General features: G+C 36.6%; 1 protein-coding gene across 1 annotated transcript; it reads right to left on the bottom strand.

Annotated features, from left to right (window-relative positions):
• Positions 1-46,741: 46,741 nt before the first annotated feature.
• LOC141649338 (uncharacterized) lies at positions 46,742-48,625 on the bottom strand. Its single transcript, XM_074458031.1, has one exon. The coding sequence runs from the start codon at positions 48,623-48,625 to the stop codon at positions 46,742-46,744; it is 1,884 nt and encodes a 627-aa protein (XP_074314132.1).
• Positions 48,626-72,089: the final 23,464 nt, after the last annotated feature.

Genomic DNA, 72,089 nt, shown 5'->3' with positions numbered 1-72,089 from the left:
CCGAAATTAGAAGGAGTATGGGGTTAATATTGTGTTTTCATATGAGTGGAAAACGTAATGATGAAAGACTACCTTCTAGCCATGCAACCCTAAGCTTTTGAAAAGAGCAAAAATAAAAAGCATTGGGCATACTACCCAAGGCCAATATTTCGGCCAACCATATGAGAAAAGAAAAGTGAGTTTTTCTTTTCAATATTCATTCATTCAATACAACAATTTTCTAGAGTAAGAAAATTAGTATGGTCTCTACATTTTATGAGATTTCTAGAGAAATAAACCACACAAAATACTCCCTCTTGACCGAGATCTTCAAGAGAAAAATACAATTTATTTTTGTGTCAATTTTATAGTAAAACTAATATTATTACTAGATCTAAATAATGTTGGTTGTTATGAGTGTTCCTTGGGTATATGCTTTTGGGAGAGGTTCTAATTTGAACCTTGTTCATCCATTTGGAGAGCTCAAGAACTAGTAAGGTAGGTGACCTTACAAGTGCCCAAATATCCAAAAATACAATGTAAGAATAATGTTTCTTCCTTATTTTGTTTTAATGTTTGCATGCATAAGATCAATCTTTAATTTTATGACAAATTAAATTAAAACATATATGAGTATGTTAGTATATATAGATCTACATTTCCTTCAATTGGTATCAGAGCCATGGTTGTTTGCATGCAAATCGGTTAAAAGTTTTTCCGAGTTATAAAGAATAACATATAAAACTTGTATATTTTGTGTTATTATGATATATCACGAAATTAATTTATGCATGTTAAAATTTCTGATCCTAAAATGTTTTTAGGATATTTTGGTTAATTTACGGATTTTTATTGTTCATTTTATAGAATATTGGCATTAAAATGTGATTTTTATGATAAAAATGCCATTTTTGGACGAAAATTAGCTAAACTTCGAATTTTCCAGTGGTTTTTGGATATGTTTTCACATATATTATTTTTAGATGATCTGGAAATTTTCATAATTATATGAGTTTTATGCTCGAAAAATGGATTTTTCATTATTAAATTCGGATTTAGGTGAAAAATAGGTTAATATGAGATAAATTTCGAATCTGGTCATAGAAATTTAGTATGTTGTCACATGCAATTTTACAAGATGTGTGTAAAATAATGGGCTATAGTGAAGTCTTTTTGCATGATTTATGGATTTTTGAAGAAAAATAGCATGAATAGTGACTTTATTAGTGAAATATTGATAAAACATACTCTATGACTAAGGAAAAACATCAAATGTTGCATTTTATTATAATTTTCAGATGTAAAATTGAAAAGTTAATGAATATAATTTTTCTCATGTTTTTATGATTATTTTGTTAAAAACCGATAAACCACAACATTGTTTTTCCGGAAAAATTTCGAAATTTTTAACCTAAGTTTTTGAACATTATGAGTGTCATGGTATTTTTCCAGAATGTTCATGAGTTTAAATTTCAAATTTTGAATTTATTTGAAATTTTGTGATTTATTTGAAGTTTATAGCTTATTTTTGTAATTTTTGGTCCATTAATGAACAATTTTTAGAAATATGAGTTAATTATGGTCAAATAATTAGTGAAGACTAAATTTTGAGTCCTAAGAGGTTAGGGTAATTAACTTTTGCATAAATATGAGTTTATGTAATTTTGTGATTATAAAATGTTGAAATCACGCAAATCCGTAAAAACCGAGTAATATACGATATTGGCTAATTAAAGGCGATTTAGCATAAAATTGGGCATGTTCATACATATTATAATGCTGCATTTTCTTTATGATTGTCATAATTTTATTTATGTAATTTTTGAATTATGTAATTTTTACTTAGTATGGCCTTAGTTTTAATTGGTATTACCCGAAATGTATTGGAATATCGATTCGGTTGTAATTTTATTGTGATCTCGTATCACCGTTTTGTAATTTAATAGATTTATTTTTATTTTAGTTACAAATGTATAATAGGAAATTATGTAATTTGTTATGTAATTTATTTTATCTCGGAGTTCCCAAAGACGGATTTCTTCAAGATGGTGATACATAAAGACGGTGTTACCTCGAGATGCGTGCCACAACCGTGAAGAAAATGTAGATTCATATACATATTTAACATACTCATATATGTCTAATTAATTTGTCATAAAATTAAAACGGATTTTATGCATGCAAACATTAATAAAAGAGAAGAGAAATAATGTCCTTACATTGTGTATTTCGGCTATTAGGGCACAAGAGAGATCTCCTTTCTCTTCTTGTTCTTGAGCTTTTCCAATGGAAGAACAAAGATCTAAGTGTAAGATCTCTCCCTATGTATTATACCCAAGGCTTCCTCTTAATCAAATTAATATTACAAGTACTAGTGTGATATTAATTTTGTAGAAAAATTGAACCAAAAATATTTGGTTTTGAGCTCTCAAAACCGGTTGAGAGAATAGGAGAGGAAGAGTGATTATTTTGTCACACTAAAAATAATTTTTGATTAGAATGAATGAATGAATATTTTCACACACTAATCCATATAGTGCATAATAGAAAAATAAGAAAAGAACTCTTGTTCTTTTCTATGTGAAACCGGGTAGGGTGAGGAGAGATGGCCAATGCATGGTCTTTGTGGTCTTACACAAAAACACTAGGTGTGCATGCCTAAATTAGAGAAGCAATGATGTATTCCACTAATCTAAATTAACACAATATGTTAATTAAGCCTCATTATTTCGGTCCATAATGTAATATGGATTTCATATTATTTTTGTCAAATGTCAATATGTCACATGTCATATGTAACATAAATTGTTTATGTATTTTTAATATATTAAAAATCAACGTATTAAAATACGTCATATACAAAATTGACCTAGTAATTCATAATTACTTGTACCAAAATATTTTGCCCTTTTATAAATCGCATTTATAATAATTCATTCAAGTCCAATCGTTTCTTTAAACAATAATTTCATCCAAGTAATGATACAATTCAATTACTCAGACCGTATCTCATTTAATCACATTTCAATTTGATACGTAAATTTTACTTCCAAAAATGTCCGTCAATTTTTCAAATAATTTAATTAACTCGTAACATTATACGATTAATTAAATGATCAATTAAGAGAATTGCCCTATAGGTATGACCTAGGGGGTCAACTGATCACCACCGTCACACGACAAATGTCAAACTCTAGTCGACCAATCATTACCGATATATGTTGACCATTGACAAGAATAATATTACTTCCCAATTGTATTCTTAAAATGAGATTTAGTAATGATATTTAAATCATGTGATCGCACTATTGTTGAGGACACATTTCCCAACAATCTCCCACTTGTCCTCGACAAGTGTGCGTCACCAATTCTCTTGTCCTATTACTATCTCCCACTCAATGCAAGGTGTCTTTCAGGTCGTACTTGCAAGTGATCATATCGAGAGTGGTTTCCTCGATCCGGAGAATAACTGATTGACCGGATTTATCCACTCGGATACCTTCCGAGCGTGGCCACGCATTTCCGATTCATTGCTCCTCGAGTGGCCCTGAGATATTGTTATAACCCTGACAAGGGGTGGACAATTCCTATCGCACTCATTCCCTTCGACTAGCCACAGCCATCATAACCCAAAATATGCCCATTTGACCCCATTTACGAAGGTCGTAGTAACACAAATCAAAGTTAATCTGAAATCGTGCCATCTTAGGTGAATAGTCTTTAGTCAAAAGAATCGACTCATTAGAATACTATAGCAGCTCTCGCCACGACCAGGCTATATAAATTTGCCAGAACTCTATAAGCGGTCATTAGGCCCGACAAAATGTTCCTAACAGTCTGCCTATGTGATCGACTAGTCATCTCACATGACTGTATGGCACTTGAACTTGCCATCAATCGCCTCACACTCCAGTCACTTCGAGACGTCACCTCATATAAGTAACTATGGGCAAAACAATGTTAATCCATGTTCACTTTAACGGGGTTCAATTGTCTCTACAACCCGTTTGGATGTAACAAAGTATAAATTAAGGATAAAAGACAAATGCGATTATGAACATGAACAAAAACAACACTTTTATTTCATTTCAAAATCTAACAAAAATTTGGTACACGTTTAAGTCCCATGGACGCAACATGCCCATCATGCTTAGCCTGCGATAAAGGCTTGGTGAGCGGATCGGCTATGTTGTCATCCGTCCCAACCTTACAAATCGCAATTTCCTTTCTTTCAATGAAATCTCTTATTACATGATACTTTCTAAGTACATGTCTAGATCTATTACTAGACTTTGGCTCCTTAGCTTGGAAGATCGTCCCACTATTATCACAATAGAGAGTGATGGGATCATCGGCGGTAGGTACTACTTTTAGACCTTCCGTGAATTGCTTGATCCACATAGCTTCCTTGGCGCTTCGATGCTTTGCTATGTACTCACCCTCCGTTGTTGAATCCGCGATTCTGACTTCCTTGAAGCTTCTCCAACTTACGGCACCACCGTTGAGCATAAACACGAAACCAGCTTGTGATTTCATGTCATCTCTATCTGTTTGAAAACTTGAGTCCGTGTATCCTGTAACACGCAACTCAGTGTCTCCTCCAAACACAAGGATAGAGTCCTTAGTTCTTCTCAAGTACTTAAGGATGTTCTTGACAGCAATCCAGTGACTCTCACCTGGATTTCCTTGATATCTACTCGTCATGCTCAAGGCATACGAGACATCAGGACGTGTGCATATCATGGCATACATGATTGATCCAACAGCGGAAGCGTAAGGGATCAACTTCATGCGTTCAACATCATGGGGTTCGGAGGGACATTGGGTCCGCTCAATATCGTTCCGGTTACCATAGGTACCAAACCCCTTTTGGATTTGTCCATGCTGAATCGTCGAAGAATCTTATCAACATAAGATTCTTGACTTAGTGCCAATATCCTCTTGGGTCTATCTCTATAGATCCGGATACCTAATATGCGTTGTGCCTCTCCTAAATCCTTCATTTGGAAGTGGTTACCTAACCACTTCTTAAACGAAGACAACATTGGAATATCATTTCCAATGAGTAGTATGTCATCGACATACAAGATTAGGAACACAACATTGCTCCCACTGAATTTCATGTATAAACATGGTTCCTCAACATTTCGAGTGAAACCATTTTCTTTTATAACATGATTGAATCGATGATTCCAACTTCTAGATGCTTGCTTAAGACCATAAATGGATCTCTTAAGCTTGCACACTTTGTTAGGATTTTTAGAATCAACAAAACCTTCGGGTTGTATCATGTACACCTCCTCTTCTAAATGCCCATTTAGAAAAGCGGTTTTGACATCCATTTGCCAAATTTCATAATCATGAAATGCGGCGATCGCTAACAAAATCCGTATGGATCTTAGCATGGCTACGGGGCGAAGGTCTCATCATAATGGAGACCTTGGACTTGGGTAAATCCTTTTGCTACTAGCCTAGCTTTGTAGACATCGTCATGTCCTTCTATGCCATTTTTGACCTTGAATATCCATTTGCATTGGAGGGGTCTTGCCCCTTTAGGCAAATCTACCAAGTCCCAAACTTGGTTTTCAAGCATAGAATCCATTTCGGACTTCATGGCTTCAAGCCATAAGGTGGAATTAGGACTAGAGATTGCGGCCTTGTAGGTGGCGGGCTCGTCACTTTCCATAAGCAACACATCGAGCGTTCCATCTTCTTCGATAAGTCCCACATATCGATCGGGATGGCGAATAACTCGGCCCGTCCTTCTTAGTGGAGGAGGTACAACCGCGTTAGACGACGAAGGAACATCTTCTTGCGTCTCTACCTCGGTTTGTGGCTCTTGAACTTCGTCAAGTTCAAAATTTCTCCCACTCTGTCTCTTAGAAATAAATTGACTTTCTAAGAAGACAGCCTCACAAGACACAAACACTTTGTTTTCTTGAGGTTTGTAGAAGTAGTAACCTCGAGAGGTCAAGGGATAACCTACAAAGATGCATTTTTCGGATCTTGGGGCAAGCTTATTGTCGGGTTTAGCCTTGACGTAAGCATCACATCCCCAAATTTTCATATAGGATAGATTAGGAACTCTTCCTTTCCATGTCTCAAATGGAGTCTTTTCGGTGGCCTTAGTAGGACTATTATTTAAAGATAGAATTGCGTTTGGATTGCAAATCCCCAAAACGAGTTCGGTAACTCGGTTTGACTCATCATGGATCGAACCATATCAAGTAGGGTTCGATTCCTCCTTTCGGCAACACCATTTAGTTGTGGTGTTCCGGGTGGAGAAAGTTGTGATATAATGCCACAACCTTTCAAGTGTGAATCAAATTCAAGACTAAGGTATTCACCACCACGATCGGATCGTAGTGCCTTAATCCTTTTGTTCAATTGGTTCTCTACTTCGTTTTGGAATTCCTTGAATTTCTCAAATGCTTCACTCTTGTGTTTCATTAAATAGATATACCCATATCTACTTAAGTCATCGGTGAAGGTTATAAAGTAGTCATAATTACCACGAGCGGTGATACTCATTGGTCCGCATACATCGGTGTGTATGAGTCCTAATAGCTCACTAGCTCGTGTCCCTTTACCGCTAAAAGGATTACGAGTCATTTTGCCAAGTAGGCAATATTCGCATGTACCAAATGATTGATAATCAAATGGTGTAATCACATTAGTAGAAATTAATCTTTTGATGCGATTCTCGTTTATGTGACCTAATCGACAATGCCAAATGAACGCTTCACTTGGGTCACTTGTTTTGAGTTTCTTTGATTGTATGTTATAAATATCATTTGTTGGATTTGAGGTCTCTAAAATGTAAATGCCATTAATGGAAGTAGCTTGGCCAATAACCAAATCATTCCTAGAAATAGAGCAACGATTGTTCTTAATGACAAAACAAAAACCGTCAATGTCTAGCATGGCGATTGAAATAATGTTTTTAGAGAGCGTAGGAACATAAAAACAATTATGCAAATACAACTCAAAACCGTTTGGCAAAGCTAGAACATAAGTTCCTTTGGATTCGGCCGCTACTCGAGCTCCATTTCCAAGGCGTAGATCCACATCTCCCTTGCTAAGCCTCTCCACATCTCTTAAACCCCGTAAATGATTACAAAGGTGAGAACCACAACCGGTATCTAGTACCCATGTCGTAGTGGAAGTATAATTTATATCAATAACATAAATTTCTTTAGGAATTGTACCTTTTGGAGTAATGAGTCCTTCCCTTATATTTCGCAAATACATAGGGCAATTCCTTAGCCAATGTCCCATGCCATAGCAATAATGGCACTCATCATTAACTTGCTTGAAGTTTTTGATTTTCTTTCCTTTCTTCTTGAACCTCTTGCCCTTTGAAGCAAGAACTTGATTGCTAGAGCTCCCACTAGCTTTGGCATCCTTATCTTCCAGAGATAAAGACCCTATAGATCGTATGAGGTAGTCTTCCTGAGACGGACTCACACGAGGTCTAGTAGTAGTGGGTGGTTTATAAGTGGTGATGAAATTAAGGTTTCCATCCGAACCTATCCCGAAATGAAGTTCTCTAGTTGTATCGAAATTATTGTTGGAGCATACGTCGTCAAGAACATGGTGATATGACTCAATGGTTATCGGTGCGGTAGCATTTGAGGGATTCATTGTAATGCACTACAAATATGGAGGAAAGGAAATATTAACATTTGTCTTTTTAAATCATACTTGCAATTATAACAAGATATGAACATTTATATAGTGACCTCTACCCAACTATAATAAATGATTCCAAGACCCAAATTCATATCAACTTAGGCACGGGGTAGCCGATGAAACCCTCATCAATATAACTCGGTGGATTAACTTTTAATCGATTCTACTTTTAGAACTCTTGGTCGATAAAATTACTCTAATATTTATCTATAGCCCAAAACACATCAACAAGGGCACCGGGTAGCCGATGAAACCCTTATCAATTACTTTTGTTGAGTTCAATCCAAATTTCGAATAAATGTGTCCATTATCCAAACCCATATCAATTTAGGCACGGGGTAGCCGATGAAACCCTCATCAATATGAATTCGGTGGATTAGACATTTATCACCCACTTCCCCTACGTAACAAGGTTTGTACCCGGGGTAGCCGAGTGCACTCCCTCGCGAAATAGGTTTTCATGGTTTCTACTATTTGGTAAGGCTATGTCTCAATTAGTTGTTTTAGCGAGAGGTCATGTCAATTTATTATCTATCACGTTTTAAGTGAACTAAAGCGGTGAACTACGATAATTCGAATTGACACGGTCGATAAACTCGATAAAATAACAATGCATGTTTAGTTATGGCGATTTAGCGATGCATGCGACATAAAATAAAATGCAAGCATAAAAGTAAATGAATCCTAGTATGGCCTTTCCTAAAATAGAAAAACTATTAATCTATTACATATTCGGAAACCAACTCCATTGGTCCCTTGAACTTGGGTTGTGGCACACATCTCGAGGTAACACCGTCTTTATGTATCGCCATTCTTGAAGAAATCCGTCTTTTGGAACTCCGGAATGAATAAAATTACATAATAAATTACATAATTTCCTATTATACATTTGTAACTAAAATAAAATAAATCTATTAAATTACAAAACGGTGATACGAGATCACAATAAAAATTACAACCGAATCGATATTCCCATACATTTCGGGAAATACCAATTAAAAATCTAAGGCCATACTAAGTAAATTACATAATTCAAAATTACATAAATTAAAATTATGACAATCATAAAGAAAAATGCAGCATTATAATATGTATGAACATGCTCAATTTTTATGCTAAATCGCCTTTAATTAGCCAATATCATATATTACTCGGTTTTTACGGATTTGCGTGATTTCAACATTTTATAATCACAAAAATGCATAAACTCATATTTATGCATACGTTAATTACCCTAACCTCTTAGGACTCAAAATATAGTCTCCACTAGTAATTTGACCATAATTAACTTTTATTTACAAAATTGTTCATAAATGGACCAAAATTACAAAATAAGCTATTAAACTTCAAATAAATCACAAAATTTCAAATAAATTCAAAATTTGAAATTTAAATTCATGAACATTCTGGAAAAATTCCATGACACTCATAATGTTCAAAATCTTAGGTTAAAAATTTCGAAAATTTTCCGGAAAAACAATGTTGCGGTTTATCGATATTTAATAAAATAATCATAAAAACATGAAAAAATTATTTTCATTAACTTTTCAATTTTAGATCTGAAAAATACAATAAAATGCAACATTAGACGTTTTTCCTAAGTCATAGAATATATTTTATTAATTTTCACTAATAATGTCACTATTTATGTCATTTTTCTTCAAAAATTCATAAATCATGCTAAAAGACTTCTTTATAGCCAATTATTTTACACACATCTTGTAAAATTGCATGTGACAACATATAAATTTTCTATGACCAGATTCGAAATTTAACTCATATTAACCTATTTTTCTCTTAAATCCATATTTAATATTGAAAAATTCATTTTTCGAGCATAACAAGTGCAAAAATTATGAAAAATTACAGGTTATCTCAAAATAATATATGTGACAACATATCCAAAAACCAAGTGAAAATTCGAAGTATAGCTAATTTTCGACCAAAAATGACATTTTTACTCATAAAATCACATTTAAATGTCATTATTATTAAATATGAACAATAAAAATCCGAAAAATTAACCAAAATATCCTAAAACACTTTAGGACCAGAAATATTAACATGCATGTAATTATTTCGTGATATATCATAATAACACAAATTTTACAAGTTTTATTTTGTTATTCATATAACTCGGAAAAACTTTTAACCAATTTGCATGCAAACAACCGTGGCTCTTGATACCGATTGAAGGAAATGTAGATTCATATACATATTTAACATACTCATATATGTCTAATTAATTTGTCATAAAATTAAAACGGATTTTATGCATGCAAACATTAATAAAAGAGAAGAGAAATAATGTCCTTACATTGTGTATTTCGGCTATTAGGGCACAAGAGAGATCTCCTTTCTCTTCTTGTTCTTGAGCTTTTCCAATGGAAGAACAAAGATCTAAGTGTAAGATCTCTCCCTATGTATTATACCCAAGGCTTCCTCTTAATCAAATTAATATTACAAGTACTAGTGTGATATTAATTTTGTAGAAAAATTGAACCAAAAATATTTGGTTTTGAGCTCTCAAAACCGGTTGAGAGAATAGGAGAGGAAGAGTGATTATTTTGTCACACTAAAAATAATTTTTGATTAGAATGAATGAATGAATATTTTCACACACTAATCCATATAGTGCATAATAGAAAAATAAGAAAAGAACTCTTGTTCTTTTCTATGTGAAACCGGGTAGGGTGAGGAGAGATGGCCAATGCATGGTCTTTGTGGTCTTACACAAAAACACTAGGTGTGCATGCCTAAATTAGAGAAGCAATGATGTATTCCACTAATCTAAATTAACACAATATGTTAATTAAGCCTCATTATTTCGGTCCATAATGTAATATGGATTTCATATTATTTTTGTCAAATGTCAATATGTCACATGTCATATGTAACATAAATTGTTTATGTATTTTTAATATATTAAAAATCAACGTATTAAAATACGTCATATACAAAATTGACCTAGTAATTCATAATTACTTGTACCAAAATATTTTGCCCTTTTATAAATCGCATTTATAATAATTCATTCAAGTCCAATCGTTTCTTTAAACAATAATTTCATCCGAGTAATGATACAATTCAATTACTCAGACCGTATCTCATTTAATCACATTTCAATTTGATACGTAAATTTTACTTCCAAAAATGTCCGTCAATTTTTCAAATAATTTAATTAACTCGTAACATTATACGATTAATTAAATGATCAATTAAGAGAATTGCCCTATAGGTATGACCTAGGGGGTCAACTGATCACCACCGTCACACGACAGTAATGTCAAACTCTAGTCAGCCAATCATTACCGATATATGTTGACCAGTTGACAGTAACAATATTACTTCCCAATTGTATTCTTAAAATGAGATTTAGTAATGATATTTAAATCATGTGATCGCACTATTGTTGAGGACACATTTCCCAACAAACCGAAGTTCATGGGACCAATGGAGTTGGTTTCCGAATATGTAATAGTTAATTAGATTTTCTATTTTTAGGAAGGCCATACTAGGATTTATTTTATGCTTGCATTTTATTTTTATGTCACATGCATCGCTAAATCGCCATAACTAAAACATGCATTGTCATTTTATCGAGTTTATCGACCGTGTCAATTACAATTATCGTAGTTCACCGCTTTAGTTCACTTAAAACGTGATAGATAATAAATTGACATGACCTCTCGCTAAAATAAACAATTGAGACTTAGCCTTACCAAAGAGTAGAAACCATGAAAACCTATTTCGTGAGGGAGTGCGCTCGGCCACACCGGGGTACAAACCTTGTTACGTAGGGGAAGTGGGTGATAAATGTCTATCCACCGAATTCATGTTGATAAGGGATGTATCGGCCACACCGTGCCCAAGTTGATGTGGATTTGGATCATGGACACATTTATTCGAAATTTGGATTGAACTAAACAAAAGTTTTTGATAAGGGATGTATCGGCCCCACCGTGCCCTTGTCGGATGTGTTTTGGGCTTAAGATAAATGTTAATGTAATATTATCGACCAAGAGTTCTAAAAGTAGAATCGATTAAACGTTAATCCACCGAGTTATATTGATAAAGGATGTATCGGCCCCACCGTGCCTAAGTCAATATGAATTTGGGTCTTGGAATCATTTATCATAGTTGGGTAGAGGTCACTATGTAAATGCTTTACTTCTTATTTACAAGTATTATTATAACGATTAATGTTAAGTTTTCCACTATTCCGTTATTATTGTTCTATTTCTTTACCACAATTCATATACGATATCATTTCGATTGTTGATTCAAGTCTCCTTAAAACATCGTAACTAAAGACAAATATGAATTTGCTTCTAAAACCTCAAATGAACCATTGCTAAGGATCTCTTGCAAGGAGTATAGATTAATGTTATTCATTATCAAACAGGTTTTTGATTCTAGACTAACACATCTACTTACAATGGATTGTTTTTCATATACTTAAATGAATTAAGTACCTTGAAGCGATAAATTGTTTTGGTGCTTAGATTTTCAGAATTCGTAATTGACCAAAATAACGCAACCACTTCAATGAAAGTTTTAAGACTAAAACGAACAAATGAAGAGTAATCTTCATGAATTCAATTTTGCTTCTCAAAGCAAAGACTCATTGAAATGAGTGGGAGCATTCTCTTAAACCGTTAAGATGAGGACGAGGTTCAAGAAGTAAAGATAATAATGGAATTGATACAAGGTAATGTTAAAGGTAAAGTTGTTGAGAATGACGATACTAAACCTATCAATTCCGACCGATAAAGTTTCCATTGTCTTAAATGTTGGACACTAGAAAGGAAACTACCCCAAATTATTGAAGAATCAACAAATTAGTTGTGGGACATCTAATAGGATCTTCTTCTTTAAATGTTTATATGATTGGCATAAATTTTGCTAGTACCACTTCGTCAATATTAGAAACCGGTGGTGGTTTACATCGTTGTACTTGATACATAGAATGATTAGAATATGACGACTAGCATCAATGATGTCGAGAGATAGAGTCATTGTGTACTCAATCTAGTTTTCGGGTTTGGAGTTGTACTTAATTGTGACTATTAAGTACATAAACTCTAAATAAGAATACATACTTGTAAAGATACAAAAGAGGTTTCACTTTTGTGACCCTTTACACCACGATTTGATATATGGCTAGCCCATTATCAAGGTGATAATATTCTAAACCAAACTAGAACGATATATCATGAAGATGATGCAAGACTCAAATTGGTAACCCAAGATTAAACCTTAAATTTTGGAATGATGAACGCAAAGAGTTATCGAGTACTCTTGAAACCATTAGATTGTTAATGGTATATGCGTATCTTGTATTCAAAGCAAGATGTCTCGTGCCTTTTGGTTGAAAAGGAGATCGAGGTTGTAAATCATTGATCCAAAATAGGTTGATCATTTTCTTTTACCAACGATTTAAGTTGACGCTAATGTGTTCACTTAATAAGGTAAATAGAAAAATCTTTGAAGAAGTTTAAAGAGTTCAAGGAATCACGATTTAGTCGTGATGGGATTATCAAAGTGAAGACTTTGATATAAGCCAAAGGAAATGTGATATAGTATCACAAGTTAATCTCTCTTAGCACGCATTATGGAATAATGTGTGGTTGGATAAGAAATCAAACGCTATTCGATATGGTTTGAACTTCAATCAAGTTACTTTGAGTTACTTGATACTTTTGGGGATATTATCATTTTTGTCTAAATTATTTTTCCACTAAATCGAATCATATGAGATATGAAATGGTAAGGGTACCATGTTTGTAAGTTTTCACAAGAAACAAATGCTCATTTTTCCCTTTCAATTATCACGAGTACGACGGGTTTGCGGCTCATGAAGCTGTCTTTCTAAAATACAAGTTTATTTCTAGAAGACAGAGTGGGAGAAATTATTCAAAGAGCCACAAAGATGTTATGTCGCAAGAAACTGGTCTTTCTTGGCTACATGAGATGTTTTGTGTAAGACGTTGTTTCTTTAAAACCTAGGAGGTTAAAGTTCGTCACTTGTTGAAAATGATGAATTCATGCTACTTTTAAGAAAGCAAAGAGCTTATAACTTACAAGAGAAATCGTTTGATTCAAATTGATACTTCTAGAAAGTAATGAACATATGACTTACATGAGAGTGTTTAAGTCACAACTCACTACAAGGCTTAGAGCCATGAAAATCCAATATAAAAGGCTTGATTAGTTGCAAAGGGTTTTGCACTAATAAAGAGAGATTTCAAGGTTTGATTGGTTGCAAAGGGTTTTGCACCAGTTGAAATGCTTAAGTCTATTTGGATCTTCTTAGGGATTGTGTTTCATTATTATGAAATACATAGCGAGTGAATCTAAAACCCACTTCTTCAATAGAAGGAATGTATTCAATACATGTCTTGAGTTTAGTAGATTCTTGCAATCCTAAGATAATGTGAAACTTAAGAGAGAATCTTAAGTAGGACATCAATGAGTTGGAATCATTGTTTTTGATCATGTGATAAAACTTTTCTCGATAAGTCGAGAAGTTGTATTTATACATGGAGTTTAGTGGGAGTTACGGAAATTTTAATTAGTCCGATATGTGGATGACATATTGATCATTAAGAATGATTTAAGACTTTTGGAGTAATATAATACATCTTTAAATATCTAGATTTATGTAGATAAATCCACGTGATATTAGCGTCATATAAGAAGTCTTGTGTTGATAATATTCATGACTAAGTTCAATTAAATTGAACATATTTGATTGATTCCATTTGCTTCCGCTGCCGGATCAATTAAATGAGTAATGATGTATAACACTTCATATACTTCGAGTATGATGAATTGTTTTTCAAAATCGAATTTAAGTAATCTTTACCATGTAAGCCATAAATATTACCCTTAAGTGCTTGCAGAAGCATTAAGGAAGTAAAACAAAGTGTTTTTGATGCAATTTTGTGTAAGGGTGTTACACAAGTGACAATTGACAATTGAGATTGCACATGGTTTCCGACAAAACCATAATCAAAACACATTAGGATGGTTAAGATACCATTGTGGCTATGTTAATTAAGAAGTAGATTTTCTAGAATTGTTCTAGACAATAAAGAACAATGAGAAATATTTACAACGGAAATTGAGTACACTTGCAATCATGAGATGTGCAGGAGGAAGAGTCCCGCACACTGTGAAAACAGTGGGAGCTATTCTTAGGCTAGAGGGCCTATGTCTTGATTGGATCTCGACACGTACTCAGAAAGTTTTGTGATGCAAAGATATACATTACAAAGGAAAACGAGTATGTAGTAAGGTTGAATAAGGTACAAGAAATTGATAAAACCTACTAACCAAAGCCTTCTCATATGCTTAACATGATGAGTCATGCCATTTCAATTAAATTGAAATGAACAACTACATACAAGATCAAATTAGATTATAGAACATGAAATAGTAATCAGGCATTGACTATTGATATGTGATAATCACATTTGTCGTTCGAGTTTTACTTTAAAACTCTTTTATTATACTTTGTTACATCCAAACGAGTTGTAGAGACAATTGAACCCCGTTAAAGTGAACACGGATTAGCATGGTATTCGCCCTTAGTCACTTGTATGAGGTGACGTCTCGAAGTGACTAGAGTGTGATGCGATTGATGGCAAGTTCAAGTACCATAGAGTCATGTGGGATGACTAGTCGATCACATAGGCAGACTGTTAGGAACATTTTGTCGGGCCTTATGACCGCTTATAGAGTTCTGGCAAATTTATATAGCCTGGTCGTGGCGAGAGCTACTATAGTATTCTAATGAGTCGATTCTTTTGACTAAAGACTGTTCGCCTAAGATGGCACAGTTTCAGATTAACTTTGATTTGTGTTACTACGACCTTCGTAAATGGGGTCAAATGGGCATATTTTGGGTTATGATGGCTGTGGCTAGTCGAAGGGAATGAGTGCGATAGGAATTGTCCATCCCCTTGTCAGGGTTAAAACAATATCTCGGGGCCACTCGAGCGAATGAATCGGAAATGCGTGGCCACGCTCGGAAGGTATCCAGAGTGGATAAATCCGGTCAAACAGTTATTCTCCAGATCGAGGAAACCACTCTCGATATGATCACTTGCAAGTACGACCTGAAAGACACCTTGCATTGAGTGGGAGATAGTAATAGGACAAGAGAATTGGTGACGCACACTTGTCGAGGACAAGTGGGAGATTGTTGGGAAATGTGTCCTCAACAATAGTACGATCACATGATTTAAATATCATTATTAAATCTCATTTTAAGAATACATGTGGGATGTAATATTTTACAATCAACTGGTCCACACATATCGGTAATGATTGGGTGACTAGAGTTTGACATTACGTGCGTGCGACGGTGGTGATCCATTGATCCCCTTAGGTCATACCTATAGGGAAATACTCTTAATTGATTATTTAATTAATCGTATACCGATACGAGTTAATTAAATTGCTTAAAATTGACGGATGATTTTGTGAGTATAATTTACGTATCTTATTGTAAATATGATTAAATGAGACACGGTCTAAGTAATCGAATTGTTTTATTACTTAGATGAAATTATTGTTTACGAAAACAATTGAAACGGAATGAATAAATTATTATAAATACAGAATGTTGTAATTTATAATTTGGAAACATTTTTGGTACGAGTAATTACGAATTACTAGTCGATTTTGTAAATGACATATTTTATGAGTATGTTGATTTTTAATATGTTAAAAATACATTACATTGTGACATGTCATGTAACATGTTACATGTGACAAAATTGACAAATGACAAAATAAAATGGACCATCCATTTTATTATGAAAATGCCGAAATTAGAAGGAGTATGGGGTTAATATTGTGTTTTCATATGAGTGGAAAACATAATGATGAAAGACTACCTTCTAGCCATGCAACCCTAAGCTTTTGAAAAGAGCAAAAATAAAAAGCATTGGGCATACTACCCAAGGCCAATATTTCGGCCAACCATATGAGAAAAGAAAAGTGAGTTTTTCTTTTCAATATTCATTCATTCAATACAACAATTTTCTAGAGTAAGAAAATTAGTATGCTCTCTACATTTTATGAGATTTCTAGAGAAATAAACCACACAAAATACTCCCTCTTGACCGAGATCTTCAAGAGAAAAATACAATTTATTTTTGTGTCAATTTTATAGTAAAACTAATATTATTATTAGATCTAAATAATGTTGGTTGTTATGAGTGTTCCTTGGGTATATGCTTTTGGGAGAGGTTCTAATTTGAACCTTGTTCATCCATTTGGAGAGCTCAAGAACTAGTAAGGTAGGTGACCTTACTAGTGCCCAAATATCCAAAAATACAATGTAAGAATAATGTTTCTTCCTTATTTTGTTTTAATTTTTGCATGCATAAGATCAATCTTTAATTTTATGACAAATTAAATTAAAATATATATGAGTATGTTAGTATATATAGATCTACATTTCCTTCAAGTCCATGTGACTCGTTGTGTGAACCATTTGTCCTTGTTTATTAGTGAATGTGACTCGTTGTGTGAACCATTTGTCCTTGTTCATTAGTCTTTGTGACAAGTTGTGTTAAACAATTGTAATTGTTCATTAGTCCATGTGACTCGTTGTGTGAACCATTTGTTCTTGTTCATTAGCCCTTGTGACTCGTTGTGTGAACCATTTGTCCTTGTTTATTTTAAATGTGACTCGTTGTGTGAACCATTTGTCCTTGTTCATTAGTCCTTGTGACTCGTTGTGTAAACCATTTGTCCTTGTTTATTCGTGAATGTGAGTCGTTGTGTGAACCATTTGTCCTTGTTCATTAGTGAAGGTGACTCGTTGTGTGAACTATTTGTCCTTGTTCATTAGCCCTTGTGACACGTTGTGTGAACCATTTGTCCTTGTTCATTAGTTCTTGTGACTTATTGTGTTAAACAATTGTAATTGTTCATTAGTCCATGTGACTCGTTGTGTGAACCATTTGTCCTTGTTTATTAGCCCTTGTGACTCGTTGTGTGAACCATTGTCCTACTTTATTAGTGAATGTGACTCGTTGTGTGAACCATTTGTCCTTTTTCATTAGCCCTTATGACTCATTGTGTGAACCATTTGTCCTTGTTTATTAGTGAATGTGACTCGTTGTGTGAACCATTTGTCCATGTTTATTAGTCTTTGTGACTCGTTGTGATAAACAATTGTAATTGTTCATTAGTCCATGTGACTCGTTGTGTGAACCATTTGTCCCTGTTTATTAGCAAATGTGACGACTCGTTTTGTGAACCATTTGTCCTTGTCCTTGTTTATTAGTCAATGTGACTCGTTGTGTGAACCATTTGTCCTTGTCCATTAGTCTTTGTGACAAGTTGTGTTAAACAATTGTAATTGTTCATTAGTCCATGTGACTCGTTGTGTTAACCATATGTTCTTGTTCATTAGCCCTTGTGACTCGTTGTGTGAACCATATGACCTTGTTCATTTTTAATTGTAACTCGTTGTGTAAACCATTTGTCCTTGTTCATTAGTCCTTGTGACTCGTGTGAACTATTTGTCCTTGTTCATTACCCGTTGTGACTCATTGTGTGAACCATTTGTCCTTGTTTATTAGTAAATGTGACTCGTTGTGTGAACCATTTGTCCTTGTACATTAGTCCTTTTGACTCGTTGTGTAAGCCATTTGTCCTTGTTTATTAGTGAATGTAACTCGTTGTGTGTCCTTGTTTATTAGTGAATGTGACTCGTTGTGTGAACCATTTGTCTTTGTTCATTAGCCCTTGTGACTCGTTGTGTGAACCATTTGTCCTTGTTTATTAGTGAATGTGACTCGTTGTGTGAACCATTTGTCCTTGTTCATTAGTCTTTGTGACAAGTTGGGTTAAACAATTGTAATGGTTCATTAGTCCATGTGACTCGTTGTGTGAACCATTTGTTCTTGTTCATTAGCCCTTGTGACTCGTTGTGTGAACCATTTGTCCTTGTTTATTTTAAATGTGACTCGTTGTGTGAACCATTTGTCCTTGTTCATTAGTCCTTGTGACTCGTTGTGTAAACCATTTGTCCTTGTTTATTCGTGAATGTGAGTCGTTGTGTGAACCATTTGTCCTTGTTCATTAGTGAAGGTGACTCGTTGTGTGAACTATTTGTCCTTGTTCATTAGCCCTTGTGACACGTTGTGTGAACCATTTGTCCTTGTTCATTAGTTCTTGTGACTTATTGTGTTAAACAATTGTAATTGTTCATTAGTCCATATGACTCGTTGTGTGAACCATTTGTCCTTGTTTATTAGCCCTTGTGACTCGTTGTGTGAACCATTGTCCTACTTTATTAGTGAATGCGACTCGTTGTGTGAACCATTTGTCCTTTTTCATTAGCCCTTATGACTCATTGTGTGAACCATTTGTCCTTGTTTATTAGTGAATGTGACTCGTTGTGTGAACCATTTGTCCATGTTTATTAGTCTTTGTGACTCGTTGTGTTAAACAATTGTAATTGTTCATTAGTCCATGTGACTCGTTGTGTGAACCATTTGTCCCTGTTTATTAGCAAATGTGACTCGTTGTGTGAACCATTTGTCCTTGTCCTTGTTTATTAGTCAATGTGACTCGTTGTGTGAACCATTTTTCCTTGTCCATTTGTCTTTGTGACAAGTTGTGTTAAACAATTGTAATTGTTCATTAGTCCATGTGACTCGTTGTGTTAACCATATGTTCTTGTTCATTAGCCCTTGTGACTCGTTGTGTGAACCATTTGTCCTTGTTCATTAGTCCTTGTGATTCGTTGTGTAAACCATTTGTCCTTGTTTATTAGTGAATATGAGTCGTTGTGGGAACCATTTGTCTTTGTTCATTAGTGAATGTGACTCGTTGTGTAAACCATTTGTTCTGGTTCATTAGTCCTTGTGACTCGTGTGAACTATTTGTCCTTGTTCATTACCCATTGTGACTCATTGTGTGAACCATTTGTCCTTGTTTATTAGTAAATGTGACTCGTTGTGTGAACCATTTGTCCTTGTACATTAGTCCTTTTGACTCGTTGTGTAAGCCATTTCTCTTGTTTATTAGTGAATGTGACTCGTTGTGTGTCCTTGTTCATTAGTGAATGTGACTCGTTGTGTGAACCATTTGTCTTTGTTCATTAGCCCTTGTGACTCGTTGTGTGAACCATTTGTCCTTTTTTATTAGTGAATGTGACTCGTTGTGTAAACTATTTGTCCTTGTTAATTAGTCTTTGTTACTCGTTGTGTTGAACGATTGTAATTGTTCATTAGTCCATGTGACTCATTGTGTGAACCATTTGTCCTTGTTCATTAGCCCTTGTGACTCGTTGTGTGAACCATATGTCCTTGTTCATTAGTCTTTGTGACTCGTTGTGTTAAACAATTGAAATTGTTCATTAGTCCATGTGACTCGTTGTGTGAACCATTTGTCCTTGTTTATTAGTGAATGTGACTCGTTGTGTGAACCATTTGTCCTTGTTCATTAGTCTTTGTGACAAGTTGTGTTAAACAATTATAATTGTTCATTAGTCCACGTGACTCGTTGTGTGAACCAATTGTTCTTGTTCATTAGCCCTTGTAACTCGTTGTGTGAACCATTTGTCCTTGTTTATTTTAAATGTGACTCGTTGTGTGAACCATTTGTCCTTGTTCATTAGTCCTTGTGACTCATTGTGTAAACCATTTGTCCTTGTTTATTACTGACTGTGAGTCGTTGTGTGAACCATTTGTCCTTGTTCATTAGTGAAGGTGACTCGTTGTGTGAACTATTTGTCCTTGTTCATTAGCCCTTGTGACACGTTGTGTGAACCATTTGTCCTTGTTCATTAGTTCTTGTGACTTATTGTGTTAAACAATTGTAATTGTTCATTAGTCCATGTGACTTGTTGTGTGAACCATTTGTCCTTGTTTATTAGCCCTTGTGACTCGTTGTGTGAACCATTGCCCTTCTTTATTAGTGAATGTGACTCGTTGTGTGAACCATTTGTCCTTTTTCATTAGCCTTTATGACTCATTGTGTGAACCATTTGACCTTGTTTATTAGTGAATGTGACTCGTTGTGTGAACCATTTGTCCATGTTCATTAGTCTTTGTGACTCGTTGTGTTAAACATTTATAATTGTTCATTTGTCCATGTGACTCGTTGTGTGAACCATTTGTCCCTGTTTATTAGCAAATGTGACTCGTTGTGTGAACCATTTGTCCTTGTCCTTGTTTATTAGTGAATGTGACTCGTTGTGTGAACCATTTGTCCTTGTTCATTAGTCTTTGTGACAAGTTGTGTTAAACAATTGTAATTGTTCATTACTCCATGTGACTCGTTGTGTTAACCATATGTTCTTGTTCATTAGCCCTTGTGACTCGTTGTGTGAACCATTGTTCCTTGTTCATTAGTCCTTGTGACTCGTTGTGTAAACCATTTGTCCTTGTTTATTAGTGAATATGAGTCGTTGTGGGAACCATTTGTCTTTTTTCATTAGTGAATGTGACTCGTTGTGTGAACCATTTGTCCTTGTTCATTTGTAATTGTAACTCGTTGTGTAAACCATTTGTCCTTGTTCATTAGTCCTTGTGACTCGTGTGAACTATTTGTTCTTGTTCTTTAGCCGTTGTGACTCATTGTGTGAACCATTTGTCCTTGTTTATTAGTAAATGTGACTCATTGTGTGAACCATTTGTCCTTGTACATTAGTCCTTTTGACTCGTTGTGTAAGCCATTTATCCTTGTTTATTAGTGAATGTGACTCCTCGTGTGTCCTTGTTCATTAGTGAATGTGACTCGTTGTGTGAACCATTTGTCTTTGTTCATTAGCCCTTGTGACTCGTTGTGTGAACCATTCGTCCTTGTTTATTAGTGAATGTGACTCGTTGATGCGAACCAAGCTAATGACCAAGCTAATGACTCGGAGTTGGGTAATGAGCTGGACGAGTTAGTTGTGAACACTCAAGGTGAAGGTCTGATGTTGGCCCGTAATTCTCAATCGATGGGTTCCAATTATCCTTCCTTTGTTACGTTGCTAAGTATGGTTTAGAGGAGCTGATGGTGGCACGTTTACCAAGGAGAGGACGGTCCAAGCTTTACTTTTATTTTGCATTTTCAGATTATGTTTCAATAATATCTTAGCTTAGTTAAGTAATTGTCTAAGAGATATGCCTCTTCCAAAACGCGTCTGATTTTCTAAGATGCTCTCCAAACCGGGTTTTGAACCGTCACCAACAATCGAGGTCCAACTTCAATTCCGCCGAAGAAGTCATGCCTCCAACCGCCTTATTTCACATCTTTGGTGAGTTTAGGATGTTTTTGTGTAAGATCTTTTATCTCCAAGGGTTACCATTCAGAAATTATTTGAAGAACTAAAGCAAAGGTACAAGGGGACCCGGTTTTGAACAATGAGCAAAATGTCGCTATCAATCTTTCCTCTTTTGATCCAACAAAGCTCAAGAGACTTTTTAGAGCTGCAAAAGAGCCTTACACGGTTCTCGAAGGCCTCCAATCAGTCCATATAATCATAAATAAGAAGTTGAGCTAACAAACAAGGAAGATTGGACTATTAGTTTACTTTAGCTTTTCTTTGCTTTATGTCATTTTCTGTTTCAGCATTGTGTAAGTACCTTGGCTGCCGTTTTTTATGTCCTTTAGCTGCTCATTTTGTAGCCCTTAGATGTAACTTGTAATTAAGGGTCAAGATTGTAAGCCTTGGTCTATATAAACCAAGCTAGGCACATGAGAACTTCAGATTTGAGTGAATTAAAATATGAGTTTGAAACTGAAGTTTTCAATCAATTTTCTTCTTGCTTAGTGCGGAAAACCTCTAATTACTTAGTGTTTGAGGCGGAATTAGCTCTTGCTTCGTGATCTTGAGTTTAATTCTAAGGCTTAAACCTGCTTCGTGATCTAGTTTAAGTCATATCCCGGTTACTTGTTCTTGTTTCGTGTCAAAACAGCCCCAAAGTTTCTGTTTTTGTAACCTTAAGTCATTGTGGAAAATTTTATTTGAATGTTTAGTTCATAAGCATTTAAATTACAAACCTATTTTCCATTGTTGTCAATCGTTTCAAATGTGTTGTTTGTCACGTCCCAAACCTTCTGTTTTCTGTCTTAATTTATGCAAGTTCAAGTCTTTTATCTTCTTAATCCTTAAACCATTTAGTTAGTCTTTGTGTGGACTGGTTCAAGGCTTCTTAATCTCCAAGATTACCAACCTGGACTTGTTCATTAGTCCATTTGACTAGTGTGGACAATTTGTCCTTGTTCATTAGTCCTTGTGACTCGTTCTGTAAACCATTTGCCCTTGTTCATTAGTCCTTGTGACTCGTTGTGTTAAAATAATTGTACTTGTTCATTAGTCCATGTGACGCGTTGTGTGAACCATTTGTCCATGTTCATTAGCCCTTGTGACTCATTGTGTAAACCATTTGTCCTTGTTTATTTAAAATGTGACTCGTTGTGTGAACTATTTGTCCTTGTTCATTAGTCCTAATGACTCGTTTTGTAAACCATTTGTCCTTGTTTATTAGTGATTGTGAGTCGTTGTGTAAACCATTTGTCCTTGTTCATTAGTGAATGTGACTCGTTGTGTGAACCATTTGTCCTTGTTAATTAGCCCTTGTGACTCGTTGTGTGAACCATTTGTCCTTGTTCATTGGTCTTTGTGACTTGTTTTTTTAAACAATTGTAATTGTTCATTAGTCCATGTGACTCGTTGTATGAACTATTTGTCCTTGTTCATTTGTAATTGTAACTCATTGTGTAAACCATTTGTCCTTGTTCATTAGTCCTTGTGACTCATTGTGTGAACTTTTTGTCCTTGTTCATTACCCTTGTGACTCATTGTGTGAACCATTTGTCCTTGTTTATTAGTAAATGTGACTCGTTGTGTGAACCATTTGTCCTAGTTCATTAGTCCTTTTGACTCGTTGTGTAAGCCATTTGTCCTTGTTTATTAGTGATGTGACTCGTTGTGTGTCCTTGTTCTTTAGTGAATGTGACTCGTTGTGTGAACCATTTGTCTTTGTTCATTAGCCCTTGTGACTCGTTGTGTGAACCATTTGTCCTTGTTTATTAGTGAATGTGACTCGTTGTGTAAACAATTTGTCCTTGTTCATTAGTCTTTGTTACTCGTTGTGTTGAACAATTGTAATTGTTCATTAGTCCATGTGACTCATTGTGTGAACCATTTGTCTTTGTTCATTAGCCCTTGTGACTCGTTGTGTGAACCATTTGTCCTTGTTTATTAGTGAATGTGACTCGTTGTGTAAACAATTTGTCCTTGTTCATTAGTCTTTGTTACTCGTTGTGTTGAACAATTGTAATTGTTCATTAGTCCATGTGACTCATTGTGTGAACCATTTGTCCTTGTTCATTAGCCCTTGTGACTCGTTGTGTGAACCATATGTCCTTGTTCATTAGTCTTTGTGACTCGTTGTGTTAAACAATTGTAATTGTTCATTAGTCCATGTGACTCGTTGTGTGAACCATTTGTCCTTATTTATTAGTGAATGTGACTCGTTGTGCAAACCTTTTGTCCTTGTTCATTAGTCTTTGTGACAAGTTGTGTTAAACAATTGTAATTGTTCATTAGTCCATGTGACTCGTTGTGTGAACCATTTGTTCTTGTTCATTAGCCCTTGTGGCTCGTTGTGTGAACCATTTGTCCTTGTTTATTTTAAATGTGACTCGTTGTGTGAACCATTTGTCCTTGTTCATTAGTCCTCGTGACGCGTTGTGTAAACCATTTGTCCTTGTTTATTAGTGAATGTGAGTCGTTGTGTGAACCATTTGTCCTTGTTCATTAGTGCATGTGACTCGTTGTGTAACACCCCGTATTTTATTAAGTTGGATAAAATTCTTTTAATTGCTATTTTGAATTTAATTACATCATTTAACGATTTATATATATATATATGCTTAGCTAATTAATTAATTTCATCATAATTCGATACGTTAATCTTAATAATCATTAATAAGTTTATTTAAAGTTAGTTCGAGTTTATTGAAATTTGTTCGAGTTTATTTATTTAATAATTTCCGTTTCTTTACGAGTCCTTATGAAAGTTGTTTTAAGTGAACCCGAGATGGATTTTGGGAAAAAAACCGTCCAATTAGCTATTTTGAGCTTATTTCACTAAATTAGCAATTTTTATTAATATCCGTTAGTTTTGTAAAAAAATCGCTAATAATTCCGATTCAAGCTGATATTGTATTATTTAAGTTAACTAGCTGAGTTTATTTTATTTTCACTCATTAAATTTATTTATTATTGATTCCGTTTTATTACTGGAACTTTTACTTAAACCGGTTAAATTTAACTCGAAATGGTTTTAATAACTATCGAAGTTTCTTAACGACGAAGAAACGTACGTATAATAAATAGCAGGCAGGCAAGCTGCTCCCTCATTTCTCACGCGGCATTCTTTCTTCTCCCTTCCTTTTTTCTTCTTTTCGTTCCGTTTTGATTTTTTTTGATTTTAAATTGATCCTGCCACTCCGTTTGTCATCCGTTATCAATGATTTTCGTTCCATATTGCTGCTCCCATCGTTCCTGTCAATCCGTTGTAAGTAAAATTCATTTTCGTTACGTATTTTTACAAACCCAATTTATATTTTCAGCTTTATTTATTATAAGACGGTTGTAGGTGCTGAGATAGACGGTCTGGTAGAAGATTTGTTAGTCATAAATGATTAGTTCAATCGAAAAAAGGTAACAATGATAGGTTACTCAATATTACTTGTAAAATATGTTTATTTTGAATGCTGGTTAGTCTGTTTTATAATTGAGACGGTGTATAATTATATATAGGGATCCTTATGGATGTTAATTAGTCAGTTGTATAGTTGAGACGGTGTATACTGATATGTGGAGATGATTGAGACGGTGTATACTGACCTCTAGGGATCATTTGGGATGCTAGCTAGTAAGTGGTATATTTAAGACGGTGTATCTTTGACATGTATGGATTGTTTTGGGTGATAATTGGTGTGTTTTATAGTTGAGACGGTGTATATACGACATGTAGGGATTGTTTTGGACTGATTTGGACTCTATGTTGGGGCGATTTTTGTAGTCTTTAGGGACTGTTTTTGAGTTGCTATATACTTGTGGATTTCCGCTCTAAAACCGTTTTAAATGCTGACTTAGTTGGCTCAGCTAGGACTGTTTTTAGGCGCGAGAATGGAGTCTTAAGGGGACGATTGGTACTGTTTTTGGGCGGGGACGAGAGCCGTCATCGTGGGTTTTCACTTTGCATTTGAGGACTGGAGTTGGGGTCGAACTTAGGCATCTTTTGGGTTCTGTTTTGGACTGATTTTTGGGTCAGGTTATGAAGTAGGGTGAAGGGTGGCTATGGGTAGTCGGGTGGTGGTCGTGTCGGACTCTCTGTGGCTTGCTTTTAGGCGAGTCGATGGCTGGATGGGCTTTGGTCGTAGCTTAGCAAAGGGCCTAGCTAAGTCACGAGTTTGAGGCCATGTGTAGTTGGTGGTTAGGCCGAGTTTGAGGTTGTCATTATAACTTTTGAGCCGTGTCTATAATTTGTTTTGACGCTAGTTTGGTTTATTTAAAATATAATTAAATTAATTTCCGTCTCATATTTTATATAATGATAATTCGTTAATATCGTCCTTTCACATAATTATTTTAGGTGACTCATATGTGGTTGAAGATGAAGAGTAATTTTGGGTTTTAGAAGCTTTCTCAAGGGTTATTTGCCTTTTTCTAGCGTAAGGTAACTATTCCGAGTTACTCGACGAATTAATGTCACATTAGTAGTTAATGTTGTGCCTGTTGTTTGTTAAGTGTTTAGGTGATTGATAATGTGTTACTTTCGTTTTTCACATGATAGAAATTAGAAATAGCATGAGAATTATATTGTGATAAATTTTATGATTTGGGCCAAAGTAGGCCAAGACTCTGAGTTGGGCCAGATTGACCGAACGAGTTTGGTCAAACTAGGTTTAAACCAGTCAGCCTCGATTTGACCGATGACCCGTCGCGGGACTCGGGTCGAGGGTTTGTCTTTGAGGTAAGATTGGTTGTTATTGGAGGTTTTATGTTATGCCTTGATATTTGTAATTATCATTTCACATGTTGGTTGTTGGATGCTTTGGATGCCTTATGCTTGAGTCTTGTTTGCCTTTAGCCATTGTAATTTATTCTCATGGACTATGATATTGATGGTTAGCTATAATTTGGTTATTGATGACATTGAGGATATGGTTGGATTGTCTGCTGAATAGACATTTATATAGCCTTTCACATGATAGAATGTTAGCATTTATGTTGGTAAGTTGGACTCTTTGCCCCTTTTATGGTTAATTGGGTATCCTACTTGTCTTGTGTGGTGTGGGCTAAAGTATTCAAGCTGGGACTAGCTGGGACTAGGTCCTAGGTGAGTATTTCGGCCTTCATCATAGATAGGTCTTTATAGTCTTTGACGAGTGTATGTTCACTGCTTAATAGCCTCTGTGTTCCTGACTTGGTGGGTTTATATCCAAGTTGGGGCATGACCTCGTTACTTATTTTGAGAGTAAGTGGTCAGCTTAAGTACTAGCCAACCCTTTGGTGGACTCCTTAGGGTACTCACATGGTTTTATAAAATTGTGGGTCTTGGGTGCGGTGGTGTGTATCCGCATGTCTAGGTCTGCTTGATTTAGGACTAGGGTTGTGTTGTGTCTTGGCCATGTTTTTATAGAACCTCTGAGCCAGGATACCGGTTCGATTACCTTCCCTACCTCGTGGTATAGACTCGAGTTACAGAGTGACTATTGACGGTGCTAAGAACTTATGCCTGTCTTTGATATATTGCCCTTTCTTGTTTGATGATTCTATGAATCATAGAAGGTGAGATGCAAGCCGGCTATGGTTGATAGAGTTTGGATTCCTGGATGTTATGTGATTCACATGATATGGTAGTATGAGTCGGTCTAGTAATCACATGCTAGGACTATGTGTTGTTATATTGTTGTTCACATGATAAGCACGATTGTCTAGCATCTATATGCTAAGGCTATGTGTTATTCATATTCATATTCTTATGTTTACATGTTATATTAATTATGACATTTCGTGGCTGGGAGAACTCGGAGTTACTCCCCACTGACTGTGGCTTTCGTATTTGTATAAAATGCGAATGACAGGTAGGTGATGCATATATGGGGTACATGGACGAGCTAGCGAGCAAAGTAACCTTGGAACCTAGATTGGTTTTATTTTATTGTGACCCTTAAACACTTTTTATGTCACATACATTTTAGGGACATATGTCTCCCTTTCTCATATTTGGGTTGTATAACTTTGTTTCGCGACTTTAGCGATGTTTCATTCATGAGATTTATTTTGGACCTTGCATGTTTGACACCTTCCCATTTGGATATTTTTATAACAGGTTCAGGTTTTAAAAATTACAGGTTTTTACCCAAATTGAACCTATTACAAACATATCCATGCAGCTTTATTCTAGAATTACGTGTTTACATTTCCGCGATAAATGAGGGTGTTACACGTTGTGTGAACTATTTGTGCTTGTTCATTAGCCCTTGTGACACGTTGTGTGAACCATTTGTCCTTGTTCATTAGTTCTTGTAACTTATTGTGTTAAACAATTGTAATTGTTCATTAGTCCATGTGACTCGTTGTGTGAACCATTTGTCCTTGTTTATTAGCCCTTGTGACTCGTTGTGTGAACCATTGTCCTTCTTCATTAGTGAATGCGACTCGTTGTGTGAACCGTTTGTCCTTGTTCATTAGCCCTTATGACTCGTTGTGTGAACCATTTGTCCTTGTTTATTAGTGAATGTGACTCGTTGTGTGAACCATTTGTCCATGTTCATTAGTCTTTGTGACTCGTTGTGTTAAACAATTATAATTGTTCATTAGTCCACGTGACTCGTTGTGTGAACCATTTGTCCCTGTTTATTCGTAAATGTGACTCGTTGTGTAAACCATTTGTCCTTGTTCATTAGTCTTTGTGAATCGTTATGTTATACAGTTGTAATTTTTCATTAGTCCATGTGACTCGTTGTGTGAACCATTTGTCCCTGTTTATTAGTAAATGTGACTCGTTGTGTGAACCATTTATCCTTGTCCTTGTTTATTAGTGAATGTGACTCGTTGCGTGATCCATTTGTCCTTGTTCATTAGCCCTTGTGACTCGTTGTGTGAACCATTTGTCCTTGTTCATTGGTCTTTGTTACTTGTTTTTTTAAACAATTGTAATTGTTCAGTAGTCCATGTGACTCGTTGTATGAACTATTTGTCCTTGTTCATTTGTAATTGTAACTCATTGTGTGAACTTTTTGTCCTTGTTCATTACCCTTGTGACTCATTGTGTGAACCATTTGTCCTTGTTTATTAGTAAATGTGACTCGTTGTGTGAACCATTTGTCCTAGTTCATTAGTCCTTTTGACTCGTTGTGTAAGCCATTTGTCCTTGTTTATTAGTGATGTGACTCGTTGTGTGTCCTTGTTCATTAGTGAATGTGACTCGTTGTGTGAACCATTTGTCTTTGTTCATTAGCCCTTGTGACTCGTTTTGTGAACCATTTGTCCTTGTTTATTAGTGAATGTGACTCGTTGTGTAAACAATTTGTCCTTGTTCATTAGTCTTTGTTACTCGTTGTGTTGAACAATTGTAATTGTTCATTAGTCCATGTGACTCATTGTGTGAACCATTTGTCCTTGTTCATTAGCCCTTGTGACTCGTTGTGTGAACCATATGTCCTTGTTCATTAGTCTTTGTGACTCGTTGTGTTAAACAATTGTAATTGTTCATTAGTCCATGTGACTCGTTGTGTGAACCATTTGTCCTTATTTATTAGTGAATGTGACTCGTTGTGTAAACCATTTGTCCTTGTTCATTAGTCTTTGTGACAAGTTGTGTTAAACAATTGTAATTGTTCATTAGTCCATGTGACTCGTTGTGTGAACCATTTGTTCTTGTTCATTAGCCCTTGTGGCTCGTTGTGTGAACCATTTGTCCTTGTTTATTTTAAATGTGACTCGTTGTGTGAACCATTTGTCCTTGTTTATTTTAAATGTGACTCGTTGTGTGAACCAGTTGTCCTTGTTCATTAGTCCTCGTGACGCGTTGTGTAAACCATTTGTCCTTGTTTATTAGTGAATGTGAGTCGTTGTGTGAACCATTTGTCCTTGTTCATTAGTGCATGTGACTCGTTGTGTGAACTATTTATCCTTGTTCATTAGCCCTTGTGACACGTTGTGTGAACCATTTGTCCTTGTTCATTAGTTCTTGTGACTTATTGTGTTAAACAATTGTAATTGGTCATTAGTCCATGTGACTCGTTGTGTGAACCATTTGTCCTTGTTTATTAGCCCTTGTGACTCGTTGTGTGAACCATTGTCCTTCTTCATTAGTGAATGTGACTCGTTGTGTGAACCATTTGTCCTTGTTCATTAGCCCTTATGACTCGTTGTGTGAACCATTTGTCCTTGTTTATTAGTGAATGTGACTCGTTGTGTGAACCATTTGTCCATGTTCATTAGTCTTTGTGACTCGTTGTGTTAAACAATTATAATTGTTCATTAGTCCATGTGACTCGTTGTGTGAACCATTTGTCCCTGTTTATTCGTAAATGTGACTCGTTGTGTAAACCATTTGTCCTTGTTCATTAGTCTTTGTGAATCGTTATGTTAAACAGTTGTAATTTTTCATTAGTCCATGTGACTCGTTGTGTGAACCATTTGTCCCTGTTTATTAGTAAATGTGACTCGTTGTGTGAACCATTTATCCTTGTCCTTGTTTATTAGTGAATGTGACTCGTTGCGTGATCCATTTGTCCTTGTTCATTAGCCCTTGTGACTCGTTGTGTGAACCATTTGTCCTTGTTCATTGGTCTTTGTTACTTGTTTTTTAAACAATTGTAATTGTTCAAGAGTCCATGTGACTCGTTGTATGAACTATTTGTCCTTGTTCATTTGTAATTGTAACTCATTGTGTGAACTTTTTGTCCTTGTTCATTACCCTTGTGACTCATTGTGTGAACCATTTGTCCTTGTTTATTAGTAAATGTGACTCGTTGTGTGAACCATTTGTCCTAGTTCATTAGTCCTTTTGACTCGTTGTGTAAGCCATTTGTCCTTGTTTATTAGTGATGTGACTCGTTGTGTGTCCTTGTTCATTAGTGAATGTGACTCGTTGTGTGAACCATTTGTCTTTGTTCATTAGCCCTTGTGACTCGTTTTGTGAACCATTTGTCCTTGTTTATTAGTGAATGTGACTCGTTGTGTAAACAATTTGTCCTTGTTCATTAGTCTTTGTTACTCGTTGTGTTGAACAATTGTAATTGTTCATTAGTCCATGTGACTCATTGTGTGAACCATTTGTCCTTGTTCATTAGCCCTTGTGACTCGTTGTGTGAACCATATGTCCTTGTTCATTAGTCTTTGTGACTCGTTGTGTTAAACAATTGTAATTGTTCATTAGTCCATGTGACTCGTTGTGTGAACCATTTGTCCTTATTTATTAGTGAATGTGACTCGTTGTGTAAACCATTTGTCCTTGTTCATTAGTCTTTGTGACAAATTGTGTTAAACAATTGTAATTGTTCATTAGTCCATGTGACTCGTTGTGTGAACCATTTGTTCTTGTTCATTAGCCCTTGTGGCTCGTTGTGTGAACCATTTGTCCTTGTTTATTTTAAATGTGACTCGTTGTGTGAACCATTTGTCCTTGTTTATTTTAAATGTGACTCGTTGTGTGAACCAGTTGTCCTTGTTCATTAGTCCTCGTGACGCGTTGTGTAAACCATTTGTCCTTGTTTATTAGTGAATGTGAGTCGTTGTGTGAACCATTTGTCCTTGTTCATTAGTGCATGTGACTCGTTGTGTGAACTATTTATCCTTGTTCATTTAGCCCTTGTGACACGTTGTGTGAACCATTTGTCCTTGTTCATTAGTTCTTGTGACTTATTGTGTTAAACAATTGTAATTGGTCATTAGTCCATGTGACTCGTTGTGTGAACCATTTGTCCTTGTTTATTAGCCCTTGTGACTCGTTGTGTGAACCATTGTCCTTCTTCATTAGTGAATGTGACTCGTTGTGTGAACCATTTGTCCTTGTTCATTAGCCCTTATGACTCGTTGTGTGAACCATTTGTCCTTGTTTATTAGTGAATGTGACTCGTTGTGTGAACCATTTGTCCATGTTCATTAGTCTTTGTGACTCGTTGTGTTAAACAATTATAATTGTTCATTAGTCCATGTGACTCGTTGTGTGAACCATTTGTCCCTGTTTATTCGTAAATGTGACTCGTTGTGTAAACCATTTGTCCTTGTTCATTAGTCTTTGTGAATCGTTATGTTAAACAGTTGTAATTTTTCATTAGTCCATGTGACTCGTTGTGTGAACCATTTGTCCCTGTTTATTAGTAAATGTGACTCGTTGTGTGAACCATTTATCCTTGTCCTTGTTTATTAGTGAATGTGACTCGTTGCGTGATCCATTTGTCCTTGTTCATTAGCCCTTGTGACTCGTTGTGTGAACCATTTGTCCTTGTTCATTTGTCTTTGTGACTTGTTTTTTAAAACAATTGTAATTGTTCATTAGTCAATGTGACTCGTTGTATGAACCACTTGTCCTTGTTCATTTGTAATTGTAACTCGTTGTGTAAACCATTTGTCCTTGTTCATTAGTCCTTGTGACTCATTGTGTGAACTTTTTGTCCTTGTTCATTACCCTTGTGACTCATTGTGTGAACCATTTGTCCTTGTTTATTAGTAAATGTGACTCGTTGTGTGAACCATTTGTCCTAGTTCATTAGTCCTTTTGACTCGTTGTGTAAGCCATTTGTCCTTGTTTATTAGTGATGTGACTCGTTGTGTGTCCTTGTTCATTAGTGAATGTGACTCGTTGTGTGAACCATTTGTCTTTGTTCATTAGCCCTTGTGACTCGTTGTGTGAACCATTTGTCCTTGTTTATTAGTGAATGTGACTCGTTGTGTAAACAATTTGTCCTTGTTCATTAGTCTTTGTTACTCGTTGTGTTGAACAATTGTAATTGTTCATTAGTCCATGTGACTCATTGTGTGAACCATTTGTCCTTGTTCATTAGCCCTTGTGACTCGTTGTGTGAACCATATGTCCTTGTTCATTAGTCTTTGTGACTCGTTGTGTTAAACAATTGTAATTGTTCATTAGTCCATGTGACTCGTTGTGTGAACCATTTGTCCTTATTTATTAGTGAATGTGACTCGTTGTGTAAACCATTTGTCCTTGTTCATTAGTCTTTGTGACAAGTTGTGTTAAACAATTGTAATTGTTCATTAGTCCATGTGACTCGTTGTGTGAACCATTTGTTCTTGTTCATTAGCCCTTGTGGCTCGTTGTGTGAACCATTTGTCCTTGTTTATTTTAAATGTGACTCGTTGTGTGAACCATTTGTCCTTGTTTATTTTAAATGTGACTCGTTGTGTGAACCAGTTGTCCTTGTTCATTAGTCCTCGTGACGCGTTGTGTAAACCATTTGTCCTTGTTTATTAGTGAATGTGAGTCGTTGTGTGAACCATTTGTCCTTGTTCATTAGTGCATGTGACTCGTTGTGTGAACTATTTATCCTTGTTCATTAGCCCTTGTGACACGTTGTGTGAACCATTTGTCCTTGTTCATTAGTTCTTGTGACTTATTGTGTTAAACAATTGTAATTGTTCATTAGTCCATGTGACTCGTTGTGTGAACCATTTGTCCTTGTTTATTAGCCCTTGTGACACGTTGTGTGAACCATTTGTCCTTGTTCATTAGTTCTTGTGACTTATTGTGTTAAACAATTGTAATTGTTCATTAGTCCATGTGACTCGTTGTGTGAACCATTTGTCCTTGTTTATTAGCCCTTGTGACACGTTGTGTGAACCATTTGTCCTTGTTCATTAGTTCTTGTAACTTATTGTGTTAAACAATTGTAATTGTTCATTAGTCCATGTGACTCGTTGTGTGAACCATTTGTCCTTGTTTATTAGCCCTTGTGACTCGTTGTGTGAACCATTGTCCTTCTTCATTAGTGAATGCGACTCGTTGTGTGAACCGTTTGTCCTTGTTCATTAGCCCTTATGACTCGTTGTGTGAACCATTTGTCCTTGTTTATTAGTGAATGTGACTCGTTGTGTGAACCATTTGTCCATGTTCATTAGTCTTTGTGACTCGTTGTGTTAAACAATTATAATTGTTCATTAGTCCACGTGACTCGTTGTGTGAACCATTTGTCCCTGTTTATTCGTAAATGTGACTCGTTGTGTAAACCATTTGTCCTTGTTCATTAGTCTTTGTGAATCGTTATGTTATACAGTTGTAATTTTTCATTAGTCCATGTGACTCGTTGTGTGAACCATTTGTCCCTGTTTATTAGTAAATGTGACTCGTTGTGTGAACCATTTATCCTTGTCCTTGTTTATTAGTGAATGTGACTCGTTGCGTGATCCATTTGTCCTTGTTCATTAGCCCTTGTGACTCGTTGTGTGAACCATTTGTCCTTGTTCATTGGTCTTTGTTACTTGTTTTTTTAAACAATTGTAATTGTTCGATAGTCCATGTGACTCGTTGTATGAACTATTTGTCCTTGTTCATTTGTAATTGTAACTCATTGTGTGAACTTTTTGTCCTTGTTCATTACCCTTGTGACTCATTGTGTGAACCATTTGTCCTTGTTTATTAGTAAATGTGACTCGTTGTGTGAACCATTTGTCCTAGTTCATTAGTCCTTTTGACTCGTTGTGTAAGCCATTTGTCCTTGTTTATTAGTGATGTGACTCGTTGTGTGTCCTTGTTCATTAGTGAATGTGACTCGTTGTGTGAACCATTTGTCTTTGTTCATTAGCCCTTGTGACTCGTTTTGTGAACCATTTGTCCTTGTTTATTAGTGAATGTGACTCGTTGTGTAAACAATTTGTCCTTGTTCATTAGTCTTTGTTACTCGTTGTGTTGAACAATTGTAATTGTTCATTAGTCCATGTGACTCATTGTGTGAACCATTTGTCCTTGTTCATTAGCCCTTGTGACTCGTTATGTGAACCATATGTCCTTGTTCATTAGTCTTTGTGACTCGTTGTGTTAAACAATTGTAATTGTTCATTAGTCCATGTGACTCGTTGTGTGAACCATTTGTCCTTATTTATTAGTGAATGTGACTCGTTGTGTAAACCATTTGTCCTTGTTCATTAGTCTTTGTGACAAGTTGTGTTAAACAATTGTAATTGTTCATTAGTCCATGTGACTCGTTGTGTGAACCATTTGTTCTTGTTCATTAGCCCTTGTGGCTCGTTGTGTGAACCATTTGTCCTTGTTTATTTTAAATGTGACTCGTTGTGTGAACCATTTGTCCTTGTTTATTTTAAATGTGACTCGTTGTGTGAACCAGTTGTCCTTGTTCATTAGTCCTCGTGACGCGTTGTGTAAACCATTTGTCCTTGTTTATTAGTGAATGTGAGTCGTTGTGTGAACCATTTGTCCTTGTTCATTAGTGCATGTGACTCGTTGTGTGAACTATTTATCCTTGTTCATTAGCCCTTGTGACACGTTGTGTGAACCATTTGTCCTTGTTCATTAGTTCTTGTGACTTATTGTGTTAAACAATTGTAATTGTTCATTAGTCCATGTGACTCGTTGTGTGAACCATTTGTCCTTGTTTATTAGCCCTTGTGACACGTTGTGTGAACCATTTGTCCTTGTTCATTAGTTCTTGTGACTTATTGTGTTAAACAATTGTAATTGTTCATTAGTCCATGTGACTCGTTGTGTGAACCATTTGTCCTTGTTTATTAGCCCTTGTGACACGTTGTGTGAACCATTTGTCCTTGTTCATTAGTTCTTGTAACTTATTGTGTTAAACAATTGTAATTGTTCATTAGTCCATGTGACTCGTTAGTGAAACCATTTGTCCTTGTTTATTAGCCCTTGTGACTCGTTGTGTGAACCATTGTCCTTCTTCATTAGTGAATGCGACTCGTTGTGTGAACCGTTTGTCCTTGTTCATTAGCCCTTATGACTCGTTGTGTGAACCATTTGTCCTTGTTTATTAGTGAATGTGACTCGTTGTGTGAACCATTTGTCCATGTTCATTAGTCTTTGTGACTCGTTGTGTTAAACAATTATAATTGTTCATTAGTCCACGTGACTCGTTGTGTGAACCATTTGTCCCTGTTTATTCGTAAATGTGACTCGTTGTGTAAACCATTTGTCCTTGTTCATTAGTCTTTGTGAATCGTTATGTTAAACAGTTGTAATTTTTCATTAGTCCATGTGACTCGTTGTGTGAACCATTTGTCCCTGTTTATTAGTAAATGTGACTCGTTGTGTGAACCATTTATCCTTGTCCTTGTTTATTAGTGAATGTGACTCGTTGCGTGATCCATTTGTCCTTGTTCATTAGCCCTTGTGACTCGTTGTGTGAACCATTTGTCCTTGTTCATTGGTCTTTGTTACTTGTTTTTTTAAACAATTGTAATTGTTCAGTAGTCCATGTGACTCGTTGTATGAACTATTTGTCCTTGTTCATTTGTAATTGTAACTCATTGTGTGAACTTTTTGTCCTTGTTCATTACCCTTGTGACTCATTGTGTGAACCATTTGTCCTTGTTTATTAGTAAATGTGACTCGTTGTGTGAACCATTTGTCCTAGTTCATTAGTCCTTTTGACTCGTTGTGTAAGCCATTTGTCCTTGTTTATTAGTGATGTGACTCGTTGTGTGTCCTTGTTCATTAGTGAATGTGACTCGTTGTGTGAACCATTTGTCTTTGTTCATTAGCCCTTGTGACTCGTTTTGTGAACCATTTGTCCTTGTTTATTAGTGAATGTGACTCGTTGTGTAAACAATTTGTCCTTGTTCATTAGTCTTTGTTACTCGTTGTGTTGAACAATTGTAATTGTTCATTAGTCCATGTGACTCATTGTGTGAACCATTTGTCCTTGTTCATTAGCCCTTGTGACTCGTTGTGTGAACCATATGTCCTTGTTCATTAGTCTTTGTGACTCGTTGTGTTAAACAATTGTAATTGTTCATTAGTCCATGTGACTCGTTGTGTGAACCATTTGTCCTTATTTATTAGTGAATGTGACTCGTTGTGTAAACCATTTGTCCTTGTTCATTAGTCTTTGTGACAAGTTGTGTTAAACAATTGTAATTGTTCATTAGTCCATGTGACTCGTTGTGTGAACCATTTGTTCTTGTTCATTAGCCCTTGTGGCTCGTTGTGTGAACCATTTGTCCTTGTTTATTTTAAATGTGACTCGTTGTGTGAACCATTTGTCCTTGTTTATTTTAAATGTGACTCGTTGTGTGAACCAGTTGTCCTTGTTCATTAGTCCTCGTGACGCGTTGTGTAAACCATTTGTCCTTGTTTATTAGTGAATGTGAGTCGTTGTGTGAACCATTTGTCCTTGTTCATTAGTGCATGTGACTCGTTGTGTGAACTATTTATCCTTGTTCATTAGCCCTTGTGACACGTTGTGTGAACCATTTGTCCTTGTTCATTAGTTCTTGTGACTTATTGTGTTAAACAATTGTAATTGGTCATTAGTCCATGTGACTCGTTGTGTGAACCATTTGTCCTTGTTTATTAGCCCTTGTGACTCGTTGTGTGAACCATTGTCCTTCTTCATTAGTGAATGTGACTCGTTGTGTGAACCATTTGTCCTTGTTCATTAGCCCTTATGACTCGTTGTGTGAACCATTTGTCCTTGTTTATTAGTGAATGTGACTCGTTGTGTGAACCATTTGTCCATGTTCATTAGTCTTTGTGACTCGTTGTGTTAAACAATTATAATTGTTCATTAGTCCATGTGACTCGTTGTGTGAACCATTTGTCCCTGTTTATTCGTAAATGTGACTCGTTGTGTAAACCATTTGTCCTTGTTCATTAGTCTTTGTGAATCGTTATGTTAAACAGTTGTAATTTTTCATTAGTCCATGTGACTCGTTGTGTGAACCATTTGTCCCTGTTTATTAGTAAATGTGACTCGTTGTGTGAACCATTTATCCTTGTCCTTGTTTATTAGTGAATGTGACTCGTTGCGTGATCCATTTGTCCTTGTTCATTAGCCCTTGTGACTCGTTGTGTGAACCATTTGTCCTTGTTCATTGGTCTTTGTTACTTGTTTTTTTAAACAATTGTAATTGTTCAGTAGTCCATGTGACTCGTTGTATGAACTATTTGTCCTTGTTCATTTGTAATTGTAACTCATTGTGTGAACTTTTTGTCCTTGTTCATTACCCTTGTGACTCATTGTGTGAACCATTTGTCCTTGTTTATTAGTAAATGTGACTCGTTGTGTGAACCATTTGTCCTAGTTCATTAGTCCTTTTGACTCGTTGTGTAAGCCATTTGTCCTTGTTTATTAGTGATGTGACTCGTTGTGTGTCCTTGTTCATTAGTGAATGTGACTCGTTGTGTGAACCATTTGTCTTTGTTCATTAGCCCTTGTGACTCGTTTTGTGAACCATTTGTCCTTGTTTATTAGTGAATGTGACTCGTTGTGTAAACAATTTGTCCTTGTTCATTAGTCTTTGTTACTCGTTGTGTTGAACAATTGTAATTGTTCATTAGTCCATGTGACTCATTGTGTGAACCATTTGTCCTTGTTCATTAGCCCTTGTGACTCGTTGTGTGAACCATATGTCCTTGTTCATTAGTCTTTGTGACTCGTTGTGTTAAACAATTGTAATTGTTCATTAGTCCATGTGACTCGTTGTGTGAACCATTTGTCCTTATTTATTAGTGAATGTGACTCGTTGTGTAAACCATTTGTCCTTGTTCATTAGTCTTTGTGACAAATTGTGTTAAACAATTGTAATTGTTCATTAGTCCATGTGACTCGTTGTGTGAACCATTTGTTCTTGTTCATTAGCCCTTGTGGCTCGTTGTGTGAACCATTTGTCCTTGTTTATTTTAAATGTGACTCGTTGTGTGAACCATTTGTCCTTGTTTATTTTAAATGTGACTCGTTGTGTGAACCAGTTGTCCTTGTTCATTAGTCCTCGTGACGCGTTGTGTAAACCATTTGTCCTTGTTTATTAGTGAATGTGAGTCGTTGTGTGAACCATTTGTCCTTGTTCATTAGTGCATGTGACTCGTTGTGTGAACTATTTATCCTTGTTCATTAGCCCTTGTGACACGTTGTGTGAACCATTTGTCCTTGTTCATTAGTTCTTGTGACTTATTGTGTTAAACAATTGTAATTGGTCATTAGTCCATGTGACTCGTTGTGTGAACCATTTGTCCTTGTTTATTAGCCCTTGTGACTCGTTGTGTGAACCATTGTCCTTCTTCATTAGTGAATGTGACTCGTTGTGTGAACCATTTGTCCTTGTTCATTAGCCCTTATGACTCGTTGTGTGAACCATTTGTCCTTGTTTATTAGTGAATGTGACTCGTTGTGTGAACCATTTGTCCATGTTCATTAGTCTTTGTGACTCGTTGTGTTAAACAATTATAATTGTTCATTAGTCCATGTGACTCGTTGTGTGAACCATTTGTCCCTGTTTATTCGTAAATGTGACTCGTTGTGTAAACCATTTGTCCTTGTTCATTAGTCTTTGTGAATCGTTATGTTAAACAGTTGTAATTTTTCATTAGTCCATGTGACTCGTTGTGTGAACCATTTGTCCCTGTTTATTAGTAAATGTGACTCGTTGTGTGAACCATTTATCCTTGTCCTTGTTTATTAGTGAATGTGACTCGTTGCGTGATCCATTTGTCCTTGTTCATTAGCCCTTGTGACTCGTTGTGTGAACCATTTGTCCTTGTTCATTTGTCTTTGTGACTTGTTTTTTAAAACAATTGTAATTGTTCATTAGTCAATGTGACTCGTTGTATGAACCACTTGTCCTTGTTCATTTGTAATTGTAACTCGTTGTGTAAACCATTTGTCCTTGTTCATTAGTCCTTGTGACTCATTGTGTGAACTTTTTGTCCTTGTTCATTACCCTTGTGACTCATTGTGTGAACCATTTGTCCTTGTTTATTAGTAAATGTGACTCGTTGTGTGAACCATTTGTCCTAGTTCATTAGTCCTTTTGACTCGTTGTGTAAGCCATTTGTCCTTGTTTATTAGTGATGTGACTCGTTGTGTGTCCTTGTTCATTAGTGAATGTGACTCGTTGTGTGAACCATTTGTCTTTGTTCATTAGCCCTTGTGACTCGTTGTGTGAACCATTTGTCCTTGTTTATTAGTGAATGTGACTCGTTGTGTAAACAATTTGTCCTTGTTCATTAGTCTTTGTTACTCGTTGTGTTGAACAATTGTAATTGTTCATTAGTCCATGTGACTCATTGTGTGAACCATTTGTCCTTGTTCATTAGCCCTTGTGACTCGTTGTGTGAACCATATGTCCTTGTTCATTAGTCTTTGTGACTCGTTGTGTTAAACAATTGTAATTGTTCATTAGTCCATGTGACTCGTTGTGTGAACCATTTGTCCTTATTTATTAGTGAATGTGACTCGTTGTGTAAACCATTTGTCCTTGTTCATTAGTCTTTGTGACAAGTTGTGTTAAACAATTGTAATTGTTCATTAGTCCATGTGACTCGTTGTGTGAACCATTTGTTCTTGTTCATTAGCCCTTGTGGCTCGTTGTGTGAACCATTTGTCCTTGTTTATTTTAAATGTGACTCGTTGTGTGAACCATTTGTCCTTGTTTATTTTAAATGTGAATCGTTGTGTGAACCAGTTGTCCTTGTTCATTAGTCCTCGTGACGCGTTGTGTAAACCATTTGTCCTTGTTTATTAGTGAATGTGAGTCGTTGTGTGAACCATTTGTCCTTGTTCATTAGTGCATGTGACTCGTTGTGTGAACTATTTATCCTTGTTCATTAGCCCTTGTGACACGTTGTGTGAACCATTTGTCCTTGTTCATTAGTTCTTGTGACTTATTGTGTTAAACAATTGTAATTGTTCATTAGTCCATGTGACTCGTTGTGTGAACCATTTGTCCTTGTTTATTAGCCCTTGTGACTCGTTGTGTGAACCATTGTCCTTCTTCATTAGTGAATGTGACTCGTTGTGTGAACCATTTGTCCTTGTTCATTAGCCCTTATGACTCGTTGTGTGAACCATTTGTCCTTGTTTATTAGTGAATGTGACTCGTTGTGTGAACCATTTGTCCATGTTCATTAGTCTTTGTGACTCGTTGTGTTAAACAATTATAATTGTTCATTAGTCCATGTTACTCGTTGTGTGAACCATTTGTCCCTGTTTATTCGTAAATGTGACTCGTTGTGTAAACCATTTGTCCTTGTTCATTAGTCTTTGTGAATCGTTATGTTAAACATTTGTAATTTTTCATTAGTCCATATGACTCGTTGTGTGAACCATTTGTCCCTGTTTATTAGTAAATGTGACTCGTTGTGTGAACCATTTATCCTTGTCCTTGTTTATTAGTGAATGTGACTCGTTGCGTGATCCATTTGTCCTTGTTCATTAGCCCTTGTGACTCGTTGTGTGAACCATTTGTCCTTGTTCATTTGTCTTTGTGACTTGTCTTTTAAAACAATTGTAATTGTTCATTAGTCAATGTGACTCGTTGTATGAACCACTTGTCCTTGTTCATTTGTAATTGTAACTCATTGTGTAAACCATTTGTCCTTGTTCATTAGTCCTTGTGACTCGTTGTGTGAACTTTTTGTCCTTGTTCATTATCTCTTGTGACTCATTGTGTGAACCATTTGTCCTTGTTTATTAGTAAATGTGACTCGTTGTGTGAACCATTTGTCCTTGTTCATTAGTCCTTTTGACTCGTTGTGTAAGCCATTTGTCCTTGTTTATTAGTGATGTGACTCGTTGTGTGTCCTTTTTTATTAGTGAATGTGACTCGTTGTATGAACCATTTGTCTTTGTTCATTAGCCCTTGTGACTCGTTGTGTGAACCATTTGTCCTTGTTTATTAGTGAATGTGACTCGTTGTGTAAACAATTTGTCCTTGTTCATTAGTTTTTGTTACTCGTTGTGTTGAACAATTGTTATTGTTTATTATTCCATGTGACTCATTGTGTGAACCATTTGTCCTTGTTCATTAGCCCTTGTGACTCGTTGTGTGAACCTTATGTTCTTGTTCATTAGTCTTTGTGACTCGTTGTGTTAAACAATTGTAATTGTTCATTAGTCCATGTGACTCGTTGTGTGAACCATTTGTCCCTGTTTATTAGTAAATGTGACTCGTTGTGTAAACCATTTGTCCTTGTTCATTAGTCTTTGTGACTCGTTATGTTAAACAATTGTAATTTTTCATTAGTCCATGTGACTCGTTGTCTGAACCATTGTCCTTCTTCATTAGTGAATGTGACTCGTTGTGTGAACCATTTGTCCTTGTTTATTAGTGATTGTGACTCGTTGTGTGAACCATTTGTCCATGTTCATTAGTCTTTGTGACTCGTTGTGTTAAACAATTATAATTGTTCATTAGTCCATGTGACTCGTTGTGTGAACCATTTGTCCCTGTTTATTCGTAAATGTGACTCGTTGTGTAAACCATTTGTCCTTGTTCATTAGTCTTTGTGAATCGTTATGTTAAACAGTTGTAATTTTTCATTAGTCCATGTGACTCGTTGTGTGAACCATTTGTCCCTGTTTATTAGTAAATGTGACTCGTTGTGTGAACCATTTATCCTTGTCCTTGTTTATTAGTGAATGTGACTCGTTATGTGATCCATTTGTCCTTGTTCATTAGCCCTTGTGACTCGTTGTGTGAACCATTTGTCCTTGTTCATTTGTCTTTGTGACTTGTTTTTTTAAAAAATTGTAATTGTTCATTAGTCAATGTGACTCGTTGTATGAACCACTTGTCCTTGTTCATTTGTAATTGTAACTCGTTGTGTAAACCATTTATCGTTGTTCATTAGTCCTTGTGACTCGTTGTGTGAACTTTTTGTCCTTGTTCATTATCTCTTGTGACTCATTGTGTGAACCATTTGTCCTTGTTTATTAGTAAATGTGACTCGTTGTGTGAACCATTTGTCCTTGTTCATTAGTCCTTTTGACTCGTTGTGTAAGCCATTTGTCCTTGTTTATTAGTTATGTGACTCGTTGTGTGTCCTTTTTCATTAGTGAATGTGACTCGTTGTGTGAACCATTTGTCTTTGTTCATTAGCCCTTGTGACTCGTTGTGTGAACCATTTGTCCTTGTTTATTAGTGAATGTGACTCGTTGTGTAAACAATTTGTCCTTGTTCATTAGTCTTTGTTACTCGTTGTGTTGAACAATTGTTATTGTTCATTAGTCCATGTGACTCATTGTGTGAACCATTTGTCCTTTTTCATTAGCCCTTGTGACTCGTTGTGTGAACCATATGTTCTTGTTCATTAGTCTTTGTGACTCGTTGTGTTAAACAATTGTAATTGTTCATTAGTCCATGTGACTCGTTGTGTGAACCATTTGTCCTTATTTATTAGTGAATGTGAGTCGTTGTGTGAACCATTTGTCCTTGTTCATTAGTGCATGTGACTCGTTATGTGAACTATTTGTCCTTGTTCATTAGCCCTTGTGACACGTTGTGTGAACCATTTGTCCTTGTTCATTAGTTCTTGCGACTTATTGTGTTAAACAATTGTTATTGTTCATTAGTCCATGTGACTCGTTGTGTGAACCATTTGTCCTTGTTTATTAGCCCTTGTGACTCGTTGTGTGATCCATTGTCCTTCTTCATTAGTGAATGTGACTCGTTGTGTGAACAATTTGTCCTTGTTCATTAGCCCTTATGACTCGTTACGAACCATTTGTCCTCGTTTATTAGTGAATGTGACTCGTTGTGTGAACCATTTGTCCATGTTCATTAGTCTTTGTGACTCGTTGTGTTAAACAATTATAATTGTTCATTAGTCCATGTGACTCGTTGTGATACGAATTGGGCAGCGGAAATAAAAACGATTTGGACAGTACGGTGGACTGTTCGTACTAGGTACGCGCAGACTTGTAATTGTTTAATTTCGAGAACAAAAAGAGTAAAATTGATGGACTGTTTTTGGCGAACCGAACGTACTAGGTACGACCCGTTCTGAATTTTGTAAATAAAAGGATAGTGTTTGAACAAGTAAGACCTATTACTTGATCAAGGTGAGTGAGACCAAGACCTATTGATCAACAACTCGAAAGTTTAATCGAAATCGCGTTTCAACCAAACCAGTTTTGTTTCCAAACAAGAAACGATTTTAACACAAGTGTTTTGTTATGAATTTTCTGAAAATTACACTTGGGAACTTGGCTTACTTATAGCCCAAGTCCTTCTAATCTTAACCATCCAAAATACATCCAATGGCTAACATTTAAACAAGCAAGAAAACATGGAAAAGTTGTCTCCACAAGGAAACATGCAAGAAAACAAGGAAAAGTTGTCTCCACAAGGAAACATGCAAGAAAACAAGGAAAAGTTGTCTCCACAAGGAAACATGCAAGAAAACAAGGAAAAGTTGTCTCCACAAGGAAACATGCAAGAAAACAAGGAAAAGTTGCTGAAAAATAAAGAAAACAAGCAAATGGATTTCGTCCTCCTTGGTGTGCGTGCAGCGGGATTTCGTCCTCCTTGGTGTGCGTGCAGCGGGTGCCTTGGTGTGCTCCCCATCAGTTCCCATATTCCACATTTAGCAAACTAACAAAGGAAGGATCATTGGAGCGTAAGGGCTGAAAATTACGAACCAACATTAGGCCATTATCGTGAGTGTTCACGACCAATTAAATCCACTCATTAACCAACTTCGAATCATTAGTTTGATCAATATCTTGATTCGCATTCGCATCATCCCCTCCCCCTTGAAAAGGAATTGACCTCAATTCAGCTAGGCCATCGTCATCCAAGTAAGGAGAGAGATCACCAACATTAAAAGTGGCGTGAACACCATAATCACCCGGAAGTTCAACTTTGTAAGCATTGTTGTTGACTCGCCCCACAATTTTATAAGGACCTTCCGCTCTAGGCATGAGTTTATTCTTCCGTTTGCTTGAAATCGCTCCTTTCTCAAATGCACCCAAACCAAGTCTCCAACCTCGAACACCCTTGGCTTCTTATTCTTGCTTGACTTCCGTTTATAGGCTGCATTCACGGCTTCAATTCTGGCCCGGACTTGCTCGTGGAGTTTCAACATTGCTTTCAACTTGGACTCGGCATCTTTATGCACCAATTCATCTTTAGGCAACGGAATTAAATCCAAAGGAAGATAAGGATTAATACCGTATACAACTTCAAACGGTGAATGACCCGTAGCATGAGTAGGCGACCTATTATAAGCAAATTCGGCATGAGAAAGTTTGAGATCCCAATCCTTTTGTGTCTTGCTCACAAGCCCACGCAACAAAGTTCCCAAAGTTCGATTTGTGACTTCGGTTTGCCCATCGGTTTGAGGATGGTGAGAGGTACTAAACAAAGAACTTTGTACCCACTTTCCTCCACAATGTATTCCAAAAATAGCTCAAGAATTTAGAATCCCGATCCGACACAATAGTCTTTGGAATGCCATGTAACCTCACAATTTCCCGATAGTACAAATCAGCCACGTTAGAAGCATCATCGGTTTTATGACAAGCAACAAAATGAGCCATCTTGGAAAAACGATCAACCACCACCATAATAGCATCCTTCCCACGTTGAGTGCGTGGCAAAGCAACAATGAAGTCCATAGAAACATCGTCCCAAGGCCTGGCCGGAATTGGCAAAGGAGTATATTCACCTGGTTTGAACTTGCTCTTCGAAACTTGACAAGTAACACACTTACCCACGATATTGTGAACATCTTTTTGCAATCGTGGCCATAAGAAATGCTCTTTCAAGATCTCCACGGTCTTAGCCATTCCGAAGTGACCAGCTAGCCCTCCACCGTGAGCCTCCCTTACAAGTAGTTCCCGAATCGGATGCTTAGGAACACAAAGTCGATTTCCTTTAAAAAGAAAATCGTTTTGAATCAAATACTCTCCCTTAGTTCCTGATTTGCACTCAAGATATATAGCACCAAAATCTCCATCTTCACCATAGTAATCCTTCAAAGTTTCAAAGCCCAAAAGACGGACATCAAGTGTGGACAGCAAGGTATACCGACGAGACAAAGCATCGGCTACAACATTACTCTTCCCATTTTTATATTTGGATGAAAAGTGAAATGATTGTAAAAATTCCACCCATTTTGCGTGCCTAAGATTCAACTTCTGCGGCCCATTAATATATTTCAAGGATTCGTGGTCGGAATGCAATATAAAATGGTTAGGACGAAGGTAGTGACTCCAATGATCAAGAGCCCGCACAATAGCATAAAATTCCTTATCATAAGTGCAATAATTCAATCGAGCCCCACCCAATTTCTCCGAGAAGTAGGCAATAGGACGATTCCCCTGAATCAAAACAGCCCCTATTCCTACGCCACTAGCATCACACTCTACCTCGAAAGGTTGAGTAAAGTCGGGTAAAGCCAAGATAGGAGCGGTACACAACCGATCCTTAATCGTTTCAAAAGCTTGCTTGGCAGCCCCGCCCCAATTAAAACTCCCTTTCTTCAAACACTCCGTTATAGGGCTGGTTATGGTACTGAAATTTTGAATAAATCGACGATAAAATGAAGCAAGCCCATGAAAAGATCGTACCTCACTAACGGTTTTAGGTTCTGGCCATGATCGAATCGCTTCGATTTTTGATTGATCAACCGAGACACCATCCTTGGACACCACGTATCCTAAGAAAATTACGCTCTCCACAAGAAAAGAGCACTTCTCACGCTTCCCATAAAGTTTCTGACTTCGCAATGTTTCGAACACTTGCCTCAAATGTTCAAAATGATCATCTATGCTCCTGCTATACACCAATATATCATCAAGATAAACCACAACAAATCTGCCCAAGAAAGATTTAAGTACCTCATTCATCAATCTCATGAAGGTACTTGGAGCATTGGTAAGACCGAATGGCATAACGGTCCATTCATATAACCCATGCTTCGTTTTGAAAGCCGTCTTCCATTCATCACCTTCACGCATTCGAATCTGATGGTAACCACTTCTAAGGTCGATTTTTGAGAAGATGACCGAACCATGAAGCTCGTCAAGCATATCATCGAGTCTTGGAATTGGGAAGCGGTATTTGATTGTTATATTATTCACGGCACGACTATCAACACACATCCTCCACGACCCATCTTTCTTTGGCACAAGTAGTACCGTGACAAAGACAAGGACTTATGCTTTCACGAACATAGCCCCTAGCCATCAATTCATCGATTTGCTTTTGGAGTTCCTTTGTTTCTTTGGGATTACAACGATAAGCAGCCTTATTCGGGAGAGATGAGCCCGGAATAAGGTCAATTTGATGTTCAATGCCCCGAATAGGAGGCAAACCAGCCGGTAGCTCATCGGGAAATACATCACTAAACTCCGTAAGGAGTTTTTCAACTTGGTCATTTTCCTGCAAAACAACATTAGAACTCGAATTCTCTTTAGCAACCAGTAAGAAAACCCGTTCACCACCATCAATAGCTCGCTCCACATCCCGTTTTCCAATCAACAACGATATACCAGCCTTGGGAACCGTGTTTGTGGCAGCAACACGGCTGTTTTGAGGTGATAAAGGCTTGAGCACAATTCGTTTTCCCTTATCTTTCAATTCATATTCATTACACTTTCCCCGATGTAACACATCACGATCAAATTGCCAAGGTCGACCCAACAAGATATGACAAGCATCCATGGGTATAACGTCACACAAAACCTCATCAACATACGAACCCATTGCTAAATTCACACGGGCCTGTTTAGTAACTTTGACACTACTACCGTTATCTAGCCAATGCAAAGCATAAGGATGGGGATGTTTTGTGGTCTTAAGACCCAACTTAGACACCATTTCAGTAGAGGCAACGTTAGTACAACTTCCCCCATCGATAATTAGACTTACCCATCTATTATTCACCTTACAATTAGTATGAAACAGTTGGTTCCGTTGTCCCGACTCAATTGGTTTAGAATCAATTTTCAAAGTTCGCAAAACCAAATTAGTATTGACATTAGGTGCCTCATAACCCTCTACTTCTTCTTCCCCTTCCTCATTATCATTAGAAATCAGAAACTCATCCATTTGTTCTTCCTCGGCCAACAATTCATCCCGACACTCAAAGGCTTCTCTTAAGGTCACAACTCGTTGATTAGGACATGCACTTTGATAATGACCGAATCCTTGACACTTAAAGCATCGAACCTTAGCCAAACTAGTCTCTTTTCCCGGGGGTTTAGAGGACTGACCAGCGGTGTTTTTAGGGTTGCCAGTCGAGGTGTTAGACACGGCCTGGTTGTTTGGGGTACCGACAGATTTAAACTCGGGTTTAGACCACGTTTTAGGCTTACTCGATTCTGAATTCGACCCACTCCCATACTTAGTTTTCCCTTGGGATTCGACTTTCAAACAAAGACTACACAAAGTATCAAAATCAGAATATTGGTATAACTCAACCGTGCTAGCAATGTTATAATTTAAACCACGCAAAAATCGAGCAATTTTTTGTTCCTCTATTTCTTCCAATTCACCCATAATAGCAAGATTCTGAAATTCATCTAAATACTCGCTAACACTCAATTTGCCTTGTCTAAAATCAGCAATTTTGCGATAAGTAGACAGCCTATGGGTCGATGGTACATACCTTTTCCGTAGTTTGCGTTTCAGGGATACCCAAGAATCAATTTTCTCTTTGCCTTCTCGGACCCTCTTAGCCTTCATCGCCTCATACCACAGCGATGCTCCTTTGCTCAATTTCAGAATTGCAAACCCACACCTCTTATCATCATCCAAGTCTTTGAAATCGAACAAACGATCGATTTTCCGTTCCCACTCCAAGTAGGCCTCGGGATCAGCCCCTCCAACGAATTCAGGAAGATCACTCGCTTTGAATGCATCAACAATTCGTTCTCCTCTTCTAGGTTGCCAACGCTCATCAGTTTCACGAGCATGCTTCAAGGCTTCCCGTAATTGATGAATGAATTCTGGATTGTTGAAATCCACCGACATAGTTAAACAAGGATCAAGAGCCAAGCTCGATACCACAAATGATACGAATTGGGCAGCGGAAATAAAAACGATTTGGACAAGACGGTGGACTGTTCGTACTAGGTACGCGCAGACTTGTAACTGTTTAATTTCGAGAACAAAAAGAGTAAAATTGATGGACTGTTTTTGGCGAACCGAACGTACTAGGTACGACCCGTTCTGAATTTTGTAAATAAAAGGATAGTGTTTGAACAAGTAAGACCTATTACTTGATCAAGGTGAGTGAGACCAAGACCTATTGATCAACAACTCGAAAGTTTAATCGAAATCGCGTTTCAACCAAACCAGTTTTGTTTCCAAACAAGAAACGATTTTAACACAAGTGTTTTGTTATGAATTTTCTGAAAATTACACTTGGGAACTTGGCTTACTTATAGCCCAAGTCCTTCTAATCTTAACCATCCAAAATACATCCAATGGCTAACATTTAAACAAGCAAGAAAACATGGAAAAGTTGTCTCCACAAGGAAACATGCAAGAAAACAAGGAAAAGTTGTCTCCACAAGGAAACATGCAAGAAAACAAGGAAAAGTTGTCTCCACAAGGAAACATGCAAGAAAACAAGGAAAAGTTGTCTCCACAAGGAAACATGCAAGAAAACAAGGAAAAGTTGCTTTGAAAAATAAAGAAAACAAGCAATGGATTTCGTCCTCCTTGGTGTGCGTGCGTGGGATTTCCCTCCTTGGTGTGCGTGCAGCGGGTGCCTTGGTGTGCTCCCCATCAGTTCCCATATTCCACATTTAGCAAACTAACAAAGGAAGGATCATTGGAGCGTAAGGGCTGAAAATTACGAACCAACATTAGGCCATTATCGTGAGTGTTCACGACCAATTCGTCCAGCTCATTAACCAACTTCGAATCATTAGTTTGATCAATATCTTGATTCGCATTCGCATCACGTTGTGTGAACCATTTGTCCCTGTTTATTCGTAAATGTGACTCGTTGTGTAAACCATTTGTCCTTGTTCATTAGTCTTTGTGAATCGTTATGTTAAACAGTTGTAATTTTTCACTAGTCCATGTGACTCGTTGTGTGAACCATTTGTCCTTGTTTATTAGTAAATGTGACTCGTTGTGTGAACCATTTATCCTTGTCCTTGTTTATTAGTGAATGTGACTCGTTGCGTGATCCATTTGTCCTTGTCCATTAGCCCTTGTGACTCGTTGTGTGAACAATTTGTCCTTGTTCATTTGTCTTTGTGACTTGTTTTTTAAAACAATTGTAATTGTTCATTAGTCAATGTGACTCGTTGTATGAACCACTTGTCCTTGTTCATTTGTAATTGTAACTTGTTGTGTAAACCATTTGTCCTTGTTCATTAGTCCTTGTGACTCATTGTGTGAACTTTTTGTCCTTGTTCATTACCCTTGTGACTCATTGTGTGAACCATTTGTCCTTGTTTATTAGTAAATGTGACTCGTTGTGTGAACCATTTGTCCTAGTTCATTAGTCCTTTTGACTCGTTGTGTAAGCCATTTGTCCTTGTTTATTAGTGATGTGACTCGTTGTGTGTCCTTGTTCATTAGTGAATGTGACTCGTTGTGTGAACCATTTGTCTTTGTTCATTAGCCCTTGTGACTCGTTGTGTGAACCATTTGTCCTTGTTTATTAGTGAATATGACTCGTTGTGTAAACAATTTGTCCTTGTTCATTAGTCTTTGTTACTCGTTGTGTTGAACAATTGTAATTGTTCATTAGTCCATGTGACTCATTGTGTGAACCATTTGTCCTTGTTCATTAGCCCTTGTGACTCGTTGTGTGAACCATATGTCCTTGTTCATTAGTCTTTGTGACTCGTTGTGTTAAACAATTGTAATTGTTCATTAGTCCATGTGACTCGTTGTGTGAACCATTTGTCCTTATTTATTAGTGAATGTGACTCGTTGTGTAAACCATTTGTCCTTGTTCATTAGTCTTTGTGACAAGTTGTGTTAAACAATTGTAATTGTTCATTAGTCCATGTGACTCGTTGTGTGAACCATTTGTTCTTGTTCATTAGCCCTTGTGGCTCGTTGTGTGAACCATTTGTCCTTGTTTATTTTAAATGTGACTCGTTGTGTGAACCATTTGTCCTTGTTTATTTTAAATGTGACTCGTTGTGTGAACCAGTTGTCCTTGTTCATTAGTCCTCGTGACGCGTTGTGTAAACCATTTGTCCTTGTTTATTAGTGAATGTGAGTCGTTGTGTGAACCATTTGTCCTTGTTCATTAGTGCATGTGACTCGTTGTGTGAACTATTTATCCTTGTTCATTAGCCCTTGTGACACGTTGTGTGAACCATTTGTCCTTGTTCATTAGTTCTTGTGACTTATTGTGTTAAACAATTGTAATTGTTCATTAGTCCATGTGACTCGTTGTGTGAACCATTTGTCCTTGTTTATTAGCCCTTGTGACTCGTTGTGTGAACCATTGTCCTTCTTCATTAGTGAATGTGACTCGTTGTGTGAACCATTTGTCCTTGTTCATTAGCCCTTATGACTCGTTGTGTGAACCATTTGTCCTTGTTTATTAGTGAATGTGACTCGTTGTGTGAACCATTTGTCCATGTTCATTAGTCTTTGTGACTCGTTGTGTTAAAATTATAATTGTTCATTAGTCCATGTTACTCGTTGTGTGAACCATTTGTCCCTGTTTATTCGTAAATGTGACTCGTTGTGTAAACCATTTGTCCTTGTTCATTAGTCTTTGTGAATCGTTATGTTAAACATTTGTAATTTTTCATTAGTCCATATGACTCGTTGTGTGAACCATTTGTCCCTGTTTATTAGTAAATGTGACTCGTTGTGTGAACCATTTATCCTTGTCCTTGTTTATTAGTGAATGTGACTCGTTGCGTGATCCATTTGTCCTTGTTCATTAGCCCTTGTGACTCGTTGTGTGAACCATTTGTCCTTGTTCATTTGTCTTTGTGACTTGTCTTTTAAAACAATTGTAATTGTTCATTAGTCAATGTGACTCGTTGTATGAACCACTTGTCCTTGTTCATTTGTAATTGTAACTCATTGTGTAAACCATTTGTCCTTGTTCATTAGTCCTTGTGACTCATTGTGTGAACTTTTTGTCCTTGTTCATTACCCTTGTGACTCATTGTGTGAACCATTTGTCCTTGTTTATTAGTAAATGTGACTCGTTGTGTGAACCATTTGTCCTAGTTCATTAGTCCTTTTGACTCGTTGTGTAAGCCATTTGTCCTTGTTTATTAGTGATGTGACTCGTTGTGTGTCCTTGTTCATTAGTGAATGTGACTCGTTGTGTGAACCATTTGTCTTTGTTCATTAGCCCTTGTGACTCGTTGTGTGAACCATTTGTCCTTGTTTATTAGTGAATATGACTCGTTGTGTAAACAATTTGTCCTTGTTCATTAGTCTTTGTTACTCGTTGTGTTGAACAATTGTAATTGTTCATTAGTCCATGTGACTCATTGTGTGAACCATTTGTCCTTGTTCATTAGCCCTTGTGACTCGTTGTGTGAACCATATGTCCTTGTTCATTAGTCTTTGTGACTCATTGTGTTAAACAATTGTAATTGTTCATTAGTCCATGTGACTCGTTGTGTGAACCATTTGTCCTTATTTATTAGTGAATGTGACTCGTTGTGTAAACCATTTGTCCTTGTTCATTAGTCTTTGTGACAAGTTGTGTTAAACAATTGTAATTGTTCATTAGTCCATGTGACTCGTTGTGTGAACCATTTGTTCTTGTTCATTAGCCCTTGTGGCTCGTTGTGTGAACCATTTGTCCTTGTTTATTTTAAATGTGACTCGTTGTGTGAACCATTTGTCCTTGTTTATTTTAAATGTGACTCGTTGTGTGAACCAGTTGTCCTTGTTCATTAGTCGTCGTGACGCGTTGTGTAAACCATTTGTCCTTGTTTATTAGTGAATGTGAGTCGTTGTGTGAACCATTTGTCCTTGTTCATTAGTGCATTTGACTCGTTGTGTGAACTATTTATCCTTGTTCATTAGCCCTTGTGACACGTTGTGTGAACCATTTGTCCTTGTTCATTAGTTCTTGTGACTTATTGTGTTAAACAATTGTAATTGTTCATTAGTCCATGTGACTCGTTGTGTGAACCATTTGTCCTTGTTTATTAGCCCTTGTGACTCGTTGTGTGAACCATTGTCCTTCTTCATTAGTGAATGTGACTCGTTGTGTGAACCATTTGTCCTTGTTCATTAGCCCTTATGACTCGTTGTGTGAACCATTTGTCCTTGTTTATTAGTGAATGTGACTCGTTGTGTGAACCATTTGTCCATGTTCATTAGTCTTTGTGACTCGTTGTGTTAAAATTATAATTGTTCATTAGTCCATGTTACTCGTTGTGTGAACCATTTGTCCCTGTTTATTCGTAAATGTGACTCGTTGTGTAAACCATTTGTCCTTGTTCATTAGTCTTTGTGAATCGTTATGTTAAACATTTGTAATTTTTCATTAGTCCATATGACTCGTTGTGTGAACCATTTGTCCCTGTTTATTAGTAAATGTGACTCGTTGTGTGAACCATTTATCCTTGTCCTTGTTTATTAGTGAATGTGACTCGTTGCGTGATCCATTTGTCCTTGTTCATTAGCCCTTGTGACTCGTTGTGTGAACCATTTGTCCTTGTTCATTTGTCTTTGTGACTTGTCTTTTAAAACAATTGTAATTGTTCATTAGTCAATGTGACTCGTTGTATGAACCACTTGTCCTTGTTCATTTGTAATTGTAACTCATTGTGTAAACCATTTGTCCTTGTTCATTAGTCCTTGTGACTCGTTGTGTGAACTTTTTGTCCTTGTTCATTATCTCTTGTGACTCATTGTGTGAACCATTTGTCCTTGTTTATTAGTAAATGTGACTCGTTGTGTGAACCATTTGTCCTTGTTCATTAGTCCTTTTGACTCGTTGTGTAAGCCATTTGTCCTTGTTTATTAGTGATGTGACTCGTTGTGTGTCCTTTTTTATTAGTGAATGTGACTCGTTGTATGAACCATTTGTCTTTGTTCATTAGCCCTTGTGACTCGTTGTGTGAACCATTTGTCCTTGTTTAATAGTGAATGTGACTCGTTGTGTAAACAATTTGTCCTTGTTCATTAGTCTTTGTTACTCGTTGTGTTGAACAATTGTTATTGTTCATTATTCCATGTGACTCATTGTGTGAACCATTTGTCCTTGTTCATTAGCCCTTGTGACTCGTTGTGTGAACCTTATGTTCTTGTTCATTAGTCTTTGTGACTCGTTGTGTTAAACAATTGTAATTGTTCATTAGTCCATGTGACTCGTTGTGTGAACCATTTGTCCCTGTTTATTAGTAAATGTGACTCGTTGTGTAAACCATTTGTCCTTGTTCATTAGTCTTTGTGACTCGTTATGTTAAACAATTGTAATTTTTCATTAGTCCATGTGACTCGTTGTCTGAACCATTGTCCTTCTTCATTAGTGAATGTGACTCGTTGTGTGAACCATTTGTCCTTGTTTATTAGTGATTGTGACTCGTTGTGTGAACCATTTGTCCATGTTCATTAGTCTTTGTGACTCGTTGTGTTAAACAATTATAATTGTTCATTAGTCCATGTGACTCGTTGTGTGAACCATTTGTCCCTGTTTATTCGTAAATGTGACTCGTTGTGTAAACCATTTGTCCTTGTTCATTAGTCTTTGTGAATCGTTATGTTAAACAGTTGTAATTTTTCATTAGTCCATGTGACTCGTTGTGTGAACCATTTGTCCCTGTTTATTAGTAAATGTGACTCGTTGTGTGAACCATTTATCCTTGTCCTTGTTTATTAGTGAATGTGACTCGTTATGTGATCCATTTGTCCTTGTTCATTAGCCCTTGTGACTCGTTGTGTGAACCATTTGTCCTTGTTCATTTGTCTTTGTGACTTGTTTTTTTAAAAAATTGTAATTGTTCATTAGTCAATGTGACTCGTTGTATGAACCACTTGTCCTTGTTCATTTGTAATTGTAACTCGTTGTGTAAACCATTTATCCTTGTTCATTAGTCCTTGTGACTCGTTGTGTGAACTTTTTGTCCTTGTTCATTATCTCTTGTGACTCATTGTGTGAACCATTTGTCCTTGTTTATTAGTAAATGTGACTCGTTGTGTGAACCATTTGTCCTTGTTCATTAGTCCTTTTGACTCGTTGTGTAAGCCATTTGTCCTTGTTTATTAGTTATGTGACTCGTTGTGTGTCCTTTTTCATTAGTGAATGTGACTCGTTGTGTGAACCATTTGTCTTTGTTCATTAGCCCTTGTGACTCGTTGTGTGAACCATTTGTCCTTGTTTATTAGTGAATGTGACTCGTTGTGTAAACAATTTGTCCTTGTTCATTAGTCTTTGTTACTCGTTGTGTTGAACAATTGTTATTGTTCATTAGTCCATGTGACTCATTGTGTGAACCATTTGTCCTTTTTCATTAGCCCTTGTGACTCGTTGTGTGAACCATATGTTCTTGTTCATTAGTCTTTGTGACTCGTTGTGTTAAACAATTGTAATTGTTCATTAGTCCATGTGACTCGTTGTGTGAACCATTTGTCCTTATTTATTAGTGAATGTGAGTCGTTGTGTGAACCATTTGTCCTTGTTCATTAGTGCATGTGACTCGTTATGTGAACTATTTGTCCTTGTTCATTAGCCCTTGTGACACGTTGTGTGAACCATTTGTCCTTGTTCATTAGTTCTTGTGACTTATTGTGTTAAACAATTGTTATTGTTCATTAGTCCATGTGACTCGTTGTGTGAACCATTTGTCCTTGTTTATTAGCCCTTGTGACTCGTTGTGTGATCCATTGTCCTTCTTCATTAGTGAATGTGACTCGTTGTGTGAACAATTTGTCCTTGTTCATTAGCCCTTATGACTCGTTCTGTGAACCATTTGTCCTCGTTTATTAGTGAATGTGACTCGTTGTGTGAACCATTTGTCCATGTTCATTAGTCTTTGTGACTCGTTGTGTTAAACAATTATAATTGTTCATTAGTCCATGTGACTCGTTGTGTGAACCATTTGTCCCTGTTTATTCGTAAATGTGACTCGTTGTGTAAACCATTTGTCCTTGTTCATTAGTCTTTGTGAATCGTTATGTTAAACAGTTGTAATTTTTCACTAGTCCATGTGACTCGTTGTGTGAACCATTTGTCCTTGTTTATTAGTAAATGTGACTCGTTGTGTGAACCATTTATCCTTGTCCTTGTTTATTAGTGAATGTGACTCGTTGCGTGATCCATTTGTCCTTGTCCATTAGCCCTTGTGACTCGTTGTGTGAACAATTTGTCCTTGTTCATTTGTCTTTGTGACTTGTTTTTTAAAACAATTGTAATTGTTCATTAGTCAATGTGACTCGTTGTATAAACCACTTGTCCTTGTTCATTTGTAATTGTAACTCGTTGTGTAAACCATTTGTCCTTGTTCATTAGTCCTTGTGACTCATTGTGTGAACTTTTTGTCCTTGTTCATTACCCTTGTGACTCATTGTGTGAACCATTTGTCCTTGTTTATTAGTAAATGTGACTCGTTGTGTGAACCATTTGTCCTAGTTCATTAGTCCTTTTGACTCGTTGTGTAAGCCATTTGTCCTTGTTTATTAGTGATGTGACTCGTTGTGTGTCCTTGTTCATTAGTGAATGTGACTCGTTGTGTGAACCATTTGTCTTTGTTCATTAGCCCTTGTGACTCGTTGTGTGAACCATTTGTCCTTGTTATTAGTGAATATGACTCGTTGTGTAAACAATTTGTCCTTGTTCATTAGTCTTTGTTACTCGTTGTGTTGAACAATTGTAATTGTTCATTAGTCCATGTGACTCATTGTGTGAACCATTTGTCCTTGTTCATTAGCCCTTGTGACTCGTTGTGTGAACCATATGTCCTTGTTCATTAGTCTTTGTGACTCGTTGTGTTAAACAATTGTAATTGTTCATTAGTCCATGTGACTCGTTGTGTGAACCATTTGTCCTTATTTATTAGTGAATGTGACTCGTTGTGTAAACCATTTGTCCTTGTTCATTAGTCTTTGTGACAAGTTGTGTTAAACAATTGTAATTGTTCATTAGTCCATGTGACTCGTTGTGTGAACCATTTGTTCTTGTTCATTAGCCCTTGTGGCTCGTTGTGTGAACCATTTGTCTTGTTTATTTTAAATGTGACTCGTTGTGTGAACCATTTGTCCTAGTTTATTTTAAATGTGACTCGTTGTGTGAACCAGTTGTCCTTGTTCATTAGTCCTCGTGACGCGTTGTGTAAACCATTTGTCCTTGTTTATTAGTGAATGTGAGTCGTTGTGTGAACCATTTGTCCTTGTTCATTAGTGCATGTGACTCGTTGTGTGAACTATTTGTCCTTGTTCATTAGCCCTTGTGACACGTTGTGTGAACCATTTGTCCTTGTTCATTAGTTCTTGTGACTTATTGTGTTAAACAATTGTAATTGTTCATTAATCCATGTGACTCGTTGTGTGAACCATTTGTCCTTGTTTATTAGCCCTTGTGACTCGTTGTGTGAACCATTGTCCTTCTTCATTAGTGAATGTGACTCGTTGTGTGAACCATTTGTCCTTGTTCATTAGCCCTTATGACTCGTTGTGTGAACCATTTGTCCTTGTTTATTAGTGAATGTGACTCGTTGTGTGAACCATTTGTCCATGTTCATTAGTCTTTGTGACTCGTTGTGTTAAACAATTATAATTGTTCATTAGTCCATGTGACTCGTTGTGTGAACCATTTGTCCCTGTTTATTCGTAAATGTGACTCGTTGTGTAAACCATTTGTCCTTGTTCATTAGTCTTTGTGAATCGTTATGTTAAACAGTTGTAATTTTTCATTAGTCCATGTGACTCGTTGTGTGAACCATTTGTCCCTGTTTATTAGTAAATGTGACTCGTTGTGTGAACCATTTATCCTTGTCCTTGTTTATTAGTGAATGTGACTCGTTATGTGATCCATTTGTCCTTGTTCATTAGCCCTTGTGACTCGTTGTGTGAACCATTTGTCCTTGTTCATTTGTCTTTGTGACTTGTTTTTTTAAAAAATTGTAATTGTTCATTAGTCAATGTGACTCGTTGTATGAACCACTTGTCCTTGTTCATTTGTAATTGTAACTCGTTGTGTAAACCATTTATCCTTGTTCATTAGTCCTTGTGACTCGTTGTGTGAACTTTTTGTCCTTGTTCATTATCTCTTGTGACTCATTGTGTGAACCATTTGTCCTTGTTTATTAGTAAATGTGACTCGTTGTGTGAACCATTGGTCCTTGTTCATTAGTCCTTTTGACTCGTTGTGTAAGCCATTTGTCCTTATTTATTAGTTATGTGACTCGTTGTGTGTCCTTTTTCATTAGTGAATGTGACTCGTTGTGTGAACCATTTGTCTTTGTTCATTAGCCCTTGTGACTCGTTGTGTGAACCATTTGTCCTTGTTTATTAGTGAATGTGACTCGTTGTGTAAACAATTTGTCCATGTTCATTAGTCTTTGTTACTCGTTGTGTTGAACAATTGTTATTGTTCATTAGTCCATGTGACTCATTGTGTGAACCATTTGTCCTTTTTCATTAGCCCTTGTGACTCGTTGTGTGAACCATATGTTCTTGTTCATTAGACTTTGTGACTCGTTGTGTTAAACAATTGTAATTGTTCATTAGTCCATGTGACTCGTTGTGTGAACCATTTGTCCTTGTTTATTAGTGAATGTGAGTCGTTGTGTGAACCATTTGTCCTTGTTCATTAGTGCATGTGACTCGTTGTGTGAACTATTTGTCCTTGTTCATTAGCCCTTGTGACACGTTGTGTGAACCATTTGTCCTTGTTCATTAGTTCTTGTGACTTATTGTGTTAAACAATTGTTATTGTTCATTAGTCCATGTGACTCGTTGTGTGAACCATTTGTCCTTGTTTATTAGCCCGTGTGACTCGTTGTGTGAACCATTGTCCTTCTTCATTAGTGAATGTGACTCGTTGTGTGAACAATTTGTCCTTGTTCATTAGCCCTTATGACTCGCTACGAACCATTTGTCCTCGTTTATTAGTGAATGTGACTCGTTGTGTGAACCATTTGTCCATGTTCATTAGTCTTTGTGACTCGTTGTGTTAAACAATTATAATTGTTCATTAGTCCATGTGACTCGTTGTGTGAACCATTTGTCGTTATGTTAAACAGTTGTAATTTTTCATTAGTCCATGTGACTCGTTGTGTGAACCATTTGTCCCTGTTTATTAGTAAATGTGACTAGTTGTGTGAACCATTTATCCTTGTCCTTATTTATTAGTGAATGTGACTCGTTGCGTGATCCATTTGTCCTTGTTCATTAGCCCTTGTGGCTCGTTGTGTGAACCATTTGTCCTTGTTCATTTGTCTTTGTGACTTGTTTTTTAAAACAATTGTAATTGTTCATTAGTCAATGTGACTCGTTGTATGAACCACTTGTCCTTGTTCATTTGTAATTGTAACTCGTTGTGTAAACCATTTGTCCTTGTTCATTAGTCCTTGTGACTCATTGTGTGGACTTTTTGTCCTTGTTCATTACCCTTGTGACTCATTGTGTGAACCATTTGTCCTTGTTTATTAGTAAATGTGACTCGTTGTGTGAACCATTTGTCCTAGTTCATTAGTCCTTTTGACTCGTTGTGTAAGCCATTTGTCCTTGTTTATTAGTGATGTGACTCGTTGTGTGTCCTTGTTCATTAGTGAATGTGACTCGTTGTGTGAACCATTTGTCTTTGTTCATTAGCCCTTGTGACTCGTTGTGTGAACCATTTGTCCTTGTTTATTAGTGAATATGACTCGTTGTGTAAACAATTTGTCCTTGTTCATTAGTCTTTGTTACTCGTTGTGTTGAACAATTGTAATTGTTCATTAGTCCATGTGACTCATTGTGTGAACCATTTGTCCTTGTTCATTAGCCCTTGTGACTCGTTGTGTGAACCATATGTCCTTGTTCATTAGTCTTTGTGACTCGTTGTGTTAAACAATTGTAATTGTTCATTAGTCCATGTGACTCGTTGTGTGAACCATTTGTCCTTATTTATTAGTGAATGTGACTCGTTGTGTAAACCATTTGTCCTTGTTCATTAGTCTTTGTGACAAGTTGTGTTAAACAATTGTAATTGTTCATTAGTCCATGTGACTCGTTGTGTGAACCATTTGTTCTTGTTCATTAGCCCTTGTGGCTCGTTGTGTGAACCATTTGTCCTTGTTTATTTTATATGTGACTCGTTGTGTGAACCATTTGTCCTTGTTTATTTTAAATGTGACTCGTTGTGTGAACCAGTTGTCCTTGTTCATTAGTCCTCGTGACGCGTTGTGTAAACCATTTGTCCTTGTTTATTAGTGAATGTGAGTCGTTGTGTGAACCATTTGTCCTTGTTCATTAGTGCATGTGACTCGTTGTGTGAACTATTTGTCCTTGTTCATTAGCCCTTGTGACACGTTGTGTGAACCATTTGTCCTTGTTCATTAGTTCTTGTGACTTATTGTGTTAAACAATTGTAATTGTTCATTAGTCCATGTGACTCGTTGTGTGAACCATTTGTCCTTGTTTATTAGCCCTTGTGACTCGTTGTGTGAACCATTGTCCTTCTTCATTAGTGAATGTGACTCGTTGTGTGAACCATTTGTCCTTGTTCATTAGCCCTTATGACTCGTTGTGTGAACCATTTGTCCTTGTTTATTAGTGAATGTGACTCGTTGTGTGAACCATTTGTCCATGTTCATTAGTCTTTGTGACTCGTTGTGTTAAACAATTATAATTGCTCATTAGTCCATGTGACTCGTTGTGTGAACCATTTGTCCCTGTTTATTCGTAAATGTGACTCGTTGTGTAAACCATTTGTCCTTGTTCATTAGTCTTTGTGAATCGTTATGTTAAACAGTTGTAATTTTTCATTAGTCCATGTGACTCGTTGTGTGAACCATTTGTCCCTGTTTATTAGTAAATGTGACTCGTGTGAACCATTTATCCTTGTCCTTGTTTATTAGTGAATGTGACTCGTTGCGTGATCCATTTGTCCTTGTTCATTAGCCCTTGTGGCTCGTTGTGTGAACCATTTGTCCTTGTTCATTTGTCTTTGTGACTTGTTTTTTAAAACAATTGTAATTGTTCATTAGTCAATGTGACTCGTTGTATGAACCACTTGTCCTTGTTCATTTGTAATTGTAACTCGTTGTGTAAACCATTTGTCCTTGTTCATTAGTCCTTGTGACTCATTGTGTGGACTTTTTGTCCTTGTTCATTACCCTTGTGACTCATTGTGTGAACCATTTGTCCTTGTTTATTAGTAAATGTGACTCGTTGTGTGAACCATTTGTCCTAGTTCATTAGTCCTTTTGACTCGTTGTGTAAGCCATTTGTCCTTGTTTATTAGTGATGTGACTCGTTGTGTGTCCTTGTTCATTAGTGAATGTGACTCGTTGTGTGAACCATTTGTCTTTGTTCATTAGCCCTTGTGACTCGTTGTGTGAACCATTTGTCCTTGTTTATTAGTGAATATGACTCGTTGTGTAAACAATTTGTCCTTGTTCATTAGTCTTTGTTACTCGTTGTGTTGAACAATTGTAATTGTTCATTAGTCCATGTGACTCATTGTGTGAACCATTTGTCCTTGTTCATTAGCCCTTGTGACTCGTTGTGTGAACCATATGTCCTTGTTCATTAGTCTTTGTGACTCGTTGTGTTAAACAATTGTAATTGTTCATTAGTCCATGTGACTCGTTGTGTGAACCATTTGTCCTTATTTATTAGTGAATGTGACTCGTTGTGTAAACCATTTGTCCTTGTTCATTAGTCTTTGTGACAAGTTGTGTTAAACAATTGTAATTGTTCATTAGTCCATGTGACTCGTTGTGTGAACCATTTGTTCTTGTTCATTAGCCCTTGTGGCTCGTTGTGTGAACCATTTGTCCTTGTTTATTTTATATGTGACTCGTTGTGTGAACCATTTGTCCTTGTTTATTTTAAATGTGACTCGTTGTGTGAACCAGTTGTCCTTGTTCATTAGTCCTCGTGACGCGTTGTGTAAACCATTTGTCCTTGTTTATTAGTGAATGTGAGTCGTTGTGTGAACCATTTGTCCTTGTTCATTAGTGCATGTGACTCGTTGTGTGAACTATTTGTCCTTGTTCATTAGCCCTTGTGACACGTTGTGTGAACCATTTGTCCTTGTTCATTAGTTCTTGTGACTTATTGTGTTAAACAATTGTAATTGTTCATTAGTCCATGTGACTCGTTGTGTGAACCATTTGTCCTTGTTTATTAGCCCTTGTGACTCGTTGTGTGAACCATTGTCCTTCTTCATTAGTGAATGTGACTCGTTGTGTGAACCATTTGTCCTTGTTCATTAGCCCTTATGACTCTGTGTGAACCATTTGTCCTTGTTTATTAGTGAATGTGACTCGTTGTGTGAACCATTTGTCCATGTTCATTAGTCTTTGTGACTCGTTGTGTTAAACAATTATAATTGTTCATTAGTCCATGTGACTCGTTGTGTGAACCATTTGTCCCTGTTTATTCGTAAATGTGACTCGTTGTGTAAACCATTTGTCCTTGTTCATTAGTCTTTGTGAATCGTTATGTTAAACAGTTGTAATTTTTCATTAGTCCATGTGACTCGTTGTGTGAACCATTTGTCCCTGTTTATTAGTAAATGTGACTCGTTGTGTGAACCATTTATCCTTGTCCTTGTTTATTAGTGAATGTGACTCGTTGCGTGATCTATTTGTCCTTGTTCATTAGCCCTTGTGACTCGTTGTGTGAACCATTTGTCCTTGTTCATTTGTCTTTGTGACTTGTTTTTTAAAACAATTGTAATTGTTCATTAGTCAATGTGAGTCGTTGTATGAACCACTTGTCCTTGTTCATTTGTAATTGTAACTCGTTGTGTAAACCATTTGTCCTTGTTCATTAGTCCTTGTGACTCGTTGTGTGAACTTTTTGTCCTTGTTCATTATCTCTTGTGACTCATTGTGTGAACCATTTGTCCTTGTTTATTAGTAAATGTGACTCGTTGTGTGAACCATTTGTCCTTGTTCATTAGTCCTTTTGACTCGTTGTGTAAGCCATTTGTCCTTGTTTATTAGTGATGTGACTCGTTGTGTATCCTTTTTTATTAGTGAATGTGACTCGTTGTATGAACCATTTGTCTTTGTTCATTAGCCCTTGTGACTCGTTGTGTGAACCATTTGTCCTTGTTTATTAGTGAATGTGACTCGTTGTGTAAACAATTTGTCCTTGTTCATTAGTCTTTTTTACTCGTTGTGTTGAACAATTGTTATTGTTCATTAGTCCATGTGACTCATTGTGTGAACCATTTGTCCTTGTTCATTAGCCCTTGTGACTCGTTGTGTGAACCTTATGTTCTTGTTCATTAGTCTTTGTGACTCGTTGTGTTAAACAATTGTAATTGTTCATTAGTCCATGTGACTCGTTGTGTGAACCATTTGTCCCTGTTTATTAGTAAATGTGACTCGTTGTGTAAACCATTTGTCCTTGTTCATTAGTCTTTGTGACTCGTTATGTTAAACAATTGTAATTTTTCATTAGTCCATGTGACTCGTTGTGTGAACCATTGTCCTTCTTCATTAGTGAATGTGACTCGTTGTGTGAACCATTTGTCCTTGTTCATTAGCACTTATGACTCGTTGTGTGAACCATTTGTCCTTGTTTATTAGTGATTGTGACTCGTTGTGTGAACCATTTGTCCATGTTCATTAGTCTTTGTGACTCGTTGTGTTAAACAATTATAATTGTTCATTAGTCCATGTGACTCGTTGTGTGAACCATTTGTCCCTGTTTATTCGTAAATGTGACTCGTTGTGTAAACCATTTGTCCTTGTTCATTAGTCTTTGTGAATCGTTATGTTAAACAGTTGTAATTTTTCATTAGTCCATGTGACTCGTTGTGTGAACCATTTGTCCCTGTTTATTAGTAAATGTGACTCGTTGTGTGAACCATTTATCCTTGTCCTTGTTTATTAGTGAATGTGACTCGTTGCGTGATCCATTTGTCCTTGTTCATTAGCCCTTGTGACTCGTTGTATGAACCATTTGTCCTTGTTCATTTGTCTTTGTGACTTGTTTTTTAAAACAATTGTAATTGTTCATTAGTCAATGTGACTCGTTGTATGAACCACTTGTCCTTGTTCATTTGTAATTGTAACTCGTTGTGTAAACCATTTGTCCTTGTTCATTAGTCCCTGTGACTCATTGTGTGAACTTTTTGTCCTTGTTCATTACCCTTGTGACTCATTGTGTGAACCATTTGTCCTTGTTTATTAGTAAATGTGACTCGTTGTGTGAACCATTTGTCCTAGTTCATTAGTCCTTTTGACTCGTTGTGTAAGCCATTTGTCCTTGTTTATTAGTGATGTGACTCGTTGTGTGTCCTTGTTCATTAGTGAATGTGACTCGTTGTGTGAACCATTTGTCTTAGTTCATTAGCCCTTGTGACTCGTTGTGTGAACCATTTGTCCTTGTTTATTAGTGAATATGACTCGTTGTGTAAACAATTTGTCCTTGTTCATTAGTCATTGTTACTCGTTGTGTTGAACAATTGTAATTGTTCATTAGTCCATGTGACTCATTGTGTGAATCATTTGTCCTTGTTCATTAGCCCTTGTGACTCGTTGTGTGAACCATATGTCCTTGTTCATTAGTCGTTGTGACTCGTTGTGTTAAACAATTGTAATTGTTCATTAGTCCATGTGACTCGTTGAGTGAACCATTTGTCCTTATTTATTAGTGAATGTGACTCGTTGTGTAAACCATTTGTCCTTGTTCATTAGTCTTTGTGACAAGTTGTGTTAAACAATTGTAATTGTTCATTAGTCCATGTGACTCGTTGTGTGAACCATTTGTTCTTGTTCATTAGCCCTTGTGGCTCGTTGTGTGAACCATTTGTCCTTGTTTATTTTAAATGTGACTCGTTGTGTGAACCATTTGTCCTTGTTTTATTTAAATGTGACTCGTTGTGTGAACCAGTTGCCCTTGTTCATTAGTCCTCGTGACGCGTTGTGTAAACCATTTGTCCTTGTTTATTAGTGAATGTGAGTCGTTGTGTGAACCATTTGTCCTTGTTCATTAGTGCATGTGACTCGTTGTGTGAACTATTTGTCCTTGTTCATTAGCCCTTGTGACACGTTGTGTGAACCATTTGTCCTTGTTCATTAGTTCTTGTGACTTATTGTGTTAAACAATTGTAATTGTTCATTAGTCCATGTGACTCGTTGTGTGAACCATTTGTCCTTGTTTATTAGCCCTTGTGACTCGTTGTGTGAACCATTGTCCTTCTTCATTAGTGAATGTGACTCGTTGTGTGAACCATTTGTCCTTGTTCATTAGCCCTTATGACTCGTTGTGTGAACCATTTGTCCTTGTTTATTAGTGAATGTGACTCGTTGTGTGAACCATTTGTCCATGTTCATTAGTCTTTGTGACTCGTTGTGTTAAACAATTATAATTGTTCATTAGTCCATGTGACTCGTTGTGTGAACCATTTGTCCCTGTTTATTCGTAAATGTGACTCGTTGTGTAAACCATTTGTCCTTGTTCATTAGTCTTTGTGAATCGTTATGTTAAACAGTTGTAATTTTTCATTAGTCCATGTGACTCGTTGTGTGAACCATTTGTCCCTGTTTATTAGTAAATGTGACTCGTTGTGTGAACCATTTATCCTTGTCCTTGTTTATTAGTGAATGTGACTCGTTGCGTGATCCATTTGTCCTTGTTCATTAGCCCTTGTGACTCGTTGTGTGAACCATTTGTCCTTGTTCATTTGTCTTTGTGACTTGTTTTTTAAAACAATTGTAATTGTTCATTAGTCAATGTGAGTCGTTGTATGAACCACTTGTCCTTGTTCATTTGTAATTGTAACTCGTTGTGTAAACCATTTGTCCTTGTTCATTAGTCCTTGTGACTCGTTGTGTGAACTTTTTGTCCTTGTTCATTATCTCTTGTGACTCATTGTGTGAACCATTTGTCCTTGTTTATTAGTAAATGTGACTCGTTGTGTGAACCATTTGTCCTTGTTCATTAGTCCTTTTGACTCGTTGTGTAAGCCATTTGTCCTTGTTTATTAGTGATGTGACTCGTTGTGTATCCTTTTTTATTAGTGAATGTGACTCGTTGTATGAACCATTTGTCTTTGTTCATTAGCCCTTGTGACTCGTTGTATGAACCATTTGTCCTTGTTTATTAGTGAATGTGACTCGTTGTGTAAACAATTTGTCCTTGTTCATTAGTCTTTTTTACTCGTTGTGTTGAACAATTGTTATTGTTCATTAGTCCATGTGACTCATTGTGTGAACCATTTGTCCTTGTTCATTAGCCCTTGTGACTCGTTGTGTGAACCTTATGTTCTTGTTCATTAGTCTTTGTGACTCGTTGTGTTAAACAATTGTAATTGTTCATTAGTCCATGTGACTCGTTGTGTGAACCATTTGTCCCTGTTTATTAGTAAATGTGACTCGTTGTGTAAACCATTTGTCCTTGTTCATTAGTCTTTGTGACTCGTTATGTTAAACAATTGTAATTTTTCATTAGTCCATGTGACTCGTTGTGTGAACCATTGTCCTTCTTCATTAGTGAATGTGACTCGTTGTGTGAACCATTTGTCCTTGTTCATTAGCACTTATGACTCGTTGTGTGAACCATTTGTCCTTGTTTATTAGTGATTGTGACTCGTTGTGTGAACCATTTGTCCATGTTCATTAGTCTTTGTGACTCGTTGTGTTAAACAATTATAATTGTTCATTAGTCCATGTGACTCGTTGTGTGAACCATTTGTCCCTGTTTATTCGTAAATGTGACTCGTTGTGTAAACCATTTGTCCTTGTTCATTAGTCTTTGTGAATCGTTATGTTAAACAGTTGTAATTTTTCATTAGTCCATGTGACTCGTTGTGTGAACCATTTGTCCCTGTTTATTAGTAAATGTGACTCGTTGTGTGAACCATTTATCCTTGTCCTTGTTTATTAGTGAATGTGACTCGTTGCGTGATCCATTTGTCCTTGTTCATTAGCCCTTGTGACTCGTTGTGTGAACCATTTGTCCTTGTTCATTTGTCTTTGTGACTTGTTTTTTAAAACAATTGTAATTGTTCATTAGTCAATGTGAGTCGTTGTATGAACCACTTGTCCTTGTTCATTGGTAATTGTAACTCGTTGTGTAAACCATTTGTCCTTGTTCATTAGTCCTTGTGACTCGTTGTGTGAACTTTTTGTCCTTGTTCATTATCTCTTGTGACTCATTGTGTGAACCATTTGTCCTTGTTTATTAGTAAATGTGACTCGTTGTGTAAACCATTTGTCCTTCTTCATTAGTCTTTGTGACTCGTTATGTTAAACAATTGTAATTTTTCATTAGTCCATGTGACTCGTCGTGTGAACCATTGTCCTTCTTCATTAGTGAATGTGACTCGTTGTGTGAACCATTTGTCCTTGTTCATTAGCCCTTATGACTCGTTGTGTGAACCATTTGTCCTTGTTTATTAGTGATTGTGACTCGTTGTGTGAACCATTTGTCCATGTTCATTAGTCTTTGTGACTCGTTGTGTTAACAATTATAATTGTTCATTAGTCCATGTGACTCGTTGTGTGAACCATTTGTCCCTGTTTATTCGTAAATGTGACTCGTTGTGTAAACCATTTGTCCTTGTTCATTAGTCTTTGTGAATCGTTATGTTAAACATTTGTAATTTTTCATTAGTCCATGTGACTCGTTGTGTGAACCATTTGTCCCTGTTTATTAGTAAATGTGACTCGTTGTGTGAACCATTTATCCTTGTCCTTGTTTATTAGTGAATGTGACTCGTTGCGTGATCCATTTGTCCTTGTTCATTAGCCCTTGTGACTCGTTGTGTGAACCATTTGTCCTTGTTCATTTGTTTTTGTGACTTGTTTTTTAAAACAATTGTAATTGTTCATTAGTCAATGTGACTCGTTGTATGAACCACTTGTCCTTGTTCATTTGTAATTGTAACTCGTTGTGTAAACCATTTGTCCTTGTTCATTAGTCCTTGTGACTCGTTGTGTGAACTTTTTGTCCTTGTTCATTATCTCTTGTGACTCATTGTGTGAACCATTTGTCCTTGTTTATTAGTAAATGTGACTCGTTGTGTGAACCATTTGTCCTTGTTCATTAGTCCTTTTGACTCGTTGTGTAAGCCATTTGTCCTTGCTTATTAGTGATGTGACTCGTTGTGTGTCCTTTTTCATTAGTGAATGTGACTCGTTGAGTGAACCATTTGTCCCTGTTTATTAATAAATGTGACTCGTTGTGTGAACCATTTATCCTTGTCCTTGTTTATTAGTGAATGTGACTCGTTATGTGATCCATTTGTCCTTGTTCATTAGCCCTTGTGACTCGTTGTGTGAACCATTTGTCCTTGTTCATTTGTCTTTGTGACTTGTTTTTTTAAAAAATTGTAATTGTTCATTAGTCAATGTGACTCGTTGTATGAACCACTTGTCCTTGTTCATTTGTAATTGTAACTCGTTGTGTAAACCATTTATCCTTGTTCATTAGTCCTTGTGACTCGTTGTGTGAACTTTTTGTCCTTGTTCATTATCTCTTGTGACTCATTGTGTGAACCATTTGTCCTTGTTTATTAGTAAATGTGACTCGTTGTGTGAACCATTTGTCCTTGTTCATTAGTCCTTTTGACTCGTTGTGTAAGCCATTTGTCCTTATTTATTAGTTATGTGACTCGTTGTGTGTCCTTTTTCATTAGTGAATGTGACTCGTTGTGTGAACCATTTGTCTTTGTTCATTAGCCCTTGTGACTCGTTGTGTGAACCATTTGTCCTTGTTTATTAGTGAATGTGACTCGTTGTGTAAACAATTTGTCCATGTTCATTAGTCTTTGTTACTCGTTGTGTTGAACAATTGTTATTGTTCATTAGTCCATGTGACTCATTGTGTGAACCATTTGTCCTTTTTCATTAGCCCTTGTGACTCGTTGTGTGAACCATATGTTCTTGTTCATTAGTCTTTGTGACTCGTTGTGTTAAACAATTGTAATTGTTCATTAGTCCATGTGACTCGTTGTGTGAACCATTTGTCCTTGTTTATTAGTGAATGTGAGTCGTTGTGTGAACCATTTGTCCTTGTTCATTAGTGCATGTGACTCGTTGTGTGAACTATTTGTCCTTGTTCATTAGCCCTTGTGACACGTTGTGTGAACCATTTGTCCTTGTTCATTAGTTCTTGTGACTTATTGTGTTAAACAATTGTTATTGTTCATTAGTCCATGTGACTCGTTGTGTGAACCATTTGTCCTTGTTTATTAGCCCGTGTGACTCGTTGTGTGAACCATTGTCCTTCTTCATTAGTGAATGTGACTCGTTGTGTGAACAATTTGTCCTTGTTCATTAGCCCTTATGACTCGTTAACGTGAACCATTTGTCCTCGTTTATTAGTGAATGTGACTCGTTGTGTGAACCATTTGTCCGTGTTCATTAGTCTTTGTGACTCGTTGTGTTAAACAATTATAATTGTTCATTAGTCCATGTGACTCGTTGTGTGAACCATTTGTCCCTGTTTATTCGTAAATGTGACTCGTTGTGTAAACCATTTGTCCTTGTTCATTAGTCTTTGTGAATCGTTATGTTAAACAGTTGTAATTTTTCATTAGTCCATGTGACTCGTTGTGTGAACCATTTGTCCCTGTTTATTAGTAAATGTGACTAGTTGTGTGAACCATTTATCCTTGTCCTTATTTATTAGTGAATGTGACTCGTTGCGTGATCCATTTGTCCTTGTTCATTAGCCCTTGTGGCTCGTTGTGTGAACCATTTGTCCTTGTTCATTTGTCTTTGTGACTTGTTTTTTAAAACAATTGTAATTGTTCATTAGTCAATGTGACTCGTTGTATGAACCACTTGTCCTTGTTCATTTGTAATTGTAACTCGTTGTGTAAACCATTTGTCCTTGTTCATTAGTCCTTGTGACTCATTGTGTGGACTTTTTGTCCTTGTTCATTACCCTTGTGACTCATTGTGTGAACCATTTGTCCTTGTTTATTAGTAAATGTGACTCGTTGTGTGAACCATTTGTCCTAGTTCATTAGTCCTTTTGACTCGTTGTGTAAGCCATTTGTCCTTGTTTATTAGTGATGTGACTTGTTGTGTGTCCTTGTTCATTAGTGAATGTGACTCGTTGTGTGAACCATTTGTCTTTGTTCATTAGCCCTTGTGACTCGTTGTGTGAACCATTTGTCCTTGTTTATTAGTGAATATGACTCGTTGTGTAAACAATTTGTCCTTGTTCATTAGTCTTTGTTACTCGTTGTGTTGAACAATTGTAATTGTTCATTAGTCCATGTGACTCATTGTGTGAACCATTTGTCCTTGTTCATTAGCCCTTGTGACTCGTTGTGTGAACCATATGTCCTTGTTCATTAGTCTTTGTGACTCGTTGTGTTAAACAATTGTAATTGTTCATTAGTCCATGTGACTCGTTGTGTGAACCATTTGTCCTTATTTATTAGTGAATGTGACTCGTTGTGTGAACTATTTGTCCTTGTTCATTAGCCCTTGTGACACGTTGTGTGAACCATTTGTCCTTGTTCATTAGTTCTTGTGACTTATTGTGTTAAACAATTGTAATTGTTCATTAGTCCATGTGACTCGTTGTGTGAACCATTTGTCCTTGGTTATTAGCCCTTGTGACTCGTTGTGTGAACCATTGTCCTTCTTCATTAGTGAATGTGACTCGTTGTGTGAACCATTTGTCCTTGTTCATTAGCCCTTATGACTCTTTGTGTGAACCATTTGTCCTTGTTTATTAGTGAATGTGACTCGTTGTGTGAACCATTTGTCCATGTTCATTAGTCTTTGTGACTCGTTGTGTTAAACAATTATAATTGTTCATTAGTCCATGTGACTCGTTGTGTGAACCATTTGTCCCTGTTTATTCGTAAATGTGACTCGTTGTGTAAACCATTTGTCCTTGTTCATTAGTCTTTGTGACTCGTTATGTTAAACAATTGTAATTTTTCATTAGTCCATGTGACTCGTTGTGTGAACCATTTGTCCCTGTTTATTAGTAAATGTGACTCGTTGTGTGAACCATTTATCCTTGTCCTTGTTTATTAGTGAATGTGACTCGTTGCGTGATCCATTTGTCCTTGTTCATTAGCCCTTGTGACTCGTTGTGTGAACCATTTGTCCTTGTTCAATTGTCTTTGTGACTTGTTTTTTAAAACAATTGTAATTGTTCAATAGTCAATGTGAGTCGTTGTATGAACCACTTGTCCTTGTTCATTTGTAATTGTAACTCGTTGTGTAAACCATTTGTCCTTGTTCATTAGTCCTTGTGACTCGTTGTGTGAACTTTTTGTCCTTGTTCATTATCTCTTGTGACTCATTGTGTGAACCATTTGTCCTTGTTTATTAGTAAATGTGACTCGTTGTGTGAACCATTTGTCCTTGTTCATTAGTCCTTTTGACTCGTTGTGTAAGCCATTTGTCCTTGTTTATTAGTGATGTGACTCGTTGTGTATCCTTTTTTATTAGTGAATGTGACTCGTTGTATGAACCATTTGTCTTTGTTCATTAGCCCTTGTGACTCGTTGTGTGAACCATTTGTCCTTGTTTATTAGTGAATGTGACTCGTTGTGTAAACAATTTGTCCTTGTTCATTAGTCTTTTTTACTCGTTGTGTTGAACAATTGTTATTGTTCATTAGTCCATGTGACTCATTGTGTGAACCATTTGTCCTTGTTCATTAGCCCTTGTGACTCGTTGTGTGAACCTTATGTTCTTGTTCATTAGTCTTTGTGACTCGTTGTGTTAAACAATTGTAATTGTTCATTAGTCCATGTGACTCGTTGTGTGAACCATTTGTCCCTGTTTATTAGTAAATGTGACTCGTTGTGTAAACCATTTGTCCTTGTTCATTAGTCTTTGTGACTCGTTATGTTAAACAATTGTAATTTTTCATTAGTCCATGTGACTCGTTGTGTGAACCATTGTCCTTCTTCATTAGTGAATGTGACTCGTTGTGTGAACCATTTGTCCTTGTTCATTAGCACTTATGACTCGTTGTGTGAACCATTTGTCCTTGTTTATTAGTGATTGTGACTCGTTGTGTGAACCATTTGTCCATGTTCATTAGTCTTTGTGACTCGTTGTGTTAAACAATTATAATTGTTCATTAGTCCATGTGACTCGTTGTGTGAACCATTTGTCCCTGTTTATTCGTAAATGTGACTCGTTGTGTAAACCATTTGTCCTTGTTCATTAGTCTTTGTGAATCGTTATGTTAAACAGTTGTAATTTTTTATTAGTCCATGTGACTCGTTGTGTGAACCATTTGTCCCTGTTTATTAGTAAATGTGACTCGTTGTGTGAACCATTTATCCTTGTCCTTGTTTATTAGTGAATGTGACTCGTTGCGTGATCCATTTGTCCTTGTTCATTAGCCCTTGTGACTCATTGTGTGAACCATTTGTCCTTGTTCA

This window comes from Silene latifolia, chromosome 3 (assembly GCF_048544455.1).
Source record: "Silene latifolia isolate original U9 population chromosome 3, ASM4854445v1, whole genome shotgun sequence".
NCBI lineage: Eukaryota > Viridiplantae > Streptophyta > Magnoliopsida > Caryophyllales > Caryophyllaceae > Silene > Silene latifolia.
The sequence above is the reverse complement of the archived record's forward strand: the minus strand, read 5'-3'. Positions and strand labels throughout refer to the sequence as shown.

What these genes read in the sequence shown, in the direction of transcription:
- LOC141649338 (XM_074458031.1), bottom strand. Translation starts at nt 48,625, where the DNA reads ATGTCGGTGGATTTCAACAATCCAGAATTCATTCATCAATTACGGGAA.